At 37.8% G+C, this 72,089-nt stretch overlaps 1 pseudogene; it reads left to right on the top strand.

The window, feature by feature from the left end:
* The first annotated feature begins 33,522 nt into the window (after window positions 1–33,522).
* LOC102390083 lies at window positions 33,523–68,281 on the top strand (annotated as a pseudogene).
* The last annotated feature ends 3,808 nt before the right edge of the window (window positions 68,282–72,089 follow it).

Raw genomic sequence — 72,089 nt, 5'->3', positions numbered from 1 at the left:
ACAAAGATGGTGAGTGGGAAGGCTGGTGTAGTGATCATTCTTAAAGTACACCACCCACAGAGTTGTTCTTAGAACCTTTGGTGGCACCTCATTACGCACAGAATAAAACGCAGATCTCTAGGAGATATCTCCATAAATGGATTTCTTTCTATGTTTTTCTTTACATTATAGCCTCTAAATTTGGTACTGCAGCTGCACACTGGACAACTCGGCATTCTCTGAAAATGTTCTGAGCTTTTCTATCTTTGTTCTTGGTTCATGCTTCCCCCCACCCCATATCACCATCCATATGGAATGCTCCTTTTCTTTACCTCGCCCAGTGTGGAATAATTATTATACCTTCTCAAGATCACAAAACAATGTACCTTTACTACTAAAAACCCTCTATTCAGTATATCAGTTATGTATATGTCTGCTTCATTGCTTCTAATGTTATAAATTCTTTGAGAAAAAAGTTGCATCTTATTTATAAGCATCCTTTGTTTTACCCATTATAATATCTTGCATAAACAGTAAATATCCAATAAATAGGTTTAAATGGCTTTCTAGTTGGAAAAAAGTTATAAATTAGCCTCTGTGTTCTCAGACAGCATATATTAGTTTAGTTCAGTTCAGTCTCTCAGTCATGTCCGACTCTTTGTGACCCCATGGACTGCAGCACGCCAGGCTTCCCTGATCACCAACTCCCGGAGTTTACTCAAACTCATGTCCATTGGAGTTGGTGATGCCATCCAACCATCTCATCCTCTGTTGACCCCTTTTCCTCCCACGTTCAATCTTTCCCAGCATCTTTTCAAATGAGTCAGTCCTTTGCATCAGGTGGTCAAAGTATTGGAGTTTCAGCTTCAGCATCAGTCCTTCCAATGGATGTTCAGGACTGATTTCCTTTAGGATGGACTGGTTGGATCTCCTTGCAGTGCAAGGGACTCTCAAGAGTCTTCTCCAACACCACAGTTCAAAAGCATCAATTCTTCGGCACTCAGCTTTCTTTATAGTACAACTCTCACATCCATACATGACCACTGGAAAAACCATAGCTTTGACTAGATGGACCTTTGACTAGACAGTCAAATGACTGATTAATTTAATAAGGGTAACCTAGTGGTATATAATGCACATATTCTAGAGACATCTCTAAATATTCATTGGAAGGACTGATGCTTAGGCTGAAACTCCAATACTTTGGCCACCTGATGCTAAAAACAGACACATTGGAAAAGACCCTGATGCTGGGAAAGATTGAAGGTGGGAGGAGAAGGGGACGACAGAGGATGAGATGGTTGGATGGCATCAATGACTCAATGGACATGAGTTTGAGTAAACTCTGGGAGTTGGTGATGGACGGGAGGCCTAGCATGCTGCAGTCCACAGGATTGCAAAGTCAGACATGACTGAGCAACTGAACTGAAAATATTCAGGCTGTATTTAACAATTTTCTATAATCTATTTTATAATATTTTAAATAATTTCTAGAAAGCTGTTCCTCCCTCAATATCAGTTCAAATGCTGAAAAAATTAATATTATGAAGGAAACTTAAAAATTATACTAAGGAAACATAATCTATCTTTTGTTCTTTGTGTCATTCTTGTAAAACCAGCAAAATTACTAATTTTTGTTATCCCAGATGTACCTTTGACATTTTAAGTCTAATGTTTAATCATTTAGTCATAGTAACAACTGCCAGGTATGGAAATAATTTTTATTATCACTACTGGCAATGATTTAGTGTTTCAAGGACTTATTAGGTCAGATCTTCATCTGGCTAAGAATTTTTGTTTTATTTAGAGATGCAGTTGATTTGTCTCAATTTACATGAAAAATATATCTACTTGTTCCACCACTTTGCTATTAGAACTTTCTTCATATTCTCGAATATAGTGTGACTTCTTAAAATGTTAATAGCCACTGAAATCACCCCCCCCCCCCACCAAATCTACAGTCAATCTCAGAGGGATGAAAAGACAAAACATATGTCACTGACATGCTGAAATCAGAGCCCTGGTCTTCCAAATTTATGCACAGCAATTTTCCTGGACATCATGCTAACTGGTGTCATACCAGATTCATGACAGAAAGATAAACACAGACAATGATATATTAAGTGATAAAAATAATAATCAAGCTTGATACCCATTTTCATTTGTTTTTTTTTAATAACTAAATTAATTATGGAAACAGAATGTAGTCCAATATATGTAGTAAAAAATAACATATGTTTAGCCTTTTTTCTGTCTATTTATTTCAAGATGTAAGTTTTCTTTGAAGTAGAAGTTCTGCATTTGTGACAAGTCTCTGAAGTACAGAGGGAAATGAGAGTCTGCCCAAACACCTCTGATGAAGCAAGCAATCATTTGAACTATTTTTCTGTGTAGGTGAAAAATAAATTATTGTAATTTTGATTTGGAAGTCCTTCATTGGAAGGACTGATGATAAAGCTGAAACTCCAATACTTTGGCCACCTCATGCGAAGAGTTGACTCATTGGAAAAGACTCTGATGCTGGGAGGGATTGGGGGCAGGAGGAGAAGGGGACGACAGAGGATGAGATGGCTGGATGGCATCATGGACTCGATGGATGTGGGTTTGGGTGAACTCCGGGAGTTGGTGATGGACAGGCAGGCCTGGCGTGCTGCGATTCATGGGGTTGCAAAGAGTTGGGCACGACTGAGCCACTGAACTGAACTGAATTTTGATTTGAACAAAATTTAGCATGTTTTATTGTTTTACTTTCTAGTGATGCATTCTTTACAATACAACAAAGAGCAAAGCCAAACCAGAGAAATAAGTAAACTGAAACTGGTATGATAAATGTTAAGAAACTTACTTATGTTTTGGACTAAAAGGTGGAAATATTTGCTGCTGATCCATAGTAAGATTTCAACGCATTTTAGCAATTAAAATACTAAACAAATCCTGTTACTTTAGTCTATCATTATTACAGTAAACTCGAGCTAGGGCAACCCACTCCAGTATTCTTGCCTGGAGAATCCCAGGGACAGAGGAGCCTGGTGGGCTGCCGTCTATGGGGTCGCACAGAGTCGGACACGACTGAAGTGACTCAGCAGCAGCAGCAGGGCTAGCATTCAGATTAAAAATCTGATTTTTATGTATATATATATATATTTTAAAATGAATACTATATAATATATACAATAACAATGTATAATATAATAATGATTGAATACTACATAATTGCTATAACATATAATTAATTATATGTGCATATCCATGATCACACATATATGATGATATGTATATGTCATAAATATATAAGGATATATAATGCAATTACAATATATTGTTTTAATAATTCATTTAACATAATATATTCATATGTATATATGTGTAAAGTTATGTGGATACATCTATGATATATATCATGGATATATAATATAATCATAACATATTATATCATATATATTTTATAAATATAATTATATGAAATATGATGATTACAATATTTTAATATAATATTTGTTAGTATGTATTTAGAATCATATTATAAATATAATTAATTAAGATATGGGCTTCCCTGGTGGCCCAGTTGGTAAAGAATCTGCCTGAAATACAGGAGATCCAGGTTTGATCCCTGAGTTGGGAAAATCCCCTGGAGAAGGGAATGGCTGCTTACTTCAGTTTTCTTGCCTGGAGAATTTCCATGGACAGAGGAGCTGGGCAGGCTACAGTTCTTGAAGTCACAAAGGGCTGGACACAACTGAGCTACTTTCATCTTTTTCACACATAATATATAATTGAGTATGTGTAGTTATATGTATACATCTAGGATATATAATATAATAATAAAATATATAATATGCCATAATATAGTAATATCTAATATAATTCATTATAGATGTGTATACATGTATCTAATATATATGATCTCATACATACATATGTGTGTAGATACATGTATATATACATACACCACAGCTTCCTTATCTATTCATCTGCTAATGGACACTTAGATTGCTTCCATGTCTTGGCAGTTGCAAATAATGCTGCCATAAATACATGCATTGGAGTGTATGTATTCTTTGGAATTAGTGGGTTTTTGGGGGAGGGATATATCGCCATGAGTGGAACTGCTATCCCACATAGCAACTCTATTTTTAGTTTTCTGAGGAAACTCCATACCGTTTTCCATAGTGACTGCATCAATTTACTTTCCAATCAACAAATTAGGAGAGTTCCCTTATCCCCATATCCTAGCCAAGATTTTTATCAGTGTTCTTTTTGATGATAGTCATTGTGACATGTGTGAGTTTTAATTTCCACTTACCTGACGATTTTCACTTACCTGATGATTTCAGATGATGAGCATTTTTTTCATGTGCTTTTTGGCCATCTGCATTTCCTCTTTGGAAAAATATCTATTCAGTTCTCCTGCACATTTTTTAATCAAGTTGTTTGTTTCATGTTGAGTTGTATGAACTGTTTCTATATACTGGATATTAAGCCCTATTGGTCATATTATGTGCAAATATTTTTTACCCATTCAGTAGGTTGTCTAGTCATTTTGTCCATGGCTTCCTTTGGTATGTAAAAACTTTGAAGCTTAATTAGGCCATGCAAATAAATTTAAAATTTATATGGAAGTAGAAAAGACCTCAAGTAGCCAAAACAGTCTAGAAAGGACAGAGCTGGAGGAAAAATGCTCTCTGACTTTGTGCAAAATTATGTATAGTTTTGTACAAAATTATAGTAATCAAAACCTGGACAAATCTATGTACAAAAACAGGTACATAGATCAATGGAATAGAAAGGAAAGTCCAAGAATAAACCCATGCACTTATGGTCAATTAATCTGTGACAAAAGAGGCAAGAATATATGATAGAATAAATATTGCATATTTATTTATTTAATGGCAAACAGATGGGGAAAAATGTAAACAGTTACAGACTGTATCTTCTTGGGCTCCAAAATCACTGCAGATGGTGACTGCAGCCATGAAATTAAAAACATTTGTTCTTTGGAAGGAAAGCTATGACAAGCCTAGACAGCATATTAAAAAGCAGAGACATTATTTTATCAACAAAGGTCCATATAGTCAAAGCTATGGTTTTTCCAGTAGTCATATATGGATCTGAAGGACCATAAAGAAAGCTGAAGAACTGATGCTTCTGAACTGTGGTGTGGGAGAAGACTCTTGAGAGTTCCTTGAACTGCAAAGAGATCAAGCCAGTTAATCCTAAAGGAAATCACCCTGAATATTTACTGGAAGAACTGATGCTGAAGCTGAAGCTCCAATACTTTGGCCACCTGATGTGAAGACCTGACTTATTGGAAAAGACCCTGATGCTGGGAAAGACTGAAGGTGGGAGGAGATGGGGACGACAGAGGATGAGATGGTTGGATGGCATCACTGACTCGATGGACATGAATTTGAGCAAGCTCTGGGAGTTGGTGATGGACAAGGAAGCCTGGCATGCTGCAGTCCATGGGACTGCAAAGAGTTGGACATGACTGAGAAACTGAACTGAACTGAACTGATTTATTTAATAAATTCAGTCTCTTCAATAAGTGATTCTGGGAAAACTGGACAGCCTCTTAGAATGAAACTAAAACACTCTTTAACACCATAGGCAAAATAAACTCAAAATGGATCAAAGACATAAATGTAAGATCAGTTACTATAAGATGTAAGATGTCAGACACTCCTTTTAGATCATATCTCACCCTGTATCTTGGGTATAAACATTAAGTTGAAAAAAAATAAATTAATAATGAATATAAAAATGTATTAATTACTTCATAAATAAATTATCTTAATCAGGAGCAAAATTTATATACTTCTGATAAAACATATTGATTGACACATCGGAATGCCTAGTATTTTAAAAGCTATTATTAAGAAGAGAAAATGTCATGTAGTTTTGATTCTCGTATTGGGAATAGAGTATTTATAGCTCCATGAAATTGTTTTATGGAAAGTGTTTGCAAATGGCAGTTTAGAACCTTTTACATCATCTCATCATTTAGCATCAAATCACAAAAATTTTAAATTAAGCTTGCCTGTATTTGTAAACTACAAAATATGAATTTAAAATACTAGCTAAGAAAAAAAAGTTTTTTTCTATTTGACTAACATGAATTTTAATTTCAATACATACTTTGCTACATTGCTATATATACCTTTGGCTCCTACACTAAATACAAATATTATATTTAAAAAGTTACCAACCAATCATGTGTGCACATACATAATTAATTCAAAGCAAATAAAATAATATTCACCACATTTCAAATGAGAAATATTAAATTTTGTCTTATAGTATCAGTTCAGTTCAATTCAGTTGCTCAGTCGTGTCTGACACTTTGTGACCCCATGGACTGCAGCAGGCCAGAATTGACTGCTTTGTTCTAATTGCAGAACAAGGGACTCTCAACAGTCGTCTCTAACACCACAGTTCAAAAGCATCCATTCTTCATCACTCAGCTTTCTTTATAGTTCAACTCTCACATCCATACATGACTACTGGAAAAATCGCAGCTTTGTATGGTGGGCTAGGTGTCTTTTGTTTGTCTCTCTAGAAGCGCACTTCATGCTTCTTCTCACGCTTTCTGCCCTAGAAAACTATCCTACGTGATGACATCCTAAATGCGTATTCAGTGATGTTAGTTTCGGCCATGGTGGGAATGTTTATTCCATGGAAACTCAAATATGCCTTGATTCAGAGGTTTCCTGTGCCCCTCCTCCCCCCTTCTATTTGGGCTAGAGCCCAAAAGCTGTGGTTAGACAATTACTAGCATAAAGTGCTAACTTATACCTATAATCAAGGCTCTTAATTATATCAGTTCAGGTCAGTCACTCAGTCATGTCTGTGTCTTTGTGACCCTATGGACTGCAGCACATCAGACTTCACTGTCTATCACCACCTCCCAGAGCATGCTCAAACTCATGTCCATCGAATTGGTGATGCCATCCAACCGTATCATCCTCTGTTGTCCCTTTCACCTCCTGCCTTCAATTTTTCCCAGCATTTAGGGTATTTTCCAATGAGTCAGTTCTTTGCATAAGGTGGCCAATAATTATATAAACCATCATAATTAATATAATCACAATAATCATCATAATTATATAAATCATCATAAATTTAAGCTGAGAATCAACATTTTAAGTGTGTGTGTATATAGAAAATTAAAAGGGATTCATGGGAATTATTTGTTAGTGAGAATTCTTACCACTCCTCTCTGAGTGGGAAAAACAAAAGTTAGATTGGATAGAATTTATGATGAGGCACAATAAAATGATGGAGTTTTCTCTAAAAAATGAAATAACATTGTTATTTGGTAGTCTATTAACTCAAGTGAATTATAGGATAATCTAAACACTGTTAAAGGAAGGAAATTTTGCTTAATTTTTACAATAGGGAAAATATAACATGATATTCATGTCATCCTTACTACTTTATCAACATTTACTGATTCAAATCCAGTTTCCTCTCCCTTTTGGAACTGAATAGTTACAGCACCAATTGTTTGAAGGACTATGTACAGTTATTGAACTGTTGGACAAGAAAACAAATATCAACCAAAGCTCTTAGTATTAATGCTTACTGTTGAAAACAACACATTCATAGAACAAAAAGGGTAGACAATTCCTTGCTTTACTACATTAACAGTGAAGCTTTTTTATTTACAATAATACCCTTGAGGATCAATAATACCCTCAAGTATATAACAACTAAACGATAACACCAAGATTTCTGGAAGTTGCAATAATGTGCTTATCAAAGAGAGAAATAACTCCAGTTAAATACTTTTCTCCTGGTAGCAAGAGCTGTAGTGAAGATATATCCCAAACAGATGGTGCAGAGGATGTGATCCGGCTGGATGATGGGAGGACAGTATTGCTACACCAGAATAAACTCCTGCCTGTGTCTGAGGATGGAACTGCTCACAGACATATACGAAGCCCACACATTGGGGTTGGAAACACAGATACCTGCAGTGGATCTCAAAATATTAGAAAAGATCGAAGATGAATTTGAGGTGCGAGTTTTGTCTAAAAGAGGTAGTCAGTCACATTCTTGCTGTGATTGTAGCGTGATGGCAATCCCACGGAGCTTTGTAGAACCGCAAAACGCTGCGAAGCTTAAATAAATGCACATCTACAGATTACACCGAGCACTCCACCCAAGCTTCTGCAAGCCGAGATTAACATATGGCATGTGGGCTTGCAGACCCTTTTATATGTGCAGATCTATACTCAAAAAGGAGGAGGGATACGAAATTGCAATGTGATAATTGTCTCTTTGTACTTGTTCTTTTGAGTGTGTCTGTGTGCAGTGAGTACTGCTTGTGGATGGGAAAGGGAGTAAGAAGGCGGGAGGCCTCATTCACTAGTCATCTGCTTGCTGACTACAGTCATGAGGAATCAGATACTTGGGTGTGTTAACCGTTTCCTTTCTGAAGAGTAAGGTTAAAGATGGGCAAATAATGTTTACTCGTGTGTAAGTTTAAGTAGCACAGTATCAGTACAGTTTTAAGTGGATTGAGTGGGCGAGATATACATTTTTTGCATGATTTGGCATGCAACTTAATTTTTTTAATTAAAACTTTAAAGAATGGAAATTTGAGGTTTATTTCACCATGAATTCAACTGAATATAACATAAAATATTTACATATTTTTATTTTAAAGTTTACATATTTTTATTTTAAAATATTTTGGACTTAAAGCATCAAGAAATATGGCTTCATTAAAAAAGCATAAGGCCATATAACTACTTCCCTTAGTTTATCCTCCCACTGACAACTATATCTTAAATTATGTTATGATTCTATTCATCAAAGTCCCTGATTTTAAAAAACAGTACCTTAGTGGACATAAAAATGTTTTATAACAACTTTGTTCATATTTGAAAATGAAAGATACTGTCAAGTTAGTATTTAGAGAGATTTGAAGAAGAAAATTTCAAGAGGCAGAGTCTGACAAAATGAATCATAAAACAATCTGTTTTTAAATAAAAGATAATTAAAAAAGCCTGAAGGCTGGTAAGCAGTGCCATGCAAAAGTGTTAATTGACTACAGTAAATATTATGTGTAAGGCATGGAGCAGTTGTTGGTGGGAGTGTCAGGAACCTTTTTTTTAAAATTATCATTTTTATTGAAGTACAGCATACATATGGAAAATGTTCAAATTATAATTACACAGCTTGGTAAATTTTTTTAAAATTGGAGAAACCCACATAACCAGCACTTGGATCAAAATCCAGAATACTTTAGTCTCCAAAAATTTTATCTTATACATTACTCAGTCATGACATCCACTCTCAGGAATAACCTGTACCCTACGTTCTGATACCATTGGCTAGTTTTGTCTGAAACACAGTCCTTTTAAACTATCTTTGTACTCATCATAATAACATTTATACAGCACTTACCATATGCCAAGAGACTACATACATTAAGTTATGCAGTCCTTAAAACCACCCTATAAAGTAGATATTATTATTATCTAGATTTTATAGATTAAGAAGTTGAGGCTCAGGGTATTTAACTCATCCTGTAGTAAAGGTAGAGGAGAAGGCAGTGGCACCCCACACCAGTACTCTTGCCTGGAGAATCCCATGGACAGAGGAGCCTGGTGGGCTGCAGTCCATGGGGTCGCTAAGGGTCGGACACGACTGAGCGACTTCACTTTCACTTTTCACTTTCATGCATTGGAGAAGGAAATGACAACCCACTCCAGTGTTCTTGCCTGGAGAATCCCAGGGACAGCGGAGCCTGGTGGGCTGCTGTCTATGGGGTCGCACAGAGTCGGACACAACTGAAGCGATTTAGCAGCAGCAGCATAGAGGAGAATATAATTCCCTTTCCTTTCTCCAGGGGATCTTCCCAACCCAGGGATCAAACCCAGGTCTCCCTCATTGAGGGCAGATTCTTTATCAGCTGAGCCATCAGGGAAGCCCAAGAATACTGGAATGGGAAGCCTATCCCTTCTCTGTTGGATCTTCCCGACCCAGAAATCAAACCAGGGTCTCCTGCGTTGCAGGTGGATTCTTGACCAACTAATCTATCAGGGAAGCCAGATATAAATTTCATTGCAGAGTTTAAGGACATGGGAGAATGCATTGCTGGAGAAAAATTAACATAAATCTTCTATTGAGAATCACTGCAGCACCAAGTCACTATTACTGATGGGAAGCTATATATGCTGAGGCACAGAAAAATGGTTGAGAAAGATTAATCTTACAGAGGAGAATGACACATTAGAATCACTTTAGTTACAACTCAGACTCTGAATTCTATGATAGGATATAACAGAAGTACAATATAGCTCAGTGAAGTGAGCAATTAGTTCTGTTGGGGTGGATGTGGGTAGATTCAGGAAGTTTTCAAAGAAACAGAAATTACTTTATGCTAGCCCTGAAAAAGATAATAGTGCTAAAATAGAAAGAACATGAAGCAGAGTAATTAGTACACTCAGGCACACAGGGCCACTAAGTAGGAGTGCTATGACTAACATGTATGCTTTAAAAAAAAAATGAATTGGAAAATATAGAAAAGATCTACAATAAGGGTTTGGCCTTTCAGACCATATACTGCAAACAGGTGGCTTTTTTTTTTTTTTTTTTAACTAAAAAAGAGTCACATCTAATTTCAGTGTAATATCCTGAATCAAATCTTGGAACTGAAAAGAGATCTGAGTGAAGAACTCAAGTAATAATGGGGCTTGGTGCTGCTGCTGCTGCTAAGTTGCTTCAGTCGTGTGTGACCCCATAGACGGCAGCCCACCAGGCTCCCCCGTCCCTGGGATTCTCCAGGCAAGAACACTGGAGTGGGCTGCCATTTCCTTCTCCAATGCATGAAAGTGAAAATTGAAAGTGAAGTCGCTCAGTAGTGTCCGACTCTTAGCGACCCCATGGACTGCAGCATTATAAGATGTTAACATTAGGGATGAAGGGTAAATGAAGGGTACAAGGAAGTTCAAGAATGAGGGGCCAGGAGGGTTGCTCTGTGTTGAGGGTCTCTCCTTGGGTTACAGATGTCCTCCCACAGGCCATCTGCCTTTCCTCAGTGTGCATGGGTAGAGAGAGAACAAACTCTCTAGAATCTTTTTAAAAGGACGTTAACCTCATCATGAGGACCTCATTCCTCATTGCCTCATCCTAATCATCTCCCAAACACTCTATCTCCAAATGCTATCAAATTGGAGGTTAAGGCTTCAATATATGGATTTATGAGGAATACAGTTCAGTCCATAACACTGTCAGGGGGAAGCTTACTTGGCAAATGGAGATGGATAAGCTGATGGTAAAGAGCATTCCCACATCCGCCGATCTTGCAAAAGGAGCAGTAGCTGATACCTAAAATATTCTTTCCTCTGATCAAGTATCCAGTTTGGGAAACAAGAACACACAGTAAATATACAAAGATATCTGAAGAGTAAAACCAGAAGAAACACAATTAATGAACTAGACAAATATAATCATTTTTATACTGAGTAACTCTGTGATTGATAAGGTAAATAAGATACAGATGAGCTGGTCTCAAGCATACACCCATGTCAGTCTATTGCAAAATTGCCTACACTCATGGTTACAAAAAAAGGAAGAAAAGACTTAAGGGTACTGTTAGATTTCCACAAAGACTGGTGTGATGCTCTCTGTCAGATATTATCTTCCGTAACTCCCCAATGGTGATGTGGCAAGGTAATTCACTCCAGTAGAATTCCAAGGCAATTCACTGCCTGGAGAATCCCATGGACAGAGGAGCCTGGCAGGCTACAGTCCATGGGGTCACAAAGAGTCGGACATGACTGAAGCAACTTAGCAGGCAGGCAAACATATATATTCTTGTGCTTCCCAAGTAGCTTTAGTGATAAAGAACCCGCCTGCCAATGCAGGAGATGTAAAAGATACAGGTTCGATTTCTGGGTTGGGAAGATTCCATGGACTAGGAAATGGCAGCCTGCTCTGGTATTCTTACCTGGAAAATTCCATGGGCAGAGGAGACTGGTGGGCTACAGGCTCTGGGGCCTCTAAGAGTTGGACACAATTGACCAGGTGTGCACACACACATTCAGTTACAGATTTCTGTGTCAAGTGTCCTGACTATATTCAACACGTTTTGAAACCCATAGATAAGTAAATGCTATTAGTATTTCCAGGAATTGCTTATTTCTAATGCTTCTATCAATATAAACCTATCAATAACAGTTTTTATTACAAAGACCATGAAGATAAAATATTTAAATGCAATTGATAAGTTGAAACAGATACATAGGAGTTTACTTATAATAAACACAAAATCACTTCTCTGCAGGAAAATATGGAACATTCAAAAAATTAAACTAAACTACAAAGGAGTCCTTAATAATATCCAAATATAATCATCTTATGGCCTATGTTCTTTGAAGACAATGTAGTAAAATATTAAACTGAGAAAAAAACTAAAACTTCTTTCTGCTTAGAAACTAAAAATATATACCATTATTTAAAAGCATAAGGCAAGCTAGCAAACATTTAAAATGAAAAAAAAAAAAATGAGAAACTGCATATCAAAATAAGCATAAAGAAGAAACTAGTGAAATCAAGAACAATATCCATGCAAGAAAAAACAAACAGCTAAGAAAATTGGAAGATAGTTTTTGAAAATATTAATAAGATTTTGCATCTTCAGCAAAGCTGATCAAGGAAAGAATAACAAAACAGAAATAAAAAGGAGAATGAATGAGTGGATATTAATTCAGAGAGAACAATTATCAAAAACCTAAAAGATATCTCGAATAACTGCATAATGCTATGTTTGGAAATGTATATAAAATGAGTAACTGTCTGGGAAACTATGTAATTTCAATACTGATATGAGAATTTTAAAAACTGTATAGATCAGGAACAATGGATTTCCCAATTCCAGAGTACTCAAGAAATAGTAAAATAAATAGCCAATGTTTGTGTAACATTTATACATGCCAAGCACTGTTTCAAGTCCTTTTCTTATATTATCACATTCCTTCCCAATAATTATAAGCATTAGACATTACAATTGTTTCCATTTTACAGATAGGAAACTGGACACACTAATTTATAAGTAAGTCTCTCAAGGTCATAAAACCAACATGAGGCAAAACATGATTTTATGACTTCCGGTCATTTCAGAGTCATTTTCTCAAATGGTCTATCATCCTGAATCTCTAAATTGAAATACATTACTTTATTGATTGTAGAATGCATTTTTTCACATTCTATTATCTTCAAAATCAGGATACATCTTTTACTGAGACACTTCCTGTTGGCCAGGCACTTTTTTTTTTTTTTTACATCACAGATTAGGTGCTCTTCCCAGTGTCATAAATAGAAAAAGATTATAACTGTCAACATTTCAGTCAACAAGTCATTTGAAGAAGAAATATGAGCCCTGGCTGTTTATTGAAAACCTTTGGTTGAGACTTTAAACTTATAAATTGCTAGCCTCAAAATTTACAAAATGGACATTAGTGTCTTAGAAGAAATCATAGAGGTGATAATGCTACATCAATGCTTTTGTTATTACAAAGGACAATGTTGTGTAGGAAAAATGGATATTGATGACTCAGTCAAAGCTAAATTATATGTATCTCTAAATAAGTTTAAAAGAATATTTTTAAAAGATAGACAATAAAATACAAAGGGATAACCTGGAGAAGGCAATGGCAGCCCACTCCAGTATTCTTGCCTGGAGAATCCCATGGACAGAGGAGCCTGGTGGGCTACAGTCCATGGGGTCGCAAAGAGTCAGACACAACTGAGTGACTAAATAGCAAGAAAGACATTGTGTCATGGCTCACTTAACAGTATTTTTATTTTTAGTTGTGTTGTTCTACATAAATTAATTGTACATTTTATAATTGTTGGCATCTTGGATATAATGAAATGTGGTAATATGCAAAGACTTCAATCCACATGGCAGAGACTTCAACTGAATATCTATTACCCTTGTCCTTTAATAACTGGAGTACTCTTCTTTGCTCCTCCCCTCTCTGTTTCCTTCAATTTTAACCTGACTATGCCAAAACTAACTAAACACTATAGTCCCTAGCATCCCTAGAAGTTAAATGAGCCCATATGACCACATTCAGGCTAATGTTTATAATGAAAGTGGTAATGCAACTTCTAGATTGTTCCCCTAAGGGGAAGGCTCATCTCTCTGATTTCCTTCTTCCACTTTGATGGTAGCCTTTCAAGCAGTCACTTGTGATGGAAGCCACATTTTGAGATTGTGGAACCCCAGATAGAAGGAGCTAACTTTGTGTCTTATGATTAATGCAGCAAATAGGCACTAAATCATATGCAACCAAAGACGCCTGAGTTTTTTAATGAAGATAAAGTGAACTTGTATTTTTTTCCTAGAAGTTTAGATTTTATCTAAAGTTTGTTAATTAGTATTGATATGTTACAAAATTATTATCAAAAGTACAAGAAATCAGTAAATATATTTTCAATGGAGAGATATTTTCTGAAAAACAAAATTATTCATTTTGACTACACAGAAAACAGACCAAGGTTGAAATCACAACTACTGAATTGTTGTACTGATAGAAGCATAATAGTTTTCCTTTATGGCTTCCTCCTCCCTGGTGGCTCAGCTGGTAAAGAATCCTCCTGCAATGTAAGAGACCTGGGTTCAATCCCTGGGTTGGGAGGATCCCCTGGAGAGGGGAAAGGCTACCCACTCCAGGATTCTGGCCTGGAGAATTCCATGGACCGTATAGTCCATGGGGTTGCAAAGAGTTTGACACAACTGAACAACTGTCAATTTCACTTCACAGACTAAATTCTGAAAACCAGAAAATCTGATGCCTTGTGATGCATTATTTTTGAGATATAGGAGGAAGAATCTCTTTACAACGAAAGTTTTTTCCCAGTGTTGTAAGATATTGTAGCATTATCATCTCTATGATTTCTTCTAAGACACTAATGTCCATTTTGTCATGTGGGTGAGTGGTAGAGATAGCCATATTTTTATAATAGCTTTTAAAAGTAGAACCTTTTTATCTTGCACTCCACCAAAGAAAGCATGCTGTTTTATAACATACCTTTAGGAAATGAGATACAAGATTTTACTAAAGAGGTTATCTTGACAAAAATTAGTGTTGGGTTACTTCCAAGTTCTCACTTGCAATGTAATATGTTCTCAAGAGAGATGACATTTTCATCTGGAGTCAGCTATTTGGCTAATGTGAGAAGTCAGTGGGTAAAGAGTTACATCAAAAACACATAAAGCTTATTAGGAAAAACTCTTACCAAGCCATTATGACATGCCAGTGAATTTCTTTGTTTCTTAAATTAATTATTGCAAAAAAGAAACTCATTTTGTTTGTCTCAAAAAGTGAATATTTTAGAGCAGAAATTGCAACACTATTATATAAAAGCATAACCATATTTCTATAAATATAACTGTTTTTAGGGATCATATTACTGTTAACTAAGGTAATATTATTATTCATCATGATACTTCCAGGGTGCTGGGACTGGTGATAAGGACTTTGCATCATTTACATTCATCTTTTTATCTAACAATGAATGCGTGTGTGACGTTGCTCCCGTCATGGTACTCTGCGACCCCATGGACTGTAGCCCTCCAGGCTCCTCTGTCCATGGGATTCTCCAGGCAAGAATACTGGAGTGGGTTGCCATGCCCTCCTCCAGGGGATCTTCCTGACCCAGGAATGAAATTCCTGTCTCATGTCTCCTGCATTGGCCAACAGGTTCTTTACCAATTGTGCCACCTGGGAAGCATGAATAACAATGAACGAGGTATCACAGTTACTTTTTCAAGAAGAGGAAACAGAGGTACATAGAAATTAACTTGCCCAGGATCATTCCAATAGTAAATAATAGAAATAGAATTCAAAATCTCGTCTGATTTCAAACCAAATCTTTTTCTTCTATATCAGAGATTCATGTTCTGGCCAAAAGTCAAATACAGAAGATATGACGAATTTTAGTATATTTTAAATGAAAAAAGAATTCTAGATTGAGTAAAATAGTTGAAAATTATTTAGCTCATATACAAAACATATCCATACAATAATATTTATTTATATTGGGAATAAAATTCCCAATCTGTCTAAATATTATCTCAGGCTAACTTTTCTGTACATTTCACTGTAGTTATTACGTTTTCTGGCTATGTGAAGGCAATCACTCATATATAGGCAGATAGGGTTTTATACTTGTTTTAGTAATCATCTTTCTTCTTTATGACTTTAGGTCTAAGCTATATTAATGTTTTTATTATGTGTTTACACAGGCAGGCTTGTAGATATTAAAATAACAGATGAGGCTATTCAGTTTCTAGAATTTTATCTAAAGAAAGTACATTATATAAGAATGAGTAATTAGCATTAGTGTAGACTTAATTTTACTGAAAAAGAATATTTCTTCAAAGATAGTTCAAACTATGAGGGAATACAGGACACAGATGAAAGCTAATATATCTATATTATAACAGGACAGCCCATTTAAAGCAATTTGACGCTCATTGAGTACATGCAAATGACTTTTAAGATTATGAAACCTGCCTTGTCTTGCCAAGGACAAATTGAATGGCCTGCTACTCCACCAACTGTGTTGTTTCATATAAGAATTAACATCCATCCTCCTAAATCATTAGTTTATAAAATTAAAGACAATTTTTTGGCAGAAGTTAACTGAGGTTCCAGGTGGTCTCTGTATTTTTACTGACACTACAATTAAAACTACCACTAGTAACCAGAATACTACATTAAAAAATAAATGTCATAGTAAGGGAACTATCTAGGGTTTAAAAGATCTATGTTTTTCTGCTTATAATATTAGTAGAAAATTTTTATCAGGGAATTCTTATATTCATCGATAATATTTTCAAATATTAATGGCTCTGCTGTCCATAATTTTTCAGGAAAATTGTTAGCCTTCTATACTCTATTGACATTTTATGTTTAATACAAAAATAACGACAACAACAAAAATCCTTCACTTCCCTCAGTTTAGTAGTAGACTTAATTTTTTAGACCATTTTTGTATTCACAGGAAACAGTACCTGAAACTGACTGTGTATCCCCAGGCACCACACACATACAACCTCCACCACATCAAGACCCTCCCACCACAGCGGCGCATTTGGTACAATGAAGAACAGACAGGGAAACATCCTTATTATCCAAATTCACAGTTTGTATTGCGGGTCCTCTTTGGTGTTGCACATTCTAAGGGTTTCGACAAGTGTAATGATATGCATCACCATTGTATAGAATAGTTTCTATAACATGGAATAGTTTCACTGGCCTGAAAATCCTTTGTGCTCTGCCTGTTCACCCCCCTCTCATGCTTGACTTCTGGAAACCACTGACCTTTTACTACTTCTATAGTTTTGCCTTTTCCAAAATGTCATATAGTTGCATCATACAGTATGTAGCTTTTTCAGATTATCTTCTTTGATTTAGTAATATGCATTTAAGGTTCCTCCTTTTTCATGCCTTGACATCTCATATCTTTTTATCACTGAATAATATAATATTATCCAGATATATTACATTCACCCACTGAAGGGCATCTTGGTTGCTTCCAAATTTCGAGAATGAATTAAGCTTATCTAAACACCTGTGTGCAAATTTTGTGTGGACACAAATTTTTAACACATTTAGGTTATTACCAAAGAGTGTGATGGCTGAATAATTACGTTAAGAGGATGTTTAGTTTCATAAGAAAATTCCCAACTGTTATCCAAGGTGACTATACCACCTTGCATTCTCACCAACAGTAAATGAGAGTTTCTGTGGCTCCATATCCTCAAAAACATTTAGTGTCACAAGTGATTTGGATTTTGGCCATTTTAAAAGATGTGTTGTGGTATCTTGGTTTGCTCTTTGAAGTCTCATTTTTTTCTTCAAATATTTCCACATTCAAAGTCTATCTTTTCTGGTGATACAAACCGAAGGCAAAAGGTTGGCAGTTTTTATCAAAATTTTAAGTACAAGTTAAGGAATTGGGTGTCAAATTGTATTAAGTTTTTAGAGTACAGATAACCCCTTTCCAGTAATATATCATGGTTAAAAACACAGCATATGAAATTTATGGCCTATGTGTGAAAAGCACGTAAACCAGGTGTGTTCATGTGATTTCGGGCAGTCAACCTCTCTGAACTCCAGTTTTGTTCTCTGCAAAACAAAAATAATAAAGTGTTGATATCATAGAGTTGTACATATAATTAAATGAGTTAATATAGGGAAAGTATTCAGAAAAACACCACAAATAGCATGCATGTGTTAATATTAAATATTAGATATTTTTATTATTGTATATAATATATCATAAAGCATAAAAATACTCAGAATTATTGAACTTATGTTGCTAAGTGGTGAATTCTAATACTATAAGTGATAAAGAAATGAAATAAGTCTATAGTAGAAAATTCAAAAGTAAAAGATTCTTTAGACAGATATTAAAGAAATAACTAATTACTATTTAATTGATTAAATTAATATTGATTAATATATAATTCCAAGTCTTCCACTAGCTTCTGACCTTAAGAACTCAAAGATAATTAAATTTTAAAAATGCTAAACAGAAAGAAAAAAATATACAATTTGTATGGAAACACAAAAGACTCTGATTAGCCAAAGCAAAGAAGGGCAATACCAAAAAATGTTCAAACTACCACACAATTACACTGATTTCACATGCTAGCAAAGTAACGCTCAAAATTCTCCAAGCCAGGCTCCAACAGAACACGAACCAAGAACTTCCAGATGTTCAAGCTGCTTACAGAAAAGACAGAGGAACCAGAAATCAAATTGCAAACATCTGTTGGATCATAGAAGTAGCAAGAGAATTCTAGAAAATCATCTAATTTTGCTTCATTGACTACACTAAAGACTTTGTGCAGATCACAACAAACTGTGGAAAATTCTCAAAGAGATGAGAATACCAGACCACCTAGCCTGCCTCCTGAGAAATCTGTATGCAGGTCAAGAAGCAACAGTTAGAACTGGATGTGGAAAAATGGACTTGTTCCAAAGTGGGAAAGGAGTATGTCAAGTCTGTATATTGTCACCCTGCTTATTTAACATACATGAAGAGTACATCATATGAAATGCTGGGTTGGATGAAGCCCAAGCTGGCATCAGGATTGCTGGGACAAATATCAATAACCTCAGATATGCAGATGATATCACCCTTATGGCAGAGAGCAAAGAGGAAGTAAAGAGCCTCTTGATGAAGGTGACAGAGAAAAGTTAAAACGTTGGCTTAAAACTCAGCATTCAAAAAACTAAGATCATGGCATCTGGTCTCATCAGTTCAGTTCAGTTCAGTTCAGTTGCTCAGTCGTGTCCAACTCTTTGTGACTCCATGAATCGCAGCACGCCAGGCCTCCCTGTCCATCACCAACTCTCGGAGTTCACTCAGACTCACGTCCTACGAGTCAGTAATGCCATCCAGCCATCTCCATCTTCTGTCATCCCCTTCTCCTCCTGCCCCCAATCCCTCCCAGCTTCAGAGTCTTTTCCAATGAGTCAACTCTTCACATGAGGTGGCCAAAGTACTGGAGTTTCAGCTTTAGCATCATTCCTTCCAAAGAAATCCCAGGGCTGATCTTCAGAATGGACTGGTTGGATCTCCCTGCAGTCCAAGGGACTCTCAAGAGTCTTCTCCAGCACCACAGTTCAAAAGCATCAATTCTTCAGCGCTCAGCCTTCTTCACAGTTCAACTCTCACATCCATACATGACCACAGAAAAAAACCATAGCTTTGACTAGACGGACCTTTGTTGGCAAAGTAATGTCTCTGCTTTTGAATATGCTATCTAGGTTGGTCATAACTTTCCTTCCAAGGAGTAAGCGTCTTTTAATTTCATGGCTGCAGTCACCATCTGCAGTGATTTTGGAGCCTCCAAAAACAAAGTCTGACACTGTTTCCACTGTTTCCCCATCTATTTCCCATGAAGTGATGGGATCAGATGCCATGATCTTTGTTTTCTGATGTTGAGCTTTAAGCCAACTTTTTCACTCTCCACTTTCACTTTCCTCAAGAGGCTTTTTAGTTCGTCTTCACTTTCTACCATAAGGGTGGTTTTCATCTGCATATCTGAGGTTATTGATATTTCTCCCAGTAATCTTGATTCCAGCTTGTGTTTCTTCCAGTCAAGCATTTCTCATGATGTACTTGGCACAGAAGTTAAATAAGCAGGGTGACAATATGCAGTCTTGATGTACTCCTTTTCCTATTTGGAACCAGTCTGTTGTTCCATGTCCAGTTCTAACTGTTGCTTCCTGACCTGCATACAGATTTCTCAAGAGGCAGGTCAGGTGGTCTGGTATTCCCATCTCTTTCAGAATTTTCCACAGTTTATTGTGATCCACACAGTCAAAGGCTTTGGCATAGCCAATAAAACAGAAATAGATGTTTTTCTGGAACTCTCTTGCTTTTTCCACGATCCAGCAGATGTTGGCAATTTGATCTCTGGTTCCTCTGCCTTTTCTAAATCTGGTTTGAACATCTGGAAGTTCACGGTTCATGTGTTGCTGAAGTCTGGCTTGGAGAATTTTGAGCATTCCCTTACAAGCGTGTGAGATGAGTGCAATTGTGCGGTAGTTTGAGCATTCTTTGGCATGGTCTCATCACTTCATGGCAAATAGATGGGGAAACAATGAAAATAGTGGCAGACTTTATTTTCTTTATTTTATTTTGGACTCCAAAATCACTGCAGATGGTGACTGCAGCCATGAAATTAAAAGATGCTTGTTCCTTGGAAGAAAAGCTATGACCAACCTAGAGAGCATATTAAAAAGCAGAGACATTACTTTGACAACAAAGGTCTATATAGTCAGAGCTATGGTTTTTCCACTATTCATGTATGGATGTGAGAGTTGGACCATAAAGAAGGCTGTAGTAGCAGTAGTTAAGTTGCTAAGTCATGTCCGACTCTTGCGATCCCATGGACTGTAGCCTGCCACGCTCCTCTGTCCATGGGATTTTCCAGGCAATAATACTGGAGTGGGTTGCCATTTCCTTCTACAGGGAATCTTCCAAACCCAGGAATTGAACCTGGGTCTCCTGCATTGCAGGCAGATTCTTTACCGACTAAGCTATGAGGGAAGCCCAGGGAAGTCTGAACACTGAAGAATTGATGGTTTTGAACTGTGATATTGGAGAAGACTCTTGATAGTCCCTTGGACTGCAAGGGGCTCAAACCAGACAATCCTAAAATAGATCAATCTTGAATATTCATTAGAAGGACTGATGCTGAAACTGAAGCTCCAATAACTTTTCCAACTAATGTGAAGAGCTAACTCATTAGAAAAGACCCTGATGCTGGGCAAGGTTGAAGGCAGGAGAAGAAGGGGACGACAGAGGATGAGACGGTTGGATGGCATCACTGACTCAATGGACATGAGTTTGAGCAAGCTCCGGGAGATGGTGAAAGGCAGGTAGCCTGGCGTGCTGCAGTCCACAGCGTTGCAAAGAGTCAGACATGACTGAGCAACTAAACAACAGCCAAAGCAACCTTGAGCAAACAAAATGGAGCTGGAGGAATCAGGATCCCTTATTCAGACAATACTACAAAGCTACAGTAATTAAAATAATTACTACTGGCACAAAAATTGACATTTGATCAATGAAACAGGAGAGCAAGTCCAGAGATAACCCAAGCACCTCAGTCAGTTCAGTTCAGTCCCTCAGTTGTGTCCTACTCGTTGAGACCCTATGAATTTCAGCAGACCAGGCCTCCCTGTCCATCCCCAACTCCTGGAGTTCACTCAGACTCACATACATCAAGTCGGTGTTGCCATCCAGCCATCTCATCCTCTGTCGTCCCCTTCTCCTCCTACCCACAGTCCCTCCCAGCATCAGAGTCTTTTCCAATGAGTCAACTCTTGGCATGAGGTGTGAAAAGTACTGAAGTTTCAGCTTTAGCATCATTCCTTCCAAAGAACACCCAGGACCGATCTCCTTCAGAATGGACTGATTGGATCTCCTTGCAGTCCAAGGGACTCTCAAGAGTCTTCTCCAACACCACAGTTCAAAACCATCAATTCTTTGGCACTCAGCTTTCTTCACAGTCCAACTCTCATATCCATACATGACCACTGGAAAAACCATGGCCTTGACTAGATGGACCTTTGTTGGCAAAGTAATGTCTCTGCTTTTGAATATGCTATCTAGGTTGGTCATAACTTTCCTTCCAAGAAGTAAGTGTCTTTTAATTTCATGGCTGCAATCACCATCTGCAGTGATTTTGGAGCCCCAAAAAATAAAGTCTGACAGTGTTTCCACTGTTTCCCCATCTATTTCCCATGAAGTGGTGGGACCAGATGCCATGATCTTCATTTTCTGACTGTTGAGCTTTAAGCCAACTTTGTCACTCTCCACTTTCACTTTCATCAAGAGGCTTTTTAATTCCTCTTCACTTTCTGCCATAAGGGTGGTGTCATCTGCATATCTGAGGTTACTGATATTTCTCCCGGCAATCTTGATTCCAGCTTGTGCTTCTTCCAGCCCAGCTTTTCTCATGATGTACTCTGCATATGAGTTAAATAACAGGGTGACAATATACAGCCTTGACATACTCCTTTTCCTATTTGTAACCAGTCTGTTCTTCCATATCCAGTTCTAATTATTGCTTCCTGACCTGCATATTGGTTTCTCAAGAGGCAGGTCTGGTGGTCTGGTATTCCCATCTCTTGAAGAATTTTCCACAGTTTGTTGTGATCCACACAGTCAAAGGCTTTGGCATACCAATAAAGCAGAAATAGATGTTTTCCTGGAACTCTCTTGCTTTTTCAATGATCCAGTGGATGTTGGCAATTTGATCTCTGGTTCCTCTGTCTTTTCTAAAACCCACTTGAACATCTGAAAGTTCACCGTTCATGTAATGCTGAAGCGTGGCTTGGAGAATTTTGAGCATTACTTTACTAGTGTGTGAGATGAGTGCAATCGTGCAGTAGTTTGAGCATTATTTGGCATTGCCTTTCTTTGGGACTGGAATGAAAACTGACCTTTTCCAGTCCTATGGCCACTGTTCGGTTTTCCAAATTAGCTGGCATATTGAGTGCAGCACTTCCACAGCATCATCTTTCAAGATTTGAAATAGCTCAACTGGAATTCCATCACCATCACCCCCACTAGCTTTGTTCGTAGTGATGCTTTCTAAGGCCCACTTGACCTCACATTCCAGGATGTCTGGCTCTAGGTGAGTGATCAAACCATCGTGATTATCTTGGTTGTGAAGATCTTTTTTGTATAGTTCTTCTGTGTATTCTTGCCACCTCTTCTTTATATCTTCTGCTTCTGTTAGGTCCATACCATTTCTGTCCTTTATCGAGCCCATCTTTGCATGAAATGTTCCCTTGGTATCTCTAATCTTCTTGAAGAGATCTCCAGTCTTTCTCATTCTGTTGTTTCCTCTATTTCTTTGGATTGATCGCTGAGGAAGGCTTTCTTATCTCTCCTTGCTATTCTTTGGAACTCTACATTCAGATGCTTATATCTTTTCTTTTCTCCTTTGCTTTTTGCTTCTCTTCTTTTCATAGCTATTTGTAAGGCCTCCCCAGACAGGCATTTTGCTTTTTTGCATTTCTTTTCCATGGGGATGGTCTTGATCCCTGTCTCCTGTACAATGTCAGGAACCTCTGTCCATAGTTCATCAGGCACTCTATCTATCAGATCTAGGCCCTTAAATCTATTTCTCACTTCCACTGTATAATCATAAGGGATTTGATTTAGGTCATACCTGAATGGTCTAGTCGTTTTCCCTTCTTTTATCAATTTAGGTCTGAATTTGTCAATAAGGAGTTCATGATCTGAGCCACAGTCAGCTCCCAGTCTTGTTTTTACTGATTGTATAGAACTTCTCCATCTTTGGCTGCAAAGAATATAATCAATCTGATTTCGGTGTTGACCATCTGGTGATGTCCATGTGTAGAGTCTTCTCTTGTGTTGTTGGAAGAGGGTGTTTGCTATGACCAGTGCGTTCTCTTAGTAAAACTCTATTAGCCTTTGCCCTGCTTCATTCCATACTCCAGGGCCAAATTTGCCTGTTACTCCAGGTGTTTCTTGACTTCCTATTTTTTTTTTTTTTTTTGACTTCCTACTTTTGCATTCCAGTTCCCTATAATGAAAAGGACATCTTTTGGGGGTGTTAGTTCTAAAAGGTCTTGTAGGTCTTCATAGAACCGTTCACCTTCAGCTTCTTCAGCATTACTGGTTTGGGCATCAGATCAGATCAGATGAGTCGCTCAGTCGTGTCCGACTCTTTGCGACCCCATGAATCACAGCACGCCAGGCCTCCCTGTCCATCACCAACTCCAGGAGTTCACTCAGACTCATGTCCATCGAGTCAGTAGACTTGGATTACTGTGATATTGAATGGTTTGCCTTGGAAATGAACAGAGATAATTTTGTCGTTTTTGAGATTGCATCCAAGTACTGAATTTTGGACTCTTTTGTTGACCATGATGGCTACTCCATTTCTTCTAAGGGATTCCTGCCCGCAGTAGTAGATATAATGGTCATCTAAGTTAAATTCACCCATTCCAGTCCATTTTAGTTCACCGATTCCTAGAATTTTGACGTTCACTCTTGCCATCTCCTGTTTGACCACTTCCAATTTGCCTTGATTCATGGACCTGACATTCCAGGTTCCTATGCAATATTGCTCTTTACAGCATTGGACCTTGCTTCTATCACCAGTCACATCCACAGCTGGGTATTGTTTTTGCTTTGGCTCCATGTCTTCATTCTTTCTGGAGTTATTTCTCCACTGATCTCCAGTAGCATATTGGGTACCTACCAACCTGGGGAGTTCCTCTTTAAGTATCCTATGATTTTGCCTTTTCATACTGTTCATGGGGTTCTCAAGGCAAGAATACTGAAGTGGTTTGCCATTCCCTTCTCCAGTGGACCACATTGTGTCAGACCTCTCCACTGTGACCCGCCCATCTTGGGTGGCCCCACATGGCATGGCTTAGTTTCATTGAGTTAGACAAGGCTGTGGTCCATGTGATTAGATTGACTAGTTTTCTTTAAGTATGTTTTCAGTGTGTCTGCCCTCTGATGCCCTCTTGCAACACCTACCATCTTACTTGGGTTTCTCTTACCTTGGATGTGGGGTTTCTCTTCATGGCTGCTCCAGCAAAGGGCAGCACCTATGGTCAACTAATATATGATGGGGGAAGCAAGAATATATAATGGAGAAGAGCAGTCTCCTCAAGTAATGGTGCTAGGAAAAATGGACAATTACAGGTTAAAGAATGAAATTAGAACACTATCTATTACCATGCAAAAAAATATAAACTTTAAATGGACTAAAGACCTAAATATAAGACCGGATAGTATGAAAATCTTAGAGGAAAGCACAGATAGATTTATGTCTTGCTGGCATAAATCACAGCAATATCTTTTTGCATCCACCTCCTAGAGTAATGAAAAAAAAAAAAAATAAACAAATGGGATCGAATTAAGCTTAGCTTTTTCACAGCAAAGAGAACTAGAAACAAAATGAAAAGACAATACACAGATTTGAAAATTATATTAGCAAGCAAAGCAACCAACAAAGAATTAATCTCCAAAATATACAACAGCTAATGCAGCTCAATATTAAAAAAGCAAACAAACCAATCAAAAAACAAGCAGATGATCTAACTAGACATTTGTCCAAAGAAGACATACAGATGGCTAAAAAGCACCTGAAAATATGCTCAACAGCACTAATTATTAGAGAAATGTAAATCAAAACTAAGATGAGGTGTCACCTCACACCATTCAGAATGGTATTCACCAACAATCTACAAGCAATGAATGATGGAAAAGTTGTGGGAAAAAAGGAAACCACCTTACACTGTTGCTGGGAATGTAAATTGGCACAACCACTGTGAGAACAATAAAGAGGTTCTTTAAAAAACTAAATATAGATTTACCATTTCATCTAACAATCCTACTCCTGGGCATATACCTGGAGAAAGCTCTAAATTGAAAAAAAAAAATACATGCAACACAATGTTCACTGCAATGCTATTTACCATAACCAAGACATTTAGAAGCGACCTAGATGTCCATCGATGGAGGAATGGATGAATAAATGTGGTACATTCATAGAATGGAATAGTACTCAGCCATGAAGAAGAACAAAGCCATGCCATTTGTAGCAACATGTTATGTTGAAAGGATGTAATCATTATTTAAGAGGACATAACCATTATGTTATGAGGATGTTTAGCTTTATAAGAAAACATAACCATTATGTTAAGAGGATGTTTAGCTTTATAAGAAAATTCCCAACTTGGGAATTGCAACATGGATGGATCTACAGATTGTCATACTGAGTACACCAAGTCAGACAGAGAAGGACAAAGAAATGATATTGCTTATGTGTGGAATCTTAAAAAAAAAAAAAAAGGTACAAATGAATTTATTAAAAAAATAGAAAGAGTCATAGAGGGAGAAAACAAATCTTGGTTTAGAAAACAGTCCAATTAAAAAAATAGAAAACCTAAACAGATATTTTTCCAAAGAAGACATTCAGATGACTAACAAACACTTGAAAAGATGCTCAACAATGCTCATTATCAGAGAAATGAATGCAAATCACTACAATGAAGTGTCACCTTATGCCAGTCAGAATGGCCATCCTCAAAAAGTCTACAAACAATAATTGCTGGAGAGACTATGGAGAAAAGGGAACCCTCTTGCACTGTTGGAGGGAATGTAAACTGATACAGACACTATGGAGAACCCTATGGATATTCCTTTTTAAGGAAAACTGTGATATGACCCCACAATCCCACTACATGATTCCATTCTAAAGTTTAAGAGGAGTGAAAACTCATCTATGGTGATTGAATTTATAGGATAATGGGCACATCTGTGGGAAGAACTATATTGTCTGGGAAGAGAAATGAAGGAAACTTAGAAATGCTAAACTAAAGAAACTTAGTTTTATTTATCTTGACCCATAATACATACACAATTCACATAGCTATACATTTCACATTTTACATATATATTACATCTCAAAAATTAAAAATATGAAAACAATTAGGACAAGATGGCCATGGCCAGGCAAAAGATGTTTGGATCTGCATGTGAGAATTATTAATAGAAATAATCATAAATTATTATATTGGAAAATATGTTGAAACTAGTATCCATAAAAGTTGCTAATGGATGTAATTTTAAGAGTGGAAGACACCAATAAAAGATGGTAATGGTGCTTTTTTAAACTTTAGAATTGATAGATGAGAGTCAAATTATTCAAATCAGAGCAGTTTGGAGGGGGAAGTTTCAGGAAAGGAATAGCTTTAATTTTAGGTGTTTATTAAAACCTCAGCTGGAAATATGAAACATTCTGTAGATTAGAGATGATGTCAGGGATGGTGATGTAAATTTGATGACTTTAACTCATAGACTGAAAAGACATGGGATAGATGTACAGCATATATTAGAGAGAAGTGGTTAATAATACAATAAATCTATATTGATAGATGATCTGATCAATAAAGAAGATATGGAAGAGTAGTTACAGATAAAATTTTGAAATTAGAGACTGAGTTCAAGCTATCTCCCATACACACTATCTGTGTGATATGAGAAAATTTCTTATTTTCATTGTTTTCATTCCTCACCTGCAAAACTCCTTAGGTAATTGAATCTAAGAAGTGAATATAGGGTTAAAGTAGATATAGGGTTAAAGGAGGTATATATTGTCCATTTTACATTGTAAATTTTCAATACTGACTAGCTATAATCTTTTTAAACCACCAGAAGTAGTTATAGGCAGTTGACAGAAGAAAAAAATACTGCTAAGTAAAAGGAAAAGCTATTAGTTTTCACTTGTAAATAAAATAAATGGGAAGGGAACAAATAAAGCAAAGATGATATATTATTTTTTTACCCATCACATTAGTAAAAAATTGTTGATTAAAATTAAAAAAAAATTTTTGACAGCAATTTTATTAATATTTACCAAAGACTGTTTGCAACCAAGATAGCCTTTCAAAAGATAAGTGGAAAAACAAACTATGCTACATACATCCATGCTGCATAACGGGATGTTATTCAGTGATAGAATCAATGAGTTATCAAGCCACAAAAGGCATAGAGTAACCTTAACTACATATTGCTTAGTTAAGAAGTCAGTCCTAAAAGACCGTGTAATTGCAACTATATGACAATCTAGAAAACAGAAACTACAGAAATATAAAAAGATAAGAGATTTCCAGAAGTTTGAAGGGAGGGTAAAGAGATGACCAACCTAGACAGCATATTAAAAACAGAGACATCACTTTGCCAACAAAGGTCTGTCTAGTCAAAGCTATTTTTCTAGTAGTCATGTATGGATGTGAGAGTTGGACCACAGAGAAATCTGAGACCTGAAGAATTGATGCTTTTGAACTGTGGTATTGGCGAAGACTCTTGAGAGTCCCTTGGACTGCAAGGAGATCAAACCAGTCCATCCTAAAGGAAATCAGTCCTAAATATTCATTGGAAGGACTGATGCTGAAGCTGAAGCTCCAATATTTTGGCCACCTGATGTGAAGAACTGACTCATTGGAAAAGACCCTGATGCTCAGCAAGTCTGAAGGCAGCAGGACAAGGGGATGACAGAGGATGAGATGGTTGGATGGCATCACCGACTCAATGGGCATGAGTTAGAATAAACTCCGGGAGTTGGTGATGGACAAGGAGGCCTGGCATGCTGCAATCCATGGGGTCGCAAAGAGTCAGACATGACTGAGTGATTGAACTGAACTGAAAGAGATTAATAGGTGGAGCCCAGGGTATTTTTATGATAGTAAAACTATTCTGTATACTTCAGTGATGAACATATGAATGCATTAAAACTCATAGAACTGTACAACACAAATAATCCTAATGTAAATTATAGCTTTAGGTAAAGACAATAATTCAATGTTCAGTTCAGTTCAGTTCAGTTGCTCAGTCGTGTCCGACGCTTTGTGACCCCATGAATTGCAGCAGACCAGGCCTCCCTGTCCATCACCAACTCCTGGAGTTCACTCAAATACATGTCCATCGAGTTGCTGATGCCATCCAGCCATCTCATCCTCTGTCGACCCCTTCTCCTCCTGCCCCCAATCCCTCCCAGCATCAGAGCCTTTTCCAATGAGTCAACTCTTCGCATGAGGTGGCCAAAGTACTGGAGTTTCAGCTTTAACATCATTCCTTCCAAAGAAATCCCAGGGCTGATCTCCTTCAGAATGGACTGGTTTGCTCTCCTTGCAGTCCAAGGGACTCTCAAGAGTCTTCTCCAACACCACAGTTCAAAAGCATCAGTTCTTCGATGCTCAGCCTTCTTCACAGTCCAACTCTCGCATCCATACATGACCACTGGAAGAACCATAACCTTGACTAGACGGACCTTTGTTGGCAAAGTAATGTCTCTGCTTTTCAATATGCTATCTAGGGTGGTCATAACTTTCCTTCCAAGGAGTAAGCATCTTTTAATTTCATGGCTGTGGTCACCATCTGCAGTGATTCAATATTAGTTTATCAGATTGAACAAATGTTCGGCACTAATGCCAGATGTTAGTGGAGAAACCGTGATAGAGGAGAGCAGTGGTATATGGGAACTCTCTGTACTTTCTGCTCAATTCCATGTATACCTAAAACTGCTCTAAAAATAAAGTCTATTTATTTTTTTAAAGTAAGCCTTTTATGGTCATAGAAGGCAGAACAATGTGAAGCAGATTATTCTCCAGTTGAGTGATGTTTAAACCTGACAAGTCCATAATGTCCATGGAGAAGGTAAACCTTCCCTGCAAGTCACAAGCAGAATCACGTTCAGGCCCTTTTGACTAAGATGGTGCAGTGTAAGACCTAAAATCAAGGCCCAATATTATGTGCTGCCTTGATGTCTGATGAAACCAGGAGGGCCTCGAATGGCCTACTGACAAATTCCCCTCCCCACTCTGCCCCCATGAACAAAGTCCCTATCCAAACAACCCTTGTTACCAAGGGGATTATGCAGAGTGCCTGACTATCCCTGCGTGACAAGTTTTAGTTTCCCACTGACCTGCAGAATTATTCCAACAGCTCAATTCCATCCTTCCACGGGAACCAGGAGTTACCTCATCCTCTTGATATTACAAAGCCTGTCTCTTACACTCCCTGGCTGTTCACTCCGTTACCAGATGCAACCCCAGTGTGAGTGTGGTCCTGTGTGGCATGCAGGGTCCTTCTCCCTTGTGAGTATATGTGATTACTTTAATTCTATCGGTCATATCCCCCACATGTGTCCAACCATCCTCCTAGCCCTAGAGTGGGAATCCCTCTCTCACCAATGGGATGGATAGAAGAGGTTAAAATAGATCTTGTCTATGAGGAGAACAACAGGGAGGGGGGACTTTAAATCCCAAAGGGCTCTAAGTACTCAAGATTCCCTCCAGGAATTGAAAAGGAAGTGGCATTGATCTGAGTTCTCTAAGCATTTTGAGATTACTAAGGTGCACTGTGAGGACCCACCAGCTGGTGTAGCTGAGAAGACTTCTGCCACAGGTATTGGTGGCTGCAAATGAAGAACAAGTTAAAGACATTCCTGCAACTGCCGCATTCATTGGTGTTTCTCTAGTGTACACTCTCCAGTATATGACTTATGGTATATGGATTTATGGTTAAATAATTTTCTACATTCACCATGTTTATAAGCATTTTGCCTAGTGTGTATTCTCTGGTGCTGAGCAAGTTATCTATTGTAATTGAAGGCTCTCGGTTACTCATTGCATTTGTAAAGCTTTTGTCTAGCGTGAAAGGCCTCCTCCCTCTTGGTACTCCTGTGTGGCTCCCCTTGCTGCAAGTGACCTTATGTTGGAGAAGACCTAAGCTGGTTGGGAAAGCCTTATCCCCCTCCCAACCTGTGAAGGGGATCTATGGAATGCAGACTCTAAAATTCTTCAAGATTGAGACCTTCCCCTTCTTAAAGTTTTCTCTCCACTATGTAGCTTCTGTGTTGAGGACTGCATTAAACTGGAAGCCTCTCCCACATACCCAGTACACTGGGTCTCAATGCACAGTTAATTGGAAAATATCTTTCAAAACAAGGCTACACATTGCACTAAAGTTGGCTGTCATCTGGGTACACATAACTGCCTTGGGAGTTCCACCCATAACATTCCACATACAAAACTCTTTGCTCAGAATGTGCCTCGTCAGCCTTCATTCAACATCAAAAACTAAACATCAAGTCCCCTTCAAGACTTTCTTGCTATAATTGGAATCATGTCCACTTGGTCAGGAACAGTCACAGACTGTGTGACTTAAGCTACAGAAATTTATTTACTCCCCATTCTTGGTGTTGGAAGTCCAAGATCAAGGTGCTGGCAGTTTTGCTTTCTCCTGAGGCCTCTCTCCTTGGATTGCAGGTGGCCACCTACTTGCTACATATGCAGATGGGGCTTCTCTGTGTATGTGTACCCCATGTGTCTCTTCTTCTTTTAAGAACAACAGATTGTTTTAGAGCCTCACCCTTATGACCTTGTTAAAACTTATATCTCTTTATAAGCTTTATCTCCAAATACAGAGCAGAGTAGAGCTTCAACATACGATTTTTGTGTTCAGTCCATACGAACAATTCTGTCCCTAACAGGCACCAGGAGCTCTCCCCGCTGCCCTGGACAGATCTTTTCTGGAACCTGGAAGACACAAGTCTTCTGCACGCCCCCTTAAGTTACATATAAGGTCATAGGAATCAAAAAGCAGGAAAAATAATCACTGGTATACAGTTGTTGGTTTTTTATGATAGACTTTGGTTAGAAGTAGGAAGGGGAAAAAGTGATCCCTTACACAGTTGTGAAGAATATGAAATGTTAATTCTCTTCCAAAGGTCCACTTCATAAGATGTAGCAAACTTTTAGAATTCTGCATACTTTTGGAATCAAAATAATATTATTTTTAGGTATTTATTTAAAAAAAACACTGGACATGCATAGATATTTGTTTAATTTTTTTACTACTTTTCTGTATATAATGTGTGATTTGATAGACAAGCTGTGTATGGGAATCCATTTGATAAGCAAATTGATATGTTTCATATATCCCATTCTGGCATATCATCATTTGCAATTTGTCAGTATGATAAGTTCAGGGGAAATGTGTATAACAGTAGGAAGTGTTGTAATATGCACCAAGATGTCTTAATATAAAGAAATGCCTTTTAGAGTGTGTGCACTGGAATGTCCATAAAGAAGAACTTTTTTTTTTTCTTTTTTATGCAAGTGCATTGGTGTGTATTAGCTGCTCAGTCGTGTCTGACTCTTTGTGACCCCATGGACTGTAGCCCACCAGGCTACTCTGTCCTTAGAATTTTCCAGGCAAGAATACTGGAGTAGGTTGCCATTTCCTTCTCCAAGTGGATTGGTAATTATGGCCTTTTTGAGTCTGAAGATCAACAAGTCAATTACTTTTAAAACAGACGTCCATTGTTTTAGAAAAATTATCAAGATAGTTGCCAAAAAGTGTTGGGAGCTACGTTAGGCATTACTGACAAAATGGAGGCACGGCCCCAACCCCCTCTCCTCATCACGCAGGCATGGTCCCGGGATGAAGGAGTTAGGCCTTGTGATTCTGACTTGTTCTTTCCTTTCTTTGGTTGAATTGGTTGGGAAGAATGTTAAGGTGCTTGAGAGAAGCATGAGAAAGCACAAAGCCTTCTGCATTTGTGCCCAGAAAATAATCTATAAAGTAACCATTGATATTTGTTCAAGGATCTTTACAAAGAATGTTCCAGGATGAGCATATAGGCCGCAGCTTGAGGCCATGGGAAAAATTGTTTTCTGAGACCTGTTTGTGAGGGAAATATGGCAAAACAAGTTTGCTGAGTTTAGGGTTTAGGAATAATTAAGAATAGCTAGAAGCCTTTTTAGGAGACAGTGATCTTAAGATGCTAGGGGCAAACAGGATTTAGAAAGATAAGAAATAAACTGAGGAATGTAGCATGAGTTACAATGTAATCACAAGTTAAGTACAGGACACATAAGAGAAAGTAGTTAATAGATAGTAAAGCTGATTCTGAGAGTCAGGAACTCTGTTGTAGGACAACAATGATTTCTGGAGACAGTAAATCTGGGTGGGGGAAACTGAAAATGTCAAATCTCTGATCTAACGCTTTTGTCAAAGTATAAAAGAAAACCTGAAGCTTGAAATAAACATGTAGTTCCGTACTATGAGTCAGAGGCTACATCATCATCCGCCAACACCGCTCACCCCTTCAGGCTGATTCCCTGGCTGCTGGAGCTGGACTCCGGCAAAAAAGTGATATAATTACTCACCTAATTTAGGAAAAACAGCTTCAAGTGGAGATACTCTGGAGTGAAAGGCAAAGTGTAACACAAGTGGGTTTACCTTCTATGCCTTAAAGATTTAGAGGATCCACACTCCTAAATATTTCGATGTTGCATTGCTTTTCTCCACAAGTTTTTGTTTGATATAGAATGACACTAGGTTTCAGAAAATATATTGAAAACTACTAGAATAGTTTTGTCTATGTTAAAAAAGGGGGGAGGGGGGAGAAAGAACAAGTGCTGATAGTTAGGGTGGGGGTTTCCCCTGAAGGAACTGACTGTTCCCACAGCTCCTTCCTGCTGTGGAGAAAATGAGTGTTTTTGTTTTTTGTTTTTTCTTTCTTTTTTAATAGGAAGAGAAAAAACTCTTTCTACTTTCTAGGGCCAAAAAGTTGAGAGTCTTTGTGGTGAATGTGTCCAAAGACTTCTCTTAGCAACGCGGTTGGAGGAATAACTGGTTCTCTGACACATGAAAGTGATTAGGAAACTTGTAGTGCCCCTCAGTTAAGGTCAAGGTACTTTGAGTTCAGAGTTACCACTGCTTTGGCCAATGGAGTATCTGCCTCTTCCTTATAGTTAAGGCCAATTACTCCCACGAGGATGAAGACTCCTTTCCTCTTCTGCTGTCGGTGATGTGCTGGGAAATGTTGAAGAGCCAACTTTGGGAGCAGGACTGTGAAGGTTAGATTTGTAATGCTTGCAATTTCCACCTTGCCTAATTTCAAGCTGCTAATGCAAAATTACATGTTGAGAAGGAAGGCACACAATTGTCTCTGGAAGCCAGTGTGAGCGTACTGGTCTCACAGGAAAAGCTGGAAATGATAGAGCAGCAACTGTAGCTTAACACTCAATGGGAACAAGTCTGTGCTCCGTTGTAGCTGTGTTTCTTGAGAACTATGATTTCTGCACCCACAGGATTGAATTTCCAGGGACAAATTCTGGGATGATGGTAGGCTGGGCTGCTCCTACTTCTAATCTTTGGTTCCTGAACCTATACGCTCTAATTTGGGACACAGCACCATATGAAGTTTATTGATTTAAGGTATATATGTCTTCCTGGAAGAGGCTCCCCTATTCCTGCAGGATCTTATCTTTAAGTCTGTACTTTAAGTGTTTTGTCAAAAGGTTATTCCATTGATCTATCCTGCTGTCAGTTTATTTGGTAGAATCAGTGTATACCTTGTTCAAATGCCCACTGCTTCGTCTCCTTTGCCATAAATTGGTGTTGAAGAGAGCCTTGATTTTCCTCTCAGCTGGACTAAATTTCAGATAGACTTCAAATCCTTGTGGCTCAGATGGTAAAGGATCTGCCTGCAATGCGGGAGACCTGGGTTCAATTCTTGGTTTGGGAAGATCCCCTGGGGAAGGGAATGGGCTGCCTACTCCAATATTCTGGCCTGGAGAATTCCATGGACAGAGGAGCCTGGTGGGGGCTACATGGGGTCGCAAAGAGTCAGACATGACTGAGCGACTTTCACTTCCCTTCACTTCCAGACCCTAATTTCCCTTTTAGAGAATTTACTTTAGGAAAACTTATAATCTGTCCCTTTGACATGAATATTTTTTTGACAGCCTCTTACCAATTTTACAACCCCAGAAAGTTATTTTCAAATACTCAGAGCCATTCCTTTGAAGCGTAAAGGACCCCTATCTCCCAGATTCTGTGGGAAGGTAGAATCTTAACTTCTATGCATGCCAGTTAACAAACACAGATGACTAATCCGAGAAAATCTTTTGTAAATTCAGAAATAACTCAATGTGTCCGACACATCCCATTGACCAATCTAAATGCTCCACCCCATTAATACCATCCAATACTTTTCCACTAACTCATCCTAACATTTAAAATCCCTCCTGTCTTCTGTTTTGACAGAGAATTAAGGCCAGGCTTTGGCTTCTCTCCTCATTGCAATATCCTTGATTAAGTCTTTCTTGACTCTTTAACTTTGTTCAGTTTAATTTTTGCTATTGCAGTGGGTCTCTTTGTTCTGGGTGATGTTTTCTGAAATGTGGAGGTGGCCCTAATACTTTAAACTTTTGTATATTGGGGCTAGCTGAGGCCCTAGACACAGGAAAGGCAGACAATACAGGCACTAAGGTAAATCCTTTCTCCTTTCAGAATAGAGTGAACTGGATGTAAGTCAGTTTGCCACCAATAATCTAGTACTTGCCTTAAGTGTTGATACTGTAGTTGGGTTTCAGCTTTTGTCTCTGTGATGAGCACATTAGATGTTGAGCAGTTGTAGGACTTATCTTGGCTTTATGGCTGTTGACTCCATACTTGCCTTCATCACACCCATCAGTTCAGTTCAGTTCAGTCACTCAGTCATGTCCGACTCTCTGCGACCCCATGAATTGCAGCACGCCAGGCCTCCCTGTCCATCACCAACTCCCAGAGTTCACTCAGACTCATGTCCATCTAGTCAGTGATGCCATCCGGCCATCTCATCCTCTGTCGTCCCCTTCTCCTCCTGCCCCCAATCCCTCCTAGCATCAGAGTCTTTTCCAATGAGTCCACTCTTCACATGAGTTGGCCAAAGTACTGGAGTTTCAGCTTCAGCATCATTCCTTCCAAAGAAATCCCAGGACTGATCTCCTTCAGAATGGACTGGTTGGATCTCCTTGCAGTCCAAGGGACTTTCAAGAGTCTTCTCCAACACCACAGTTCAAAAGCATCAATTCTTCAGCGCTCAGCCTTCTTCACAGTCCAACTCTCACATCCATACATGACCACAGGAAAAACCATAGCCTTGACTAGATGAACCGTGGTTGGCAAAGTAATGTCTCTGCTTTTGAATATGCCATCTAGGTTGGTCATAACTTTCCTTCCAAGGAGTAAGTGTCTTTTAATCTCATGGCTGCAGTCACCATCTGTAGTGATTTTGGAGCCTCCCAAAATAAAGTCTGACACTGTTTCCCCATCTATTTCCCATGAAGTGATGGGACCGGATGCCATGATCTTCGTTTTCTGAATGTTGAGCTTTAAGCCAACTTTTTCACTCTCCACTTTCACTTTCATCAAGAGGCTTTTGAGTTCCTCTTCACTTTCTGCCATAAGGGTGGTGTCATCTGCATATCTGAGGTTATTGATATTTCTCCCGGCAATCTTGATTCTAGCTTGTGCTTCTTCCAATCCTGCATTTCTCATGATGTACTCTGTATATATATGTACTCAGCTATCATGGGTACATAAATGCATTAGGAGAGTACTGGGGAAGTTGATAGCAAAATCATGTTGAGTTCAGTTGGTTGACTCTTTCTGTCTGTGTAGTGGTTTAACGTCCCTTAGCAGCAGCAGCAGCAGCAATAGCTGAACTCTAGTAGGCATGAACATGTGATACTAAGACCCTTGTACTGGGTTCTCCCTCAGATAGGTACATTCACAGATATTTCTTCCACCAATTTTTCTTCTAGGTATCTGACTCACCAACAAAGCCCTTTTCCAGGGCTAATGAATCTGTATTTATTCTTACCAGAGGATACTCCTCTTTCCATACAAAATCGATAACTAGAGGCAGTGACTTTCTCTCTCTCTATATATATATATATACATATATATACACATATTTCATAAATTCTGTGAAGATTTTGAGATCATTTAATTTCTTGTTTCTCACTTTGCATATATATATATATACATATATAGAATATTATATGTATATAATACAACACTTTGCATATATATATAGAAAGAGATAGGTAGAGGACGAGAGAAGGATTTGTTCTGAGGTATTGATTCCCCTAATTGTGGTGACTGGTAGGTCTAAAATCCACAAAACAGGCAAAAAGTCAAGTCGCAGTCTTGAGTCTGAAATCCAGAGGTGAAGCCAGCAGTCTGGGAAATTAGATAGGATTTCTACATTACAATTTTGACGCAGAACCTTTTTTCTCTGAAAAACCTGTTTTTTCTGTTAAGCACTTCAACTCTTTGGATGAGTCACATACACATTATGGAAAAATGCCCTTTTCTTAAAGGCAATTATTTTAAATGTAAAATAGTTTCATAGCAACATCTAGAATAGTGTTTAACCAAACAACTTGGCACCAGAGCATAGCCAAGTTGACACATAAGATTAGCCATCGTAGTATTTATCTCTTTGTAGTGGAAGAAAGGATTCTATTTATTTTTAAAACTTTTATACTTTTAGTTTTTGTGTTTTCCAGAGTTTCTAAAATGTACATGGAATAACTTCTAATTTTAAAAGCTCAGTAAGCATTGTTTTTAAAATATGGATGTATGCATCATCTTAAATATCTTAAAGCAGAAGAAAATATGTAGAAATGAATGAAATATCAAAATTTGTAGAAAACAAGGAAACTGAGAATCAACTAATTTTAAATAGAAATAGTATTTTAATGAATACCAGAAACCAAGTTTATTCCCACAATTTTCAGTAGTAAATCATGTATGACGTGATGTTCTTCGAGTTGTTGTCTGGCATTATGAACAGAATTTCTCTCTGTTGAAAGACTGATAAAAATTATATTGTGTACTCAATAGAAAGCAGTGTAATTAAGCAGATTATTATTAGACTATTTCTATAATAATGGAATTATAATCTGTTCCATTTTTCACCCATTCTAAAATGATGTGCTAGTTTTCTCCAAAAATGAGTTGTTAAAAAAATCAGAAACAGATTAAAGTCTGGGAAGCTCTCATCCCCACCAACTCATTTCCCATTAGTTTTATCATGGAGAAATTTAGCCCATGAAGGGTGTGTCAAAGTGTTTCATGGAAGAACTCTGAGATTCTATGAGGTCATTACTTTATTGCCATTTTCAGAGTCATAAAAATATGGCTTATAATAAAAGGAAATCTTGTAAGAATGACAGCTTTTAAACACCTCATAACTATCAGCTTCAGTACAAGCTTTACTATCATCTTCAGAGCATATGTAACTTTTAGTCCGACGTGTTACAATGTTCTTTTAGCCACTTGCCCAACTAATAAATTTTTATGCTCTTCTTCCACTCTGTTATAATTCTTTCAGGTAGATTTGTTTGTTCTCTGGAGTATAGTCTTCATGTCTTTGGATAACACTCAGTTTTAACAGCTGGTTCCTCTTTTTAACAATGAATGAGAAATTCCTTACATGTAACAGCACTTGTCCTGAAAAGGAATGTTCCAGAGATCTTACCATATTCTCTTCTTTGTCTTTTTTTTTTTTTCTTCCAATTTCCTTAGGCAGTATGGTTTCTAGGAAAGTTATGACCAACCTAGATGGCATATTCAAAAGTAGAGACATTACTTTGCCAACAAAGGTCCATCTAGTCAAGGCTATGGTTTTCCCTGTGGTCATGTATGGATGTGAGAGTTGGACTGTGAAGAAGGCTGAGCGCCAAAGAATTGATGCTTTTGAACTGTGGTGTTGGAGAAGACTCTTGAGAGTCCCTTGAACTGCAAGGAGATCCAACCAGTCCATTCTGAAGGAGATCAGTCCTGGGATTTCTTTGGAGGGAATGATGCTCAAGCTGAAACTCCAGTACTTTGGCCACTTCATGCGAAGAGTTGACTCATTGGAAAAGACTCTGATGCTAGGAGGGATTGGGGGCAGGAGGAGAAGGGGACGACAGAGGATGAGATGGCTGGATGGCACCACTGACTCGATGGACGTGAGTCTGAGTGAACTCCGGGAGTTGGTGATGGACAGGGAGGCCTGGCGTGCTGCAATTCATGGGGGTTGCAAAAGTCAGACATGACTGGGCAACTGATCTGATCTGATCTGATCTGATGGTTTCTGGGATAGATCAAGTTAAAAAGTGATTTTTTTTTTGGTTTGTTTTCATTTTATTTATTTTTTAAATTTAAATTTATTTATTTTAATTGGAGGCTAATTACTTTACAATATTGTATTGGTTCTGCCACACATCAACACGAATCTGCCACGGGCATACACATGTTCCCCATCCTGAAACCCCCCTCCCACATCCCTCCCGGTACCATCAAAAGTACCAAATCTTCCTTCCACAAAGAAGAATGGAAACACTGATGAATTAAATGAAAAAGCTTTCTTTGAAATGTTTTTTAAGACAATTTAGCTGAAAACAAGCTGATCTCTTGAACTTGACGAACTTATACTCAAAGTTTCCTGTATTGCCTTACCATTAAATTGAAAATGTTGGCTATTTATACCTTCTTAAAATCAAAATTTTGGGAAATTTATTTTTGATGTGAAAAATGACTTTGCTGATCTTATTTAGTGGAAAAAAAAAAAAAAAGTGAAGTCGCTCAGTCGTGTCTGACCCTTTGCGACCCCATGGACTGTAGCCTACCAGGCTCCTCTGTCCATGGGATTTTCCAAGCAAGAATACTGGAGTGGGTTGCCATTTCCTTCTCAGAAGATCTTCCTGACCCAGGGATTGAACCCCGGCCTCCCACATTGTAGTCTGAGCCACCAGGGAAGTTTCTTATTTATGCATACACACACACACACACACACACACACACACACTTCCTTCATTTGTCTGTGATCAGGTGGGCTAGTTAAAACTGTAGGCTCTTAAAATACAGAAGCCATGATGTAAAAAATTTTTCCAATGTCACAGTGGTCCTGCAGAATTCTTAGAAGTCTAGGATCTAATGATGAAAGTCAAATACAAATTAGCTGGAGCTACAATAAGGCCTCTGGAGTTAAAAAACTTATTTTAAACTAGTACACACAGTATATACAAAGGCAATTGGGTATTACAAGAAAGTTTACGGTGTTTATATATAGAACCACAATTTTATGTTATATTAGCCAGCCAAGCCATTAAGTATGATCATAATAAGAGAAGCAAGTCAAAGAAACCATTTCCAACATGGAGTCAGGATTGGCTTCCTCCTTGCAACAGTGTAACTATTAAAACAGTGTTATTGAACAATATTTAGGGGGGGGGGATAGCTTTTGTTCTTGGAGAAGGAAATGGCAACCCACTCCAGTGTTCTTGCCTGGAGAATCCCAGGGACGGGGGAGCCTGATGGGCTGCCTTCTATGGGGTCACACAGAGTTAGACACGACTGAAGCGACTTAGCAGCAGCAGACTTCATAAAGTCTGTGATTATTTTGAGATCATTTAATTCCTTGGTTCTCAACAAGAATACAAAACTGTGTGTGTGTGTGTCACAATCAATTTGTAGTTTTCAAAAAATTTACTTTCTTATGCACTAGATTAGATTCAAAATTATCATTGTAACAGTGATTTATCACATATTATGCCAAATGTGAGCAGAAAAGAACAAAATACAATGACAGGTAGCATTTCAGGAATTTCATTTAACCTTCTACAAAGTGTATTAAAAAAAATATTGAGGGGGAGAGAATTACCTGTTGAGTGTGTTATAGTTAGGCAAGAGGTGGGATCAAGATAGCAGAGTAGTAGGTCAGACTGTAAAGAATCTGCCTGCAATGCAGGAGTTCTGTGATCTATCTCCAGATTGGGAAGATACCGAGAAGAAGGGAATGACTACCCACTTCAGTATTCTTGCCTGGAGGAGTCCATGGTGGGCTACAGTTCATGGGGTTTCAAAGAGTCAGACACGACTGAGTGACTAACACAACTAATACCCTGAACTCACCTCCATCCATGAACACAACAAAACTGCAACCACATTTAGAACCACTTGCTCCAAGAATGACATGAAGACCAGCAGAATTAATCTACAATAAAACATGTAAAGAAAGAACCAGAAGGAGTCTGGTAGGGCAGGACGACAAGCAATTTAGTTGGCACCCACACACTTAGTGGGAGACTCAGAAGAGAAAGAGGATACCGCAGGCTCAGGAATCATCTCTGAAGAATAAAGTTTAAACCCTACATTGGGAACCCCAGCCCTGGGATTCAGCATTGGGAAGATGAGCCCCCTCGTCTGGTCTGGAAGCTGGTGGGACTTACTGAAGGGCTGTAGGAAACTGAGACTTTCCTCTTGAAGAGCACATGGGTGGACTTGCTTGTTCCTGGTCCCAGCACAGAAGCCGAAGACTGAAAACTGTCTGGGGCTCTTGCTGTCCTACCAATACTGCCCTAGCATGGCCCCCAGCCTGCCCCAGGTTCTGACTCCAGCTTCTCCAGCTCCAGACCTACACCTTGTGAAGGTAGCAACTGCCACAGAAACAACCCAAGGCTTACTCCAGGCTGCTGTTTCAGACCCTCTAGCTCCAGTCCTGTCTCTGGTCAAGTCCAGGGAGAAGCTGGACTGTGACTCTAGCATCTCATGCCCTGGATTCACACCCCCAACCAAAGTGGCAGCCACCACTGAGCCAGGGAGAGGCCACAATTAATTTTGACTACAAAGGAGCACTCTGGACCAGAGCTCCAGCCCTTCCAGCATTAATCCCAGCCTTGACCAAGGCAGTGACCTCCATTGCACCAGGGGAGAAGCCTCAGGTCACATCAGCTTTGGATCTAGTCCCTCCAGCTCCAACTCTACTGCCTGCCAAGGCAGCGGTCCCCACGGCCTCTAAGGATGGTCCATGCTTGCTTCAGGTGCAGCTCTCCAGTCAAAGTCACTGGGCACTCACAAACTGCATGGGGATGCTCTCAGAGAAAGACACATCTTCTAGACTGAAATAGGTTCCTGTTTCATCTAATTTCATAGAGACAGAGAAAGTCAGACAGAAAGAGGAGACAGAGGAATGTGTTCCAAATGACCAAAAAAAAAAAGAAAGAAAGAAATTTACCTGATAAAAAGTTTTTTAAAAATACTCATAAAATGCTAACTGAACTAAAGGAAAATAATAAAGGAACACAACTAGAGATTCAACAAAGAACTAGAAAATATAAAAAAGAACCAATCAGAGCTGAATAATACAATAACTGAAATGACTCAATGAATTTAACAGCAGATTAGATGATACAGAAGAATGTATAAGAGACTTAGAATAGTGGAAAACATCTAATCAGAATAATAAAATTTAAGAAAATAAGAATAGTTTAAAGGACCTCTGAGACGATGTCAAGTGTGCTAACTTTTGACTCATAGGGATCTCACAAAGAAAAGAGAGACAGTAAGGGTCAAAGGATATATTTGAAGAAATAATGGTTGAAATTTTTCCTAACCTGAAGGAAATACATGCAGGTCCAAGAAGCACCAAGTGTTCCAAGCAAGATAAACCCAAAGACACTGACACCAAGACGTATCATGATTAAAAAGACAAAAGTTAAAAGATAAAAAGACAGTTTTAAATGTCCCAAAATAAAACCAAAGAATCATATCCCAGGGAAATTCCAAAAGTTTATCAGCTGATTTTTCAGCAGAAACTTGGCAAGACAGATGGAGTGGCATGATATATTTAAGGTGCTTAGAGGAAAGGAAAAACAAACAAACAAGCAAAAAAAAAACTAGAACCAAGTATATTCTACCTAACAATATTAGTATTCAGAGTAGGAGTCATAGGGTTTCCCACACAAGAAAAAACTAAAAGAGCTTATCACCGTTAAACTGACATTACAAGAAATGTTAAAGTGTCATCTTTAAGGAAAAAAAAAAACTGTAAGATTATAAAAAGAAATAATAAAATATGTAAAAGAAAAAATGTTCACTGTTTAAAGTAAATGCGCATTAAAGACAGTGGCTATGGTTTTTCCAGTGGTCATGTATGGATGTGAGAGTTGGACTGTGAAGAAGGCTGAGTGCCGAAGAATTGATGCTTTTGAACTGTGGTGTTGGAGAAAACTCTTGAGAGTCCCTTGGACTGCAAGGAGATCCAACCAGTCCATTCTGAAGGAGATCAGTCCTGGGATTTCTTTGGAAGGAATAATGCTAAAGCTGAAACTCCAGTGCTTTGGCCAACTCATGTGAAGAGTTGACTCATTGGAAAAGACTCTGATGCTGGGAGGGATTGGGGGCAGGAGGAGAAGGGGACGACAGAGGATGAGATGGCTGGATGGCATCACTGACTCAATGGATGTGAGTCTGAGTGAACTCCGGGAGTTGTTGATGGACAGGGAGGCCTGGCGTGCTGCGATTCATGGGGTCGCAAAGAGTCGGACACGACTGAGTGACTGAACTGAACTGAACTGAACTGAAAGACAGTGGATCAACCAGTTAAGCTAGTGCAAAGATTAAAAGATAAAAGAGACCAAAAAAAAAAAAATCAACTTTAACTACAGTAAAGAGTTAAGGGATAAGCATAAAGCTATCAAATGTGACAATATAGAACATTATATGGTTTCCATAAAGTTTATTGATGCCAACCTATTTTATCTACTTGTTTTAAACTGATAGTCGTTTAAGTTCAAGCACGTTCTTGAAGTTCTGCATTTTTTACTCTCCCTCCACCACGTTTTATATATTGTCACATTTGATAGCTTTATGTTTATCCCTTAACTCTTTACTGTAGTTAAAGTTGATTTTTTTTTTTTTTTGGTCTCTTTTATCTTTTAATCTTTGCACTAGCTTAACTGGTTGATCCACTGTCTTTCAGTTCAGTTCAGTTCAGTTCAGTTCAGTCGCTCAGTCGTGTCCGACTCTTTGCGACCCCATGTGAAGACTTGACTCATTGGAAAAGACTCTGATGCTGGGAGGGATTGGGGGCAGGAGGAGAAGGGGACAACAGAGGATGAGATGGCTGGATGGTATCATGGACTCGATGGAAGTGAGTCTGAGTGAACTCTGGGAGTTGGTGATGGACAGGGAGGCCTGGTGTGTTGCGATTCATGGGGTTGCAGAGTCGGACACGACTGAGCGACTGATCTGATCTAATAATATATTATATATATTCATATATAATACATATGATAATATGTAATATTATATAATGTTTATAATATAAATATATATTTAAAATATAGATGTAAAATATATAAAAATGTATATAACATATAATATTAAATTATAATATATGTTATATCATTATTTTCACAAAATATTATATAATATATTCTATACTATAATTATTTATAATTATAACTATAAAATAGTATAATTATATTCATATTAATAATTCATAGTTATAATAATATAATTATAAGTATATTATAAAAAAGAAAAAGAAACCACTCATTTTCTACACAGCAGGAAGGAGCTGTGGGAAAGGTCAGTTCCTTCAGGGGAAACCCCCACCCTCACTATCAGGATATCTTTCTCCCCACCCCCCCTTTTTTGGCATAGACAAAGCTATTGTAATAGTTTTCAATATATTTCTTGAAACCTTGTGTCATTCTGTATCAAATAAAAACTTGTGGAGAAAAAGATTGCAATATTTAAATATTTAGGAGTGACGTGAACGTGAATGTGAATGTGAAGTCGTGTGCGACTCTTTGTGACCCATGGACCCTACCAGGCTCCTCTATCCATGGGATTTTTCCAGGCAAGAGTACTGGAGTGGATTGCCATTTCCTTCTCCAAGTGATCTTCCCAACCCAGGGATCCAACCGGGTCTCCAGCATCGTAGACAGACGCTTTATGTCTGAGCCACCAGGGAAGTCCATTTAGGAGTGTAGATCCTCCAATTCTTTATTTCATAATTATGTTATATTTTTATATAACATAATATAATATAAAAATATAAAGTTTTTAATTTTAATGAAGTTCAGCATACCAATTATTTCTTTCATGGAGTATATCTTAGTGTTGTATCTAAAAAAACTCACCATGCCATAGGAGTTTTATAGTTTTGCATTTTATTTTTAGTTCTGTATTCCATTTTGAGTTATCTGTTGTGAAAGGTCCGTGTCTAGATTCCTGTCTTTTGCATGTGTGTGTCCAGTTATTCTACACCATTTGTTGAGAGCCTGTCTACTCCATGGTATTGCCTTTGCGCCCTTGCAATGCATCAGTTAACCATTTACATGGATAGTTTCTGGGATCCCTACCTTTCATTGATCTTTTTGTCTGTTCTTCCACCCAAACTACAGTCTTTATTACTGTAGCTTTACAGTAACTCTTAGGTGTTATCATTCTTCCAACTGTGCTCTTAACGTTAAATATTACATTGATTATTCCAGGTCTTTCAACTCAAAAATTTTAAATGCTATCTTTTTTAATCACAATTAATGTAATGAAAAATCCCCTTCACTACCTAAAATGCAGCTCTTAGATGTCATTAAAAATATAATGGATGCTCTCCTATTTTAAGTGGAGACCAAAATTTTATCTGTATTTGGTGGGGTCCTGTTGGCTAATTAGAAAATTTCTTTTTTTTAAAACACAATTCATTATTAACATTTCTAGCTTCATGACTGGGAAAGGCACATTTTTGCAGTAGTGAATGGAGTGGCAATAGGATTAACATTTTAGCTTTTATTTATGAGTCAAATCCTGAAATTCCTAGATCTGGTGAGAAAGTAGGACCTTGCATATATATTTGAGAGCACAAATCGATTCCATATGCCTAGGATATAAATGATCAACTTTGAATGCAAAGAACTTCAGGTGAAGTCTTCACAAGGTGTAATTTAAAGAGCATTTTTAGCTTCCTAATTACCTTATTGAATCTTTAACTTCTTTCTTAAGTAAAGATCCTTTCACATTACAAATGGCTTTCATTAGGAGGCATGTCTGGTTTTTTTTTTTTTTTTTTTTCTGTACTTGGGAAAAAACAGTATTCTGAGTAAACTGGCAGGAAAGAGAATATGGAAAATTATTCTACTGATGGATGAGTCAAGACCTTGGCTTTATGTAGCTGATTTACCTAAGAACTTGAAAACTGTACAAAAACCTTTAATAATCTGTTTAACTTGTCATTAATTTCTGAAATTCCACTTTTGCTCATCTGTGTTTTTTCTAGTTCATAATCTCTACATTCCAGTGTTTTCTTTCTTCTGTGTTACTGCTAACTTTAATTTTTCATATATTCTCATATTCCTAAAGAAAAAAAATTTCAATTTGCCGTGTTTCCATGGCAAGTCCATTACACTAAAGAATAAACATGAGTATTAAGAAACATGATAGTTAGTGTAAAATTGATGAAATACTACGTATCTCTTTAGATCAAACAAAAATTGCCCAAATAGACTTACTGGAATATGGTAGGACAGAGAAGATTTAAAAAGATATTTGGGGATTGTGAGGCATTTGAGAGAAGTGTTTAGTTCAGTTCAGTTGCTCAGTCATATCCGACTCTTTGCGACCCCATGAATCACAGCACGCTGGGCCTCCCTGTCCATCATGAACTCCCAGAGCTCACTCAAACTCATGTCCATTGAGTCGGTAATGCCATCCAACCATCTCATCCTCTGTCATCCCCTTCTCCTCTTGCCTTCAATCTTTCCTGGCATCAGGGTCTTTTCAAATGAGTCAGTTCTTCACATCAGGTGGCCAAAATATTATAGTTTCAGCTTCAGCATCAATCCTTCCAATGAATATTCAGGACTGATTTCATTTAAGATGGACTGGTTGGATCTCCTTGCAGTCCAAGGGATTCTCCAACATCACAGTTCAAAAGCATTAATTCTTGTGCGCTCAGCTTTCTTCACAGTTCAACTCTCACATCCATACATGACCACTGGAAAAACCATAGCCTTGACTAGATGGACCATTGTTGGCAAAGTAGTCTCTGCTTTTCAATATGCTATCTAGGTTGGTCATAACTTTCCTTCCAAGGAGTAAGCATCTTTTAATTTCATGGCTGAAATCACCATCTGCAGTGATTTTTGGAGCCCAAAAAAGTAAAGTCTGCCACCATTTCCACTGTTACCCCATCTATTTGCCATGAAGTGATTGGACTGGATGCCATGATCTTAATTTTCCGAATGTTGAGTTTTAACATCATTTTCCTCTTTCACTTTTGTCAAAAGACTCTTTAGTTCTTCTTCACTGTCTGCCATAAGGGTAATATCATCTGCATACCTGAGGTTACTGATATTTCTCCCAGCAATCTTGATTCCAGCTTGTGCTTCATCTAGCCCAGCATTGCTCATGATGTACTCTGCATATAAGTTAAATAAGCAGGGTGACAATATACAGCCTTGATGTACTCCTTTTCCAATTTGGAACCAGTCTGTTGTTCCATGTCCAGTCCTAACTATTGCTTCCTGACCTGCATACAGATTTCTCAAGAGGCAGGTCAGGTGGTCTGGTATTCCCATCTCTTTCAGAATTTTCCACAGTTTGTTGTGATCCACACAGTCAAAGGCTTTGGTATAGTCAATAAAGCAGAAATAGATATTTTTTGGAACTCGCTTGCTTTTTCGATGATCCAGTGGTTGTTGGCAATTTGATCTCTGGTTCCTCTGCCTTTTCTAAAATCAGCTTGAACATCTGGAAGTTCATGGTTCATGTATTGCTGAAGCCTGGCTTGGAGAATTTTGAGCATTGCTTCGCTAGTGTGTGAGATGAGTGGAATTGTGCAGTAGTTTGAACATTCTTTGGCATTGCCATTCTTTGTGATTGGAATGAAAACTGACCTTTTTTCAGTTCTGTGGCCACTACCGTTTTCCAAATTTGCTGGCATATTGAGTGTAGCACTTTCAGAGCATCATCTTTTAGGATTTGAAATAGTTCAACTGGAATTCCATCACCTCCAATAGCTTTGTTCATTGTGATGTTTCCTAGGGCCCACTTGACTTCACATTCCAGGAATGCCTGGCTTTAGGTAAGTGATCACACCATCATGATTATCTTGGTTGTAATGGTCTTTATTGTACAGTTCTTCTGTGTATTCTTACCACCTCTTCTTAATATCTTCTGCTTCTGATAGGTCCATACCATTTCTTTCCTTTATTGAGCCCATCTTTGCATAATATGTTCTCTTGGTATCTCTAATTTTCTTCAAGAGATCTCTAGTTTTTCTCATTCTATTGTTTTCCTCCACTTCTTTGCACTGATCACTGAGAGGAGGGCATTAACAAAATTTTGAATTTAGGCAGCTTCTTCTATGCACACTCCAGCTTTAAACATTCTTTACCAATCTTTAGTTCTCTCTACCCTCACATGCATATGCTGCTGCTGCTGCTAAGTCGCTTCAGTTGTGTCTGACTCTGTGCGACCCCACAGACGGCAGCCCACCAGGCTCTGCCGTCCCTGGGATTCTCCAGGCAAGAACACTGGAGTGGGTTGCCATTTGCTTCTCCAATGCATGAAAGTTAAAAGTGAAAGTGAAGTCGCTCAGTCGTGTCCCGTGTCCAACTCTTCGCGACCCCATGGACTGAAGCCTACCAGGCTCCTCTGTCCATGGGAGTTTCCAGGCAAGAGTACTGGAGTGGGGTGCCATATTGGTGTAAAAACCCTGTAGTTAGTCAGTGCTTTCCTTACATTGGTAATATTAGCCTCCTTACATTAATTAATGTATCTGTTAATGCTCCGTGGGAGCTCCAAACACTTTGGTGGGTCATGTTTCACAACCTCAGCTCCTGGTGGATTGTAACGGTCTTCCAACACTATGATCGCTCTACTTGTTAAGCAAAATGATCTATCCTGGGTCACATTCTGTGTTCTCCTAATTTCATCAACAAATATATGCTAATTAAAATGTATCCTTCCTTCTTAAAGCATTTAAAAAATTTCCCTCTCTCATTAAAAATTTAAAATTTGTACAAACTTTGTTGAGCCCGCCTAATTTGGGTCCCAACCTCCTCTCTAAATTTATCTTGTACTGCTCGTTCCTTCATCACTTTATTGAGATGTAACTGACATAAAGTAAATGCAGGGATTTAAAACTTTAAATTTGATAGGTTTTATGTCCTTATACACCTGTGGGACTAGCAATATCATTAAGATAATAAACATCTCTCACTTTCTAAAGTTTTTTTTAACTTTCTTTGTCAATCCCTCTCTTTATGGGAAAACAATGATTGGTTATCACTGCAGGTTAGTTTGTACATTCTAGAGTTTTATAAAAGTGCAATAATACAGTGTATAATATTTTTATCTAACTTCTTTAGCATAATTATTTTGATGCCCACCCATCCAAGTTGTATATCAATAGCTCACTTTTTATCATTGCTGAGTAGAATTCCATTGCATAAGTATACTGTAATTTATCTGTGCACCTATTGAGGAACAATTTTGCTGATTCTGGCTTTTGTCTATTTCAATTAAAATTGCTATTAATATTTGTGCACAAGGCTTTGTATAGACATATCTTTCTTCCTGGGAGAATACATAAAAGAAAAATAACAGGGGTATGCTTAGCATGTTACCCTGCCAAACTGTTTTCCAGAGTGGTTATATCATTTTGGATCTGTACCAGCTGTGTGTGAGAGTTCAGTTTGTTTTTACAATCTCGCCAACACTTGATATAGTCAGAGTTTCAAATTTAGACACTGTAATACTTACATAGCAGTATCTTATGGTTTTCTTTTCTTTTTATTTTCCTTTGCTTTACACTCGTGGTGTTGAGCACTTTTTCATGTGCTTGTTTGAAATCCAATATTCTTTGACACTGTGTCTGCTCAAATGTTGGGTCATTTTTTAGGTTTTGTTGTCATCATTTTTGTTTGATTTTGAATGTTCTCTATTTAATCTGAATACAATTCTTTATTATATCTATGCTTTGCAAAGTTTTTTCCCAGTTGTGTTCATTCTCCTATGAGTGTCTTTCAAAGATAAGATGTTTTTAACTTTAATGAAATCTAGATTATTATTTGTCTTGTATAGCTTTTGTTTTCAATATCATATCTAAGAATTCTTCACCTAATCCAAGGTTACAAACATTTTTTCATGCTTTCTTCTGGAAGTTTCATTATTTTAGCTTTTATACTTCTGTGCTCGGTCACGTCCAATTTTTTGCACCCCTTTGAACTGTAGCCCATCAGGTTCCTCTGTCCATGGGATTCTCCAGGCAAGAGACTGGAGCAGGTTGCCATTTCCTCCTCCGAGGGATCTTCCCTACCTAGGGATGAAACCCGTATCTCCTGAGTCTCCTGCATTGCAGGTGGATTCTTTACCTGCTGAGCCATTTGGAAAGCTGTCAGATTTTTATGCTTAGGTATATAATCAGTTTTAAGCTAATTTGTTTATCTGGTGCAAGATATTGGTCAAAATTTACCTTTTCCATATGGAATTCAATTATTTTAGTAAACAGTATACTGAAAGTCTTTCTTTATCTACAGAATTGCTTTTTATTTTGTCAAAACCAATTTGTCTATATACATGCGAACATGTTTTGGACTCCATACTTAATTCTATTGATCTATTTCTCCATCTTGATGCAAAATATTGTGCTGTATTGTTACTTTAATTTTATTTTATCTTAAAATCATTTGGTATTAGCTCTCAGACTTTGTTCTTTCTCAAAGGGTTTTTTTTTTTTTTTCTCTTACTTTAGGTCCTTTGAATTTTACTGTGAGTTTTAGAATGAAGCTTGGAAATTGCCAAAAAAAAAAAAAAAAAGCTGTCATTTTAAACAATTTTATTCGTAAAAATTTGCACACCATAAAGTTCACACTTTGTGTGTGTGTGATTGAAATATTTTAAATGAATTTATAGAGTTGGGGAACCATCAAAATTCAGTTTTAGAATATGTTCATCACTTCCAAAGCATTCCTCTTATCTGTTTGCATTCCATCCCTAATCCATCCCTAAAGAACACCATTTCCTGTTTTCCTAGTTTACCCTTTCTGGATGTTTCTTATAAGTGGAATCATGCAATGTATGGCTGACATCACACTTCATTTACTTAGCATAATGTTTTTGAAGTTCTTTCATGTTGTAGCATGTATCAGTATTTCCTTCCTTTTTATTGGTTAATTATGTTAATTCGATGGATAATCAGATTCACTTTATCCAATAACATGTTGATGAACATTTAGATTGTTTCCAATTTTTAGCATCTATGAATGTTGCTGAGCATTTGCAGGCAAATCTTTGTGAATGTGTGCTTTAATATCTTAGGAACATCACTAGGAGTGGACTTGGGTGTTTCACTAAGTATGTGTTTAACTTTTAAAAAATAGATTTTATTTTTAGAGCAGTTTCAGGTTCAAAGAAAAATTGAGCAAAAGGTATAGTGAACGATAGGATGAATCCCTTATCCTCACAAATGTTCACTACCAATATTCCTTACTGCAATGGTACATTTGTTACAATCTACGAACCTACGTTGATACATCATTGTCACCCAAAGTTCATAGTTTATATTGGGTTCCTTCTAAGTGCTGTGCATTATGTGGGTTTTGAGGGATGCATAATGACATGTACTTACCATTGTATAAATATACAGAGAGCCAATGTTTTCAGTGCCCTAAAAATTTCCCAATCTGACTGTTTTCCCTCCTTCTCTCCAATCTCTGGCAGGCACTGATCTTTCATTGTCTCCATGATTATTATATTTCAGAACTTCATATAGTTGAAATCACACAGTATCCATTTTTTGGTCTTCTTTCATTTAGTTATATGCAGATAAATTGTCTCCATATCTTTTCGTAACTTGATAAATTATTTTCTTTTATCACCAAATAATATTTGTGTCTGCATGTAGCACAGTTTGTTAAATCACTTACCTACTAAAGAACATCTTTATTGCTTCCAAGCTTTGGCACTTATAAATAGAGCTTCTACAAACACCTGCATGCAGAACTTTTTGTGGACATAATAAGTTTTCAGACCATTTGGATAAATTACAAGGACTGTGGTAGCTAGATTGTATGCTAAAATGTGTTTAATTTTGTATAAAACTACCAAACTGTCTTCCAAAGTGGCTGTACCATTTTTTCATGGCCATCAGCAATGAATGAATTTATTTTACTCCACACTTTTACCAGGATTTGGTGTTTCTGTGTTCCAGCTTTATAATGATAATGCACTGTTTTAATTTCCAATGCACTAATAACAAATCATGTGGAATATCCTTTCATATGCTTAAATGCCTTTTGGTAAGTTGTCTGCTTAGGATTTTGACCATTTTTAATCTATTTTTATTCAGTCTGATTTCACAGGGTCGCAGCTGGAGAAGAATTTTACCTCAGGAAGAACTGTATCTTAAATCTCATTCAGACTGAATTTAGATATTTTGATGACACTTTATATGAATTTATATAGGAATGTGTTAAGACTTTGCTTGCTGTGGGGATAGAATGAATGTGAGAGGACATGTATTTGGTGGGGGAGGAGAGGGATGGAATAGCATGGATTGCATTAAGTCTCTCAAAATGCATATCTTAAAGCCCTAAGACCCAATGTATTATAATTTGCAAACGAAGCCTTTAGGAGATAATTAAATTTAAATTGAGTCATGAAGTGGGCTCCTAGGATAAGATTAGTGCCCTTATAAGGGACACCAGAAAGCTTACTGTCTTTCTTACCCTCCATGAGTGCATCCTCAGGAATTCCTATGTGTGCACATAGCAAGTTGGCACCAGTCTACAAGTCTACAAGTCAGGAAAGAAGTACACGTAAGAACACAAACCCATTGATCCCTTTGATCTCAAACTTCTAACCTCCAGAATTATGAGAAAGTAAACTTCTATTGTTTAAGCCATCTGTTGCATGGCACGTTGTTTTGGCAGCCCAAGCTAAGGCACCATTCATTTGTGAGACATTATCTTCACATAATCAAAGAAAAGACAGATTAATTAAGATCACAGTCCACAATCGTTCTGCTTCTGTTTGCATTAATGAAGACCCTCTTGGTTTCTACAGATGGAATTTTAATGCAAAAAACCACAAACAAGCCATAAACACTTTAATGAAGTGGAAGGATTTTTAATGCAATACAAGAATTGGTTTAGGTAATTGAGAAGTCTAACAGATAGCTGAATCTTGAGGTTAAGAATATTAGAATTCCATCTCAGATCTGTATGACTCTAATGACGTCTACTTGGAGATGGTTTTCCTCTATGTAGAAGCCAGATGGCTACAGGACAAGTCTCATTTCCAGATTTCCTGTTGTGACACAATATCATCCTTGCTGCCTTCCTTACCCTCCCCTAGTTCACAAGCAAGGGGTCTGAGAGCTATGTTTTCTGGAGCTTCTTGTTAGCAGAATTTCCTGTTAGATTCTAACAAGTAGCACATTTTCAGGATGTTTGAAAATCCTAAGAGAAGGAGAAGCCATTATTCTACAGCTTGTAGGCAGGTGTGTGGGCAGAAAGAGTTTACACACGTGGGTTTTGCCATTACCTTCCCAACATCCTGTTATAATGGAATCTCCCACATTGTTTCTGCAGCATCTGAAATGACTGAAATGATTTCCTGTAAATCCTGCACTTCTGATTTTCTCAAAATCTAACAATGGTCTCTCATGTTTACATTCCAGTCCTTCAAAAGCTGTGTAAGCCTCTAATAACCTGTATTGCAATCTTTACTGCTTGAAATGCCTAGGAAAGCTTCTGTTTTCCTATCAGAATACTGATGGATGCAATAAGCACAGTGCATCCCTTACAGCTGTTGTTCTGAAAGAACAGAAAAAAAGGATCATTTTGCAATATCTGTTCTCAATATTTCCAGGTAAACATCAATTTTTTTCATTAGATTATTTGCCCACATCTGAAAAAAAAAAAAAAGAGTATGTTTAAACTCAGCCTTAGGAAGTACCCCCATCATTACAGTATAGATTGGTCCCCTTGTCTATCACAAGGGTTCCAAACAATGGAAAAGTGGAGGTTTTTGAAAGAAAGGAATAAAAATTGTGTTAGAAGAGTAAGACATCTACAACAGAAGAACTATGCTAGTAAGTATTTTTATTTTTACTGTTTGTAAAAAGTGGAATAAATTGCATTGTCCAATGGAAGTACGTTTACTTGTTGGAGACATATTTCAAAGCTTTATTAGCATTTATCTTTAACAAAGAGCAGTCATGTTCAGTTTAACTCACTGAATTATATCTGTCTATCAATTTGCTGAAAGATTAATGAAGGAGAGAAACAGAGTATGAGTTAGAAATAAGAACTCATCTTTCTAACAGAGTTAATTGCTTTTTTACCTTGGCAACTAATTAATAAAACTTTAATCACTTACATAATTATATATAAAAATTATGTATACAGTACAAACATAATATTTTCTTATGTGTTCCTTTGATAAAGTTTGATTCTTAAGGCCATTTTAAAATATAATACATTGCAAGAAAATTAGAAATAGTAGAATACCATATGTGCCACACTTTTGTCATTTTATATTATAGAACAGTTTAGACATATAAAATATATAGACATTGTTTTAGTCAGGGTAAACATAAAGAAATGTTGTATAGATGCACAAACAACTGATATAAATGATAGAAGTTTGGGTATCCCTCTTCTATTACTATTACAAAGGAGCTATTACAAGTTGGCAGATAGTTCTGGCTTAGAACCCTTCAGAAGGTTCTAAAATCCGTTCCTGTTTTTGTCTCCACCATGTCTGAAGCTGGGCCAATGGCCTGTGCTGGTTGGAGCCCATTGTAAAAGAAAGGAGGTGCGGATCGTGGATAAAGCATACCCTCTCTGTTAGTGGTTTGACCTGGAAATCATTTTATTGACTATTGACTTTAGTCACATAGCTACAGCTTACTGCTTGGAATTTGGCGGAATGTAGTCTCCATATAATCCTGGCTGAAATTTTACTCTGTGAAGGAAAAGATTAGATTTTTGTGGAAACTAGCCTCATCCAACACAGATATTAATTTGATAAACATTTGGGAACCAGTCATAAAATTAAAGCTCCCGTCTATACTTCTCCAGTACTTTGGCCACCTCATGAGAAGACTTGACTCATTGGAAAAGACTCTGATGCTGGAAGGGATTGGGGGCAGGAGGAGAAGGGGACGACAGAGGATGAGATGGCTGGATGGCATCATGGACTTGATGGACGTGAGTCTCAGTGAACTCCGGGAGTTGGTGATGGACAGGGAGGCCTGGCGTGCTGCGATTCATGGGGTCGCAAAGAGTTGGACATGACTGAGCAACTGAACTGAACTGAACTGATACTTCTCTTTAACTCTTAACCTTTGCTTTCCTCTTCCTCACTCGACTGAACCTAAATTTATTTATACTTTTACTCCATATGATCATGTTTATAAATGATACATAGGCCAGCTTTTCATGTGCTTGTACCTTATATTAAATGTCATACAGTGTGTTTCCATTTATAATTTGGCTTATTTCTCAAACTTAAGTTTGAAGAACACTTACATAGTCACATATAGCTCTAATTCAAACATATTTATTGCTTTATAAGGTGCTGCTGTCTCAAATATCTACTTGTTTAAATATTTTGTCACTTAAAAATGTTATCACAAGTATTCTTTTATGATTCCTAATCACATATGAAGAGATTTTCTAGGACCTGTGCACAACTGTGTGTGTATATGTGTGTTTGTAAATGTGTGACTGTAAGTGTGTGTACACATAAATTCTAGGCTGTAAGATCTAAACACATTCAACCTAAGTACATGTCTTATCTGAAATTGTTAGGTGCAGGTGTATTTGAGAATTTAAATTTTATGTTTTACTTTAGAAAGATAATTTGATACATATGCCATATTTTATACCTCAGTATCAGGGAGATATTGGACAATTAATAATAAGCATGTGGGCACACATGCACACAGAACCACAGACAAGTATGTCTTAACATATGTATTTTCTAAGAAGATAGAAGTTTTCTATAAAATTCTTTTTCTTTCTAAGCTTTTACAAGAATTACCTCTATTATCAGTATTTATACAAGCAGTCTTCAAGACAGTCTAGACTTTTATATTATGTGTCTCAAAGCTCTTCCAGCCTCTACCCATTACACAATTTCATAGTCACTTAAACATTTTTAGGTATTTGTTTCAGCGTCTGAAATGGCCATCATCTTATATGGGTATCAGTCATTTTGGTTTAAAGGCCCATTCTATTCCAGTATGATATCATATCAATTTAATCAATTGTGTATTCAACAATGCTATTTACCAGTAAGATCCTATTCCGAGGTGCTGAGTGTTAGGGCTTTAACATCTCTTTAGAGAAGAATTATGTTTAACAGCTAATAATATGTAACAGTGAGCTTGTATCCAGATTATATAAAGAATACATGCGACACACTAATAAAAGATAAATAGCCCAATTAGAAATGGGTGAGCAAACATTTCTTCAAAGCTGATAAAAATAGACAATAAGAATATAAAAATATAGTCAGCATCATTAGTTAATAGCAAAATGCAAATCAAAACCACAGTAAGATATCACTACCTAACCTATTAGAATGCCATGATAATAAAAAGTAATACATTTAGGTGTGGTTGTGGAAAGCTCTTACCTTGGTGGTGGAATGTAAAATTATGTTTCTTTGGCAAATATAGTTGAAGTTCCTCAAAATGTTAAGCAGAATTATCATAGGACCAGAAATCTCATCCTTAGGTATAATGCCAAGAGAAAAAATGATATATCTCTATACAAAAACTTGAACAATGTTCATAGCAAAATTATTAATAACACTAAAAGGTAATCCAAATGTCCACCAACTGATGACTGGATAAGTAAAATATGATATATCCATACAATGGAATATTATTCTATCATGAAAGGAAATGAAATGTCAAAATGCTACAACATGGATGGTTCTTAAAAACATTATGCTAAGTGAAGCATTATGATAAGCTATTCATAAAACATCACATATTTTATGATTTTATCTATATAAAATATCCAGAATAGACAAATCTTAAGAGAAAGTAGATAATGGGTGCTTGGAATTGACATGTAGATGAGAATGAGGAACAACCACCCATCATTTTAAGGTGATGAAAATGTTCTAAAACTATAAAGCAGTGATGGCTGCTGTACAATTTGCAAACATTAAAAATTACTGCACTATGTGGTTTATATGGGTGACTTTTATGGAACATTAATATTGAAATGGAGAAGGAAATGGCAACCCACTCCAGTGTTCTTGCCTGGAGAATCCCAGGGACGGGGGAGCCTGGTGGGCTGCCGTCTATGGGGTCGCACAGAGTTGGACACGACTGAAGTGACTTAGCATTAGCAATATTGAAATGAAGAGGTGAAGGAATTGAGTACAAAAAAATAAACGTATTCTTTAACTCTTAGTAAAGATCCTGCCACTGGGAAAGATTGAAAGTGGGAGGAGAAGGGGACGACATAGGATGAGATGGTTGAATGGCATCACTGACTCTCTGACATGAGTATGAGGAAGCTCCGGGGGATGATGATGGACAGGGAGGCCTGGCAGGCTGTGGTTCATGGGGTTGCAAAGAGTCGGACATGACTGAGGGACTGAACTGAACTGAGAGATTTTTCAATACACGTTTTAAAAGCGTTTAATACGTTGATATGTGGCAAAACCAATACAATATTGTAAAGTTAAAAAAAAAGGAAAAAAAATAAAAGCATTTAAGTTACAAATACAGGATAAAATGCCACAATTGTTTGGCTCTAATGAATATTTTTTTTAATTGAAGTATAGTTGATTAACAATGTTCTGTACATTAGTTTCCGGTGTATAGCACAGTTGTTTAGATATCCATATGTTTACATAGTCTTTTTCACTATGGTTAGCAGAGTACTGATCATAGTTCTTTGAGCTATCCAGTAGGACTTTGTTGTTTATTTTATACATAGTAGTTTATATTTGCAATCTCAGACTCATAATTTATTCCTTCCCCACCCCATTTCCCTTAGGTAGCCATGCTTATTTTTCATGTCTGTGACTCTGTTTCTGTTTTGTAAATAAGTTTGTTTGTGTCGTGTTTTAGAGTCCACATATAAATGATGCCATATAGTACATGTCTTTGTCTGACTTACTTCACTTAGTGTGAGAATCTCTAGGTTCACCCATGGCAATTTTTCACTATTTTTTACGTCTGAGTAGTATTCCATGATGCACACGTACCATATCTTATACATCCATCTGCTGATAGACATTTAGGTTGCTTCCATAGTTTGCTATTGTAAATAGTGCCACTGTGATCATTAGGATGCATGTATCTTCTTGAATTATAGCTTCCTCCAGATATATGTCCAAGAGTGAGACTGCTAGATCACATGGCAAATCTATTATAAGTTTTATAAGGAACTGTCATACAGTTTTCCACAGTGTCTGCACCAATTTACATTCCCACCAACAGTGTTGGAGGGTTCCCTTTTCTCCACACTTTCTCTAGTATTTTCTCTTTGTGGAATTTTTAACGATGGCCATTCTAACTAGTGTGAGAAAATACCAATTGTGGTTTTGATTTGCATTTTTCGAATAACTAGCAATGTTGAGCATCTTTTCATATGCTATCTCTGTGTTTTTGGAAAATATGTCTATTTAGGTCTGCCCATGGTTTGATTTCTTGAGATCTCTAGTCTTTCCCATTCTGTTGTTTTCCTCTATTTCTTTGCATTGATCGCTGAGGAAGGCTTTCTTATCTCTTTTTGCTATTCTTTGGAACTCTGCATTCAGATGCTTATATCTTTCCTTTTCTCCTTTGCATTTTGCTTCTCTTCACAGCTATTTGTAAGGCCTCCTCAGACAGCCATTTTGCTTTTTTGCATTTCTTTTCCATGGGGATGGTCTTGATCCTTGTCTCCTGTACAAATGTCATGAACCTCTATTCATAGTTCATCAGGCACTCTATCTATCAGATCTGGTCCCTTAAATCTATTTCTCACTTTCACTGTATAATCATAAGGTATTTGATTTAGGTCATACCTGAATGGTCTAGTGGTTTTTCTTACTTTCTTCAATTTAAATCTGAATTTGTCAATAAGGAGTTCATGATCTGAGCCACAGTCAGCTCCCGGTCTTGTTTTTGCTGACTGTATAGAGCTTTTCCATCTTTCACTGCAAAGAATATAATCAGGAGATATTAAGAAGATGTGGCAAGAATACACAGAAGAACTGTACGAAAAAGATCTTCACAACCAAGATAATCATGATAGTGTGATCACTCACCTAGAGCCAGACATCTTGGAATGTGAAGTCAAGGGGGCCTTAGAAAGCATCACTACGAACAAAGCTAGTGGAGGTGATGGAATTCCAGTTGAGCTATTTTAAATCCTGAAAGATGATGCTGTGAAAATGCTGCACTCAGTATGCCAGCAAATTTGGAAAACTGAGCAGTGGCCACAGGACTGGAAAAGGTCAGTTTTCATTGCAATCCCAAAGAAAGGCAATGCCAAAGAATGCTCAAACTACTGCACAATTGCAATCATCTCACACACTAGTAAAGTAATGCTCAAAATTCTCCAAGCCAGGCTTCAGCAATACATGAACCATGAACTTCCAGATGTTCAAGCTGGTTTTATAAAAGGCAGAGGAACCAGAGATCAAATACACAACATCCGCTGATCATGGAAAAAGCAAGAGAGTTCCAGAAAAACATCTATTTCTGCTTTATTGACTATGCCAAAGCCTTTGACTCTGTGGATCACAACAAACTGTGGAAAATTCTGAAAGAGATGGGAATGCCAGACCACCTGACCTGCCTCTTGAGAAACCTATCTGCAGGTCAGGAAGCAACAGTTAGAACTGGACATGGAACAACAGACTGGTTCCAAATAGGAAAAGGAGTATGTCAAGGCTCTATATTGTCACCCTTATTTAACTTTTATGCACAGTACATAATGAGAAACGGTGGACTGGAAGAAGCACAAGCTGGAATCAAGATTGCCGGGAGAAATATCAATCACCTCAGATATGCAGATGACACCACCCTTATGGCAGAAAGTGAAGAGGAACTAAAAAGCCTCTTGAGGAAAATGAAAGTGGAGAGTGAAAAAGTTGGCTTAAAGCTCAACATTCAGAAAATGAAGATCATGGCATCTGGTCCCATCACTTCATGGCAAATAGGTGGGGAAACAGTAGAAACAGTGTCAGACTTTATTTTTTTGGATTCCAAAATCACTGCAGATGGTGATTGCAGCCATGAAATTAAAAGACGCTTACTCCTTGGAAGGAAAGTTATGACCAACCTAGATAGCATATTCAAAAGCAGAGACATTACTTTGCCAACAAAGGTCCGTCTAGTCAAAGCTATGGTTTTTCCATATGTATGGATATGATAGTTTAACTGTGAAGAAAGCTGAGCACCGAAGAATTGATGCTTTTGAACTGTGGTATTGGAGAAGACTCTTGAGAGTCCCTTGGACTGCAAGGAGATCCAACTAGTCCATTCTAAAGGAGATTGGTCCTGAGTGTTCCCTGGAAGGAATGATGCTACAGCTGAAACTCCAGTACTTTGGCCACCTCATGCGAAGAGTTGACTTATTGGAAAAGACTCTGATGCTGGAAGGGATTGGGGGCAGGATGAGAAGGGTACGCCAGAGGATGAGATGGCTGGATGGCATCAATGACTCGATGGACGTGAGGTTGAGTGAACTCTGGAAGTTGGTGATGGACAGGGAGGCCTGGCGTGCTGCGATTCATGGGGTCACAAAGAGTCAGACACGACTGAGTGGCTGAACTGAACTGAACTGAATGGTTTGATTGGATTGAGTGTTTTTCTGATATTAGAGTTACATGCTGTTAACATTCTTTGGGAATTAAGTCCTTTGTCAGTTGTATCACTTACAGTTACTTTTTCCTAGTCCATAGGCTGTCATTTCATTTTATGTTTTTTTTTAAATTTATTTATTTTAATTCAAGGCTAATTATTTTACAATATTGTATTGGTTTCTTTGCTGTGAAAAAGCTTTTAAGTTTGAATAGGTCCCACTTGTCTACTTTTGCTTTTATTTCTATTGCCTTGGGAGATTGACCTAAGAAAACATTGGCATGATTTATGTTAACAAATGTTTTTCTTATGCTTCCTTATATAAGTTTCATGGTGTCATGTCTTTTTCAAAAATTTGAAGCCGTTTTGAGTTTACTTTTGTGTATGGCATGAACATGTGTTCTAACTCCATTGATTCAGCACCACTTACTAAAGAGACTGTTTTTCTTCTACTGTTTTAATATATTCTTGCCTCCCTTGTCAAAGATTAATTGACTGTAGCCTTGTGGGTTTAATTCTGGGCTCTGTTTTCTATCCCATTGATTGAGATGTCTCATTGATCCAGATGTCTATCTTTATGCCAAAGCCATGTTGTTTTGATTACTGTAACTTTGCAGTACTTTCTGAAGTCTGGGGTGGTTATATATCTTTTTTTTCTATTTTCTTCAGGGTTTTTTTTTTTTTTGGCAATTCTAGACATATAAATTTTAGGATTATCTGTACTAATTTTGTGAAAAAATATCTTGGGTAATATGGTAGATCACATGAAATCTGTATATTGCTTTGGGTAGTATTGCTATTATAACAATATTAATTTTGTAATCCAAGAGCATGGGATAGCTTTTGATTTCTTTGAATCAGCTTCGGTTTTCTTTACCAGTGTTTTATAGTTCTCAGCATATAAGTCTTTCTCCTCCTTGGTCACCTTTATCACTAAATGCTTAAATTTTAAAAAAATATTATTTTATATTGGACTATAGTTGATTTATTTATAAAATGTTAGTTTTAGGTGTACAGCAAAGTGATTCAGTTATACATATACATGATTTTTTTTCCAAGTTCTTTCCCCATTTAGGTCATTAGTTTCTTTAAATATGATTTTAAAATGGATTTCTTTTTTACTTTCCTTTACTGATATTTCATTGTTAGTATAAATAAATGCAAGTGATTTCTGTATTTTAACCTTGTATCCTGCTACTTTCCTTCCTTTTTTTTTTTAAAATCAGTTCTAGTAGTTCTGAGGAGTTTTTAATATCTACAAGCTGAACTTAATATCTACAGGCTTAGCAAATTTTAAATCTATAATACAGTATCATTAGCTGTAAGTAGTATGCTGCAGAATAGATCTTTGGAATTTACTTATCTGGCATAACTGAAACTTTGTGCCGTTTAACCACTGTCTCTTCATTTCCTCCTCTTATCAGACCCTGGTAATCACCATTCTACTCTCTTCCTCCAGAAGTTTGACTTTTTTAGGTTCCATGTATAGGTGACATGATACAGTTTTTATTTTTTTCTGTCTTATTTCACTTAGCATATGTCCTCCAGTTCCATCCAAGTTGTCACAAATCACAGAATTTTCTATTTTTTAAGGCTGAGTAATATTCCATTGTGTGTATGTATGTGTGTCTGTTATAACATTTTATTTATCCATTTATTCACTGATGGATATTAGATTGTTTCCATATGTTGGCAATTGTGAATAGTCCTAGAATGAATATGATAGTACAGGTATCCTGATTTCAATTTCTTTGGATAAATGCCCAGAAGTGGGCTTGCTGGATCACATGGTAGTTCTGTTTTTCACTATTTTGGGAAAGCTCCATATGTTTTCCATAAAGCCTGTACCAGTTACATTCCCACCAACAGTGTACCAAGGCTCCTTATTTTTCAACACGTGATTGCCAAACACTTGTTATCTTTTGTTTGATAATAATCTTTCTCACAGTTATGAAGCAATAGGTCCTGTGGATTTGATTTGCATTTTCCTGATGATTAATGATATTAAACACATTTTAATGTATCTGTTAACCTCTTCTTTTGAGAAATATTTATTCAGGGCCTCTTTCCATTTTTAAAATTGGATTATTTGTTTATTTGCTAATGAGTTATTGGAATCCCTTATATATTTTGGATAAAATCAATTATTAGACATGTGGTTTACAGATATATTCTGCCATTCTGTACATTGTCTTATCATTTTGCTGATTGTTGCCTTTGTCATGCAAAAGGTTTTTATTTTTTTTCTCTAACCCCATTTGTTAGTTTTTACTTCTGTTGTATATGGCTTTGTGTGTCACATCCAAAAAGTCATTGCCAAGAACAGTGTCATGGAGCCCTTTCCTCATATTCCCCCCGCTCCCCCTCAGAATTTTGTGGTTTCAAATGATAGATTTAGGTTTTAATCTGATTTTGGTTGGTTTTGTGTATCCAGTTTCATTCTTCTGCATGTGGATATCAAATTTTCCCAACAATCTATTGAAGAGATTATCCTTTCCTCTCATTGTATTGTATTTTTGAGACTCTTGTAGAAGATTAGTTGTCCATAGATATGTGGGCTTCTATCCAGGTCTTTTATTTGTCCCATTGGCTTATGTGCCTGTTTTTATGAAATATACTTTTTTATTAGTTTCTAACATAATTTGAAATCTGGAAGTATGGTGCTTCCAACTTTGTTCTTGCTCAAGATCCTTTTACATATTCAGTGCTTTTTGTGACTCCATATACATTTTAGGATTATTTTTTCTATTTATGTGAAAAATGCCTTTGGAATTTTATAGGAAATTCATTGAATCTGTAGATTGCTTTGAGTAATATGGGAATTTTTGCAATATTAATTATTCAGTCTATGAGCATGAAATATCTTTCCCTTTATTTTTGTCTTCTTAAATTTTTTCATCAAGGTTTTATAGTTTTTAATGTGTAGATCTTTCATCTCCTTTGCTACATTTTAATCTTTTTGAAGCTATTATAGATGCAGTTGTCTAAAAGTGACCTCCAAAAGGACTTATGCCAAACCTCACCTCCCAGGACTGTTTCTGCCAGTGACCCTGTCCCTGCAGCAGGCCACTGCTGACCCACTCCTCTGCAGGAGACCCTCAAACACTCGCAGGCAGGTCTGACTCGGTCTCTTACAGGGTCACTGCTCCTTTCTGCTGGGTCCTGGTACACACACAGTTTTGTTTGTGCCCTCCAAGAATCTCTGTTTCCCCTAGTCTTGTGGAAGTTCTGTAATCAAATCCCACTGTCCTTCAAAGTCAGATTCCCTGGGGACTCCCAGTGCCTTTGTGGGATCAGATGATCAGGTTATTGTGGGGCCTAGAACTTTTGCAACAGTGCGAGAATTCACTCTCATTCAAATTTTATCTCTGTCTCATTCACATCCCTTTTCTGTTCTAGGATCAAATCTAGGATTGTCATGGGCTTGGCCTTCTTCTTGTAATCAAAAATGGCCGTGTCTCTTCCTCTCTATGTGATAGACAAGACCACTTGGTGTACACTTGTGCTGAGTGATGCAGAGAAAACTTCTTAGTGATGTGGACTTGGTGTCAGACACAGCCATGGAAAAAGTGGAGATGCTGGGAAAGCAAAATGAGAGGCAAGGTAAAAAAGAGAAGCCAAAATCTCATCAGACTGAAGAGGCAGCAGAAGAAAAGGAAGAAATGATTTCCCCTAAAGTTAAAAAGGTTAAAAAGAAAGCAGGGCCATCTCAAGATGACATTATTTCTCCTAAAAACAAAAGTTCAAAAAAATCGAAGGAGCCCTGTGAAAAGACAATTGTTTCTCCTAAAACCAAAAAAGTTATAAAAAATTAAGAGCCTTCTGAGGAAAAGTCGGTGCACCTAAGCCCAAAAAGATGAAGAAAGAAAAAGAAATAAATGAAGAAACTGGAGAGAAAAACTGCAGCTTCAAGAATAGGTTCCCTGATTTTGGATCTGACTCCAAATCCAAGGAAGCTACCAGTGAAGAAAACAGTGAGTTAGAGCAGGAAATGACTGTGGAGCAAAAAAAAGGAGCTTTCCCTAATTTTCCCATATCTGAAGAAACTATTAAACTTCTCAAAGCCCAGGGAGTGACCTTCCTGTTTCCCATACAAGCAAAGACATTTCACCAAGCCTATAGTGGAAAGGATTTGATTTCACAGGCATGGGCAGAAACTGGAAAGACATTCTCCTTTGCTTTCCCTTTGACTGAGAAACTTCAGGGAGAACTGCAAGACCAGAAGACAGGCCGTGCCCCTCAGGTGTTGGTTCTTGAACCCACAGGGGGTTGGCAAGTCAAGTAAGCAGGGACTTCAGGACATCACAAAAAAGCTGGCAACAGCTTGTTTTTATGGTGGAACATCCTACAGAGGGCAAATTGAATGCATGAGGAATGGGACTGATATCCTGATTGGGACATCAGGTCGTATCAAAGATCACCTGCCTGTGTCTTTTTCAATTTTGATTTCCTCAGGGTGTATTGGAGAAGGCAATGGCAACCCACTCCAGTGTTCTTGCCTGGAGAATCCCAGGGTTGGGGAGCCTGGTGGGCTGCCGTCTATGGGGTTGCACAGAGTCAGACGCGACTGAAGCAACTTAGCAGCAGCAGGGTGTAGACCTAGGAGTGGGATTGCTGGGTCATATGGTGGTTTTGTTCCTAGCTTTTTTTTTTTTTGGGAATCTCCATACTGTCTTCCATAGTGGTGATATCAATTTATATTTCCGCCAACAGTGCAAGAGGGTTCTCTTTCCTCTACACTCTCTCCAGCATTGTTTGTAGACTTTTTGATGATAGTCATTCTGGCCAATGTGAGGTGATATCTCACTGTAGTTTTAATTTTCATTTTTCTAATAATGAGCAATGTTGAGCATCTTTTCAAGTGTTTGTTAGCCATCTGTATGTCTTCTTTGGAGAAATGTCTGTTTAGGTCTTTTTCCCACTTTTTGATTGAGTTGTTTGTTTTTCTAGTATTGAATTGTATGAACTGCTTGTATATTTTGGAAATTAATCCTTTGTAAGTTTTTTTCATTTGCTATTATTTTCTCCCATTCTGAGGGCTGTCTTTTCACCTTGTTTATAGTTTCCTTTGCTATGCAAGAGCGTTTAAGCTTAATTAGGTCCCAGTTGTTTAATTTTTTTACTTCCATTATTCTAGGAGGTGGGTCATAGAGGATCTTGCTTTATGTCATTGAGTGTTCTGCCTATGTTTTCCTCTAAGAGTTTTACAGTTTCTGGTCTTATTCAGCACTATTTACAACAGCTAGAACATAGAAGCAACCTAGATGTCCACTGACAGATGAATGGATACTGAAGTTGTACATACACACAATGAAATATTACTTAGCATTAAAAAGGAACACATTTGAGTCAGTTCTAATGATGTGGATGAATCTAGAGCCTGTTATACAGAATGAAGTAAGTCAGAAAGAGAAAGATAAATATCATATACTAATGCATATATATGGAATCTAGAAAGATGGTATTGATGAATTTATTTGCAGGGCACCAATGGAGAAACAGACAAACAGAGAGAACAGACTTATGGACATGGGGAGAGGGGTGGAGAGGGTGAGATGTATGGAGAGAGTATCACAGAAACTGACATTACCATATGTAAAATAGATAGCCAATGGGAATTTGCTATATGTCTCAGGAAACTCAAACAGGGGCTCTGCATCAACCTAGAAGGGTGGGATGGGGAGGGAAATAGGAGGGAGTTTCAAGAGGGAGGGACATATGTATACTTACGGCTGATTCATGTTGATGTTTGAAAGAAAGCAACAAAATCCTTTAAAGCAAGTATCCTTCAATTAAAAAATAAATTAACTTAAGAAAAAGACCACGTGCAGAATGGCAAGCTAGATCTCACCAAACTTAAGCATGTTGTCCTGGATTGATTGACCAAATGTTGGACAAGGGCTTTGCTGATTAAGTGGAAGAGATTTTATCCATGGCATGCAAGAATGATTCAGAAGACAACCTAAAACATTACTTTTTTCTGCAACTTGCTCCCATTGGTTGTGTAATGTTGCTAAGAAATACATGAAATCTACATATGAAAAATGGATCTGATTGGTAAATAGACACAGAAAACAGCAATAACTGTAGAGCATCTGGCTATCAAATGCCACTGGACTCGGAGGGCAGCAGTTATTAGAGATAGTGGTTTTCAAGGGCACACTATCGTATTTTGTGAAATGAAGAAAGAAACCCAGGAGTTGTCGCAGAATGTGGCCGTAAGATATGATGCCCAGTCATTACACAGAGACAATCCACAGAAGCAAAGGAAAATCACCAGGAAAGGTTTTAGAAACTGTGATTTTGGAGTTTGGGTTCCAATCAATGTTGCTGCGCGTGGGTTAGACATCCCTGAGGTTCACCTGGTTGTTCAAAGTTCTCCGCCAAAGGATGTGGAGTCCCTATGTTCATCGTTCTGGGTGAACAGGTAGAGTTGGAATGACCGGGATTTGCATCTGCTTTTCCCAGCACAAAGAAGAATACCAGTTAGCCCAAGTGGAGCAAAAAGTGGGAATTACATTTAAGCGAATAGGTGTTCGTTTTAAAACAGATATAATAAAAGCTTCTAGCGAAGATGCCATCAGGCTCTTGAACTCTGTGCCTCCCGCTGGGATTGGTCACTTCGAGCAGTCAGCCGAGAACCTGACTGGGGAGCAGGGAGCCCTGGAAACCTGGGCAGCAGCCCTGACCCACTTCTCCGGTGCCATGTCGTTAGACCAGCACTCCTTGAGCAACTCAAATGCAGGCTTTGTGACCATGATCTGCAGTGCGTGATTGAAATGCCAAACATTAGTTCTGCTTGGAAAGAACTTAAAGAGCTCCTGGGTGAGGATATTGATTCCAAAGTGAAGGGAATGGTCCTTCTCAAAGGAAAACAGGGTGTTTGCTTTGACATCCCTACTGCACCAGTAACAAAGTACAGGAAGAGTGGCATGATTCACGGCGCTGGCAGTTTTCTGTGGCTACGGAGCAGTCAGAGCAAGATGGACCAGAGGAAGGATATCGCAACTTCCAAGGGCAACTGAGGTGTCAGACGACAGCGTGGAAAAAAGTAGAATCTTCAGAGGACAGCGATCAGGAGGTGACAACAAAAGAGTGTGTTAGGCGCTCAGTCGTGTCTTACTCTTTATGACCCCGTGGACTGTAGCCCATCAGGCTCCTCTGTCCATGGAATTCTCCAGACAAGAATACTGCAGTGGGCTGCCATTTCCTTCTCCAGGGGACCATCCTGACCCAGGGATTAAACCTGGGTTCCCGTATTGCAAGTAGATGCTTTACTGTCTGAGCTACTAGGGAAGCCTAATAGGGAAGCAACAAAAGTTACAGATTCCAAAACAAAGGCCAGAGGCAGAGTTTTAATAAAGCATTCGGACAGTAATTTAAAGTAGAGGATTTATTTGGCAAAAACAGAGCTATGTTCAGCAACATGGAACTAAACATTATTTTTCATGCAAAGTTAAAAGCACATTGTATTTCTATTCTGACCAGTTGCCCAGTCCCCATTTCTTCGAGAGAGGTAAACTTCATCTAAAATATTTCATCTGATTTATGATTGTCATTTATAACTTTATTGCTACTTCTGTCTTGGGTATTCCTTTAGAAAAGGTGTATGGATTAATTACATATTCTAATGTATTGTCTATAGATTCTATGATAGAGTCAAGCAAGTATCTGCTGATACTGTTTAAATTGACCTGTCTTTATACTTAGAAATGTCTCTTAATAGTAGGCTTCCCTGGTGGCTCAGATGGTAAAGGATCCGCCTGCAATGCCAGAGACTTGTGTTCAATTCCCTGGGTGGGGAATATCCTCTGGAGAAGGAAATGGCAACCCACTCCAGTATTCTTGCCTGGAGAATTCCATGGACAAAGGAGCCTTGTGGGCTACAGTCCATGGAGTTGCAAAGAGTCAGACAGGACTGAGCAACTATCACTCACACTCACTCTTAATAGTGTTCTTCCTAAATATCATGGGGAATGCAACAGTTTTTAGAGAAATACTTTGAGCACCCAAGGCTTTGTTCTCTAATTGGTATTCCTCAGTCATTTGACTGCCAATTACTCCTATGGTCCTATGATGGATCTTCTAAAAATTAACAGTGAGCAATATTTTGAAGCAAAGTTTCACACTTAACTGTGATGGAACACAGCTTATACCAGCATATGTTCTAGATTTGGAGCAAGAAGAGATAAGAAAGCCTTCCTCAGCGATCAATGCAAAGAAATAGAGGAAAGCAACAGAATGGGAAAGACTAGAGATCCCTTCAAGAAAATTAGAGATAACAAGGGAACATTTCATGCAAAGATGGGCTCGATAAAGGGCAGAAATGGTATGGACCTAACAGAAGCAGAAGATATTAAGAAGAGGTGGCAAGAATACACAGAAGAACTGTACAAAAAAGATCTTCACGACCCAGATAATCACGATGGTGTGATCACTCGCCTATAGCCAGACACCCTGGAATGTGAAGTCAAGTGGGCCTTAGAAAGCATCACTACGAACAAAGCTAGTGGAAGTGATGGAATTCCAGTTGAGCTATTTCAAATCCTGAAAGATGATGCTGTGAAAGTGCTGCACTCAATATGCCAGCAAATTTGGAAAACTCAGCAGTGGCCACAGGACTGGAAAAGGTCAGTTTTCATTGCAATCCCAAAGAAAGGCAATGCCAAAGAATGCTCAAACTACTGCACAATTGCACTCATCTCACATGCTAGTAAAGTAATGCTCAAAATTCTCCAAGGCAGGCTTCAGCAATACATGAACCATGAACTTCCAGATGTCCAAGCGGGTTTTATAAAAGGCAGAGGAACCAGAGATCAAATTGCCAACATCTGCTAGATCATGATAAAAGCAAGAGAGTTCCAGAAAAGCATCTATTTCTGCTTTCTTGACTATGACTTTGACTGTGTGGATCACAATCAACTGTGGGAAATTCTGAAAGAGATGGGAATACCAGACCACCTGACCTGCCTCTTGAGAAACCTATATGCAGGTCAGGAAGCAACAGTTAGAACTGGACATGGAACAACAGACTGGTTCCAAATAGGAAAAGGAGTACGTCAAGGCTGTATATTGTTACCCTGCTTATTTAACTTATATGCAGAATACATCATGAGAAACGTTGGTCTGGAAGAAGCACAAGCTGGAATCAAGATTGTCAGGAGAAATATCAATAACCTCAGATATGCAGATGACACCAATATGACACTTATATGCAGATATGGCAGAAAGTGAAGAGGAACTAAAAAGCCTCTTGATGAAAGTGAAAGAAGAGAGTGAAAAAGCTGGCTTAAAGCTCAACATTCAGAAAACTAAGATCATGGCATCTGATCCCATCACTTCATGGGAAATAGGTGGGGAAACAGTGGAAACAGTGTCAGACTTTATTTTTGGGGGCTCCAAAATCACTGCAGATGGTGACTGCGGCCATGAAATTAAAAAACGCTTACTCCTTGAAAGGAAAGGTATGGCCAACTTAGATAGCATATTCAAAAGCAGAGACATTATTTGGCCAACAAAGGTCCATCTAGTCAAGGCTATGGTTTTTCCAGTGGTCATGTATGGATGTGAGAATTAGACTGTGAAGAAAGCTGAGCACCGAAGAATTGATGCTTTTGAAGTGTGGTGTTGGAGAAGACTCTTGAGAGTCCCTTGGACTGCAAGGAGATCCAACCAGTCCATTCTAAAGGAGATTGGTCCTGGGTGTTCTTTGGAAGGAATGATGCTAAAGCTGAAACTCCAGTACTTTGGCCACCTCATGGGAAGAGTTGACTCATTGGAAAAGACTCTGATGCTGGGAGGGATTGGGGACAAGAGGAGAAGGGGACAACAGAGGATGAGATGGCTGGATGGCATCACCAACTTGATGGACTTGAGTTTGAGTGAACTCCAGGAGTTGGTGATAGACAGGGAGGCCTGACATGCTGCAGTTCATTGGGTTGCAAAGAGTCGGACACGACTATTTGACTGAACTGAACTGATATATTTGATAGGAGATAGTATTTAGTTTAGTCATTGTTATGTGTATTTTGATACATTTTTAGCTTCTCAATATAAGGTGATTCATGCTTCAGTTAATTCTTCACAGATTTTAAAAATATATGTATGTGTAATTATAAGTATTTTATTAGAAATTATTTTACCTGGCCCTATAACTTTCTTCCTAAGTAAGGAGGCTGAATAAATGGTGCTTGATTATAATGTACTCCATCTCCTATTGGAAGATTAACACGATTTACCAAGAAGGGAGTAGGGGTATGTCATTGCATTGCTGAAGAGTCAGAAAATCACTGAAAATATTTTCTACATGCAAGGAGACATTCATATGTATTGAGAGCAAAGAGAAGGGCAAGTGAAGGTGCACGATGAAACTTTTTTAATAGTGAAAACGTAATTGGTCATTAATGTTTCTAGAGTTCAACTTCTAATGGGCAAGCTAGGGATTTTAGGTACAATGATCCAATTTAGTTTCTCAAAGCCTAGCTCCTATAGTACAGTATAGGATCTCTTTCTGTTAGACTGCTACTCCTACTGCTAGCTGAAAGGTTGCAGCTACCTGGAGACTTCTTTTTAAGAACAAACTATATGGTTATTTTTAGGTCGTTGCTTTGAGGGAACGGAAGAACCTAATATAGCCCCAGGATGGGTATTGCTCTGAGGTCTCAAGTGATATTTCTCTGGGAAAATGCACATGATACAGGGAACTTGAGAGTAGCATTCTCTTAATGCCTTAATTCCTTTAAGTTCTGTACTGGGAACCTTGAGAAATAAACTATGATAGGGGGAATTCAAACCCATGGCCTGTCTTATTTTTATTTAATTATTTTGAACAACTGAAATCTTTCTAGACACTGGTTTCTCTGACTGGGTCTTTATAGCCAACTGCTTCTTACTCAGTCACCTTTACAGTTGGCTCAAAAGTCAACTCAACTCCTGATTCTTGAGGCAGAATTCTTTCTCTGTTTAGACTTCAGTTCTGTCCTTGAATCCTGACTGCATGTCTCTTTGTTCTCACATTCTCTTTGCTTTTTTTCTTTCATCCACTTATCAGTGTTATTGCTTGAACTTCTCATGGTTTCCCATCAAACCAGAGGGAGTTCGGTAATTGATAACCAACAACTCTTGCCTTGTGGATCACATTTTACTAAATTCTGATTTTGCTGAGATGCTAAGCTTACTTAAATAGCAACTGAAGCATTTAAGTTTGCATAGCAATGGGTTGGTTTATCAAGTAGATTGATAAGTGTACCTAGATTGATAAGCAGTGTACCTGGCCTTTAGGAAGAAAGAATAAGAAAGTAAAGAAGATTAATGGGAATTTCACTTTACATGGCTTAGGACAACGTGACCATCTCAATAAATGAAGCCAAAGTTTCTCCTGGTTCCCAGAATTCAAGCCACATTTATAAATGTATAATTCAACTACTGTATGGTTTAAATAGGCTTGTTGGGCTAGCCTGGGAAATAATATCATTTTTACTATTTTCTACAGAGAAATTGTTTTCCAGTTTATGTATCAGACAACTCAATGAACTTTTAAAATATAATCAATTTTTATGTTGGA

The sequence above is a fragment of the Bubalus bubalis genome, chromosome 15 (assembly GCF_019923935.1).
Source record: "Bubalus bubalis isolate 160015118507 breed Murrah chromosome 15, NDDB_SH_1, whole genome shotgun sequence".
NCBI lineage: Eukaryota > Metazoa > Chordata > Mammalia > Artiodactyla > Bovidae > Bubalus > Bubalus bubalis.
The sequence above is the reverse complement of the archived record's forward strand: the minus strand, read 5'-3'. Positions and strand labels throughout refer to the sequence as shown.